The 72,089-nt window shown below is 39.9% G+C and overlaps 4 protein-coding genes and 1 long non-coding RNA gene across 9 annotated transcripts in view; 4 read left to right on the forward strand and 1 right to left on the reverse strand.

Annotated features, from left to right (window-relative positions):
- Positions 1-1,716: 1,716 nt before the first annotated feature.
- LOC124257353 (methyltransferase-like protein 27) lies at positions 1,717-11,610 on the forward strand. Its single transcript, XM_046691391.1, has 7 exons — positions 1,717-1,820; positions 6,054-6,218; positions 7,133-7,261; positions 10,043-10,178; positions 10,593-10,691; positions 10,805-11,036; positions 11,142-11,610. Exons 2-6 carry the CDS (start codon positions 6,087-6,089, stop codon positions 10,972-10,974), a joined length of 666 nt encoding a protein of 221 aa, XP_046547347.1. The 5' UTR covers positions 1,717-1,820; positions 6,054-6,086; the 3' UTR covers positions 10,975-11,036; positions 11,142-11,610.
- Positions 3,171-40,747, forward strand: LOC124257355 (methyltransferase-like protein 27). Of its 4 annotated transcripts, none has more exons than XM_046691398.1 (6): positions 3,171-3,428; positions 23,125-23,271; positions 24,167-24,290; positions 38,020-38,155; positions 38,581-38,679; positions 39,357-40,747. In XM_046691398.1, exons 2-6 carry the CDS (start codon positions 23,264-23,266, stop codon positions 39,524-39,526), a joined length of 537 nt encoding a protein of 178 aa, XP_046547354.1. In that variant the 5' UTR covers positions 3,171-3,428; positions 23,125-23,263; the 3' UTR covers positions 39,527-40,747. The 4 variants fall into 4 exon arrangements, with proteins under 4 accessions (XP_046547354.1, XP_046547353.1, XP_046547352.1 ...); XM_046691397.1 differs by having other exon boundaries at positions 3,172-3,428; positions 23,107-23,271; XM_046691396.1 differs by lacking the exons at positions 23,125-23,271; positions 24,167-24,290 and adding exons at positions 30,616-30,777; positions 35,307-35,435 and having other exon boundaries at positions 3,173-3,428; positions 39,357-40,742.
- LOC124257356 lies at positions 37,918-46,427 on the reverse strand. Its single transcript, XR_006893254.1, has 3 exons — positions 46,373-46,427; positions 42,136-42,186; positions 37,918-38,247 (listed from the first exon to the last, which is right to left on the reverse strand). It is a non-coding gene; the product is annotated as an uncharacterized LOC124257356 (long non-coding RNA).
- A 629-nt stretch (positions 46,428-47,056) lies between these two features.
- On the forward strand, positions 47,057-52,465 carry LOC124257434 (methyltransferase-like protein 27). Its single transcript, XM_046691485.1, has 6 exons — positions 47,057-47,305; positions 48,380-48,516; positions 49,207-49,335; positions 50,384-50,519; positions 50,677-50,775; positions 51,306-52,465. Exons 2-6 carry the CDS (start codon positions 48,388-48,390, stop codon positions 51,479-51,481), a joined length of 669 nt encoding a protein of 222 aa, XP_046547441.1. The 5' UTR covers positions 47,057-47,305; positions 48,380-48,387; the 3' UTR covers positions 51,482-52,465.
- A 5,805-nt stretch (positions 52,466-58,270) lies between these two features.
- The window catches only part of LOC124257431 (methyltransferase-like protein 27), a 23,161-nt gene continuing 9,342 nt past the window's right edge, over positions 58,271-72,089 (forward strand). The window contains exons 1-4 of one of the 2 annotated variants that reach the window (XM_046691479.1): positions 58,271-58,456; positions 60,568-60,708; positions 61,187-61,315; positions 61,833-61,968. In XM_046691479.1, coding sequence (XP_046547435.1) covers positions 60,577-60,708; positions 61,187-61,315; positions 61,833-61,968 — 397 coding nt within the window. In that variant the 5' untranslated portion in view covers positions 58,271-58,456; positions 60,568-60,576. Of the gene's footprint in view, positions 58,457-58,486; positions 58,553-60,567; positions 60,709-61,186; positions 61,316-61,832; positions 61,969-72,089 lie in introns of those variants that run through there. The other variant, XM_046691480.1, reaches the window with a different exon arrangement.

Here is a 72,089-nt window from a genome sequence, read left to right on the forward strand (position 1 = left end):
TAATCCCACACGGCCTTAACCAGTAGAGGGAATGATTTTGGTTCAGTTATTACATTGCTGTTCTCCATACATCTCCATGTTCCCCATACATCTCCATGTATAGAGGACAGCAATAATTAATAATGTTGTTTTACTGTAAGGTATATTAGGAACCATGTTATGGCAAGTCTTCACTGTTCGCTAGCCAGTATCCATGGAAAAATAATACCTTTTCAACCAATCAGATGAAGCATTCATAAACGTTAGGGTAGAATGTTATATTTTTATTAAATTAAAATGATGTTTCGATTCTGGTGAACTCCAAAGACGATCAAAACGTGCGGATATACAATTTTCAAGAGCAGCCTAGTTTCCGTGCCACGGTTCAGTTTGGGAGTGTCCACGTCGCTGTTGCTTGTGTTGTTTATCGCCGCACTGTCTTCTTGTACGGTTCGGTTATCACGTATTATAGCTAAAATACATGCAATTATCATGAAACGGCCCTCCTATTATCAGAAAATTGCGGGCCGCTGCAAATGATATTGGACCCCTCAACCTTAACGACGGGCCACTATCAGTTCTGTCAAGGGACGTCATAGTGGGTGCGTGGGCTTACGGTTCATTCGACATTGGCTTTGGACTGGCAGATATTCTGGGACAAACAAGTCAAAGCAACCCGAATTCACGCTTTAAATAGCGGTAATATTGGCTTTCTTGCTGGTGCTAACCTAACAATTGCACTATTAACGTTGTTGTTGGACCAAAACCGAACACTGAAAACTGACGTTGTGTCTGACAAAGTTTGACATGTTGCAGGCTATGGTTTTGTCAAAGGCCAAAGTCGAATATCGTCACGTTCTGTTGTGACGTCACTTGAATTGTTCGATGAAATTGCATTCGGTCAGTCCCGTCAGAAGTTGGTTTTGAGTAAACTTACAGTCAAATTCCTTCATTGTTTCCTTTTTCCACTTGTTCCATAACACTTTTAGTTACACGGTGTTTTGAAAGGGTGTACGGGACTGTAAGACCCTTGTATATTCCGTATTTCCTGATGCGCAGCCGAATTTATTACCCTATTGATCTTTTTATTTAGTTAATCTTTAAACAACATCATTCAATCATCGGCAGAATGAGACGCAAAACGTTTCGTCATGTTTTTCCTGAACGGTCATAAAGGGAGATAACTCGAGATGCCTTAGTTTAGGATAAAAATTATCGAATTTGAGGTTTTGTTAAGCGACAAGTGAAATACAGAAACATTTTATTTTTTTGATATATCTATTGACACAAGCAAATAAGAAAGTATGGCAACAATGTTATTACTCTGTTTATACTTATAATTGGATACGCCAACTCTAAAATATCGAAGCGATCAGCCGTTTGGCAGCCACATTCCATCTAAGGTTAAGGTCCAATGACCAATCAGAATTCGACAAATCTATCTTAAGGGTAATAAGAAAGGATGCAATGTAAAAGATTCTCAAGGAAATATGTCGCCAAGCAATTGGAACTTGTTTGAACAGTTTTGAAACGATTATTTCGTGTTGTATATTCAAAGTCGTGATTGCCCAGCGATACTGAAGGGGCGTTCAATATATTTTGCACCTTCCATATAAGACCAAGTCGCACAACAAATTTTGCACTTATATGTTTTAATATAATCTCCATTCACCTTAATAGACTTATTCCATTCGTCCTTCAAGCTTTTAATACCACTTTTATCTTAATCCGCAGATTGGCCCTCTAACCACGCCTCTGTGCCAGCCTTTGTGTCCTCGTCATCCTGAAAGCATCTTCCACGTAGGGCAGATTTCCTTTGCCAGAACAGGCAATAGTCACTGGTGGCTAGACCTGGGCTGTCGGGTGGGCGATTTAACTGTTAACATCTCACGGCGTTTCCGGCGAATAGATTTTCGCAAATGTTTCATTAAATTAGCAATCAATCAATCAATCATTTATTCTCCAATAACCACGGTTGGTGGTGCAAGAGCGAAAACAAATATTTTATATAGTATATATGAAAACAAAAATATTATACAAGATGGCTGTATTTAGTCTCAGTTCATGTTTCTTATAAGGGCTGATACTCTTGATACAAATTTTGATCAATTGATAATTTCTTTAGTGTCATTAGTTGTGAAGAATTTAACAAATTGTGCTGACTTGGATATTTTGTGTTGGGGGATGATAAATACATTTTCCTAGATTTTGACATTCAAAAATATACTTAATGAAATTCATCAGCAATAGATGCAGATTGACAGAGTTTACAAGTTAATAGAATAGAATAGATTTTCGCAAATGTTTCATTAAATTAACACTATCCATTGATTGCCGTTTCTGGTGGCATATAATCAATCAGTAATATGCCTCGTGCATCCCAAGATATGATGGCCAATACCTTGTCAGCCGATGGTTGAGTGCGAAACATCTTCAGAGGGAGAAGTGGGGTATGTGTTTCCATTGCATGGATTCCAATTTAGTTTCTGAGTCCAGTGGTGGATCCATGTTTCATCACCTGTCACAAGACGAGAAAGAAATCCGGCTTCATCAGCAGTATAGAGATCCAGGAGCTCTCGACAACTTTCAGTTCTCTGATGGCAATCTTGGTTTCTGAGGCTCTGAGGTTTCGAGGTTCCCACCTTGCAGATACCTTGAACATAACAAGATGCTCATGAATAATTGTTTCAACAGTTCCAACTCATATTTGAAATTCCTTAAAAAGTTCAGATACTTTCAGTCGTCGGTCAGACAAAATTCTTCTTTCTATAGCGGCTATGGTTTCCGGTTGGATGGCATCTGAAGGCCTGCCTAACCTTGGTCATCGTCTATGCACTCCATATTCATTTTAAACTATAGAGACCAACGGCAAACTGTGGAATAGTCAGAAGCATCCTTACCCATCACTTTACACATGGGATCATGGATTTCTTGTGCTTTGCATCCCTTCTTGGTAAGGGACTTTGTTACAGCGCGTTGTTCATGTTTGAGAGAATCCATGATTGTGACCTCCCCTAGTTGAATGAAGCCATCATATCTAACTTATTGTTCTATCTGGAACTTTCTATGACATGTGTCAACCTGCTGTTATGACAAGTGTCACACCTGCCACAAGTTGACAATGTTTGTGTAAACACAAATGCCCAGCTTGCAAAACCTATTGAACGGTCCTCGTAGTCACACATCCATGCTTTCCACTTGTACACAGTTGTGGGTCGTGCCGAAGGTGTTCGCAAGATTAACAGAGCATAAAGTGCAACCACCGATGCGGTTCTCTCTGTTTGTAGTGAGAGTTTATGCTGTACTCTGCTTTTATATATGACCATCCACCTGTTACTTGGTATCCAGTTCATTTCACTGATTTCTCAGGCAGGCAGGTGACGGCAAGGGGCTACTAACAGGTATCCAGGGTTCGCTCAGAGGTTCATCGTCAAGAATTCCCCAGCCAGGTAGGTGACGGGAAGGGGCTACTCGTTTCGCAACTCAAGAAAATATGATTTTCACACTTCACTCGATGAGTTATATATCGTATTTGACAAACGTTATAAAACAGACCTTGGCGAAGCCTGCACGAAACGGTGCAGTTATCGCGCCAGGGCTTAGGGTTGGGTTTAGCGTTTTGTGTAAAGGATTTACCGCTTAGTTTAAGGTATTGGGTCTAGGGTTAATGGTTTAGGGTTGGGGAAGGCCTTAGCTTAGGTCAGTGTAATCCGAAAATATACAATTAGAAAACACGTTTCGTCCCACCAGGACATGACAGTGCAGCTTGGTTTCTAAGAAAGAAACTGCAGACGTTGTTGCCTTGACGTTTATATCAGTTTCATTAGCCGTAACATGTCGAAAGGCGGATCCTTAGCTGGAGCTTCACCTTTGTTTTTGATGGGATGCAATAGTTGGTGGTCGCTTCTGCGCTTTATCACTCGATCGAGTGTGGGTCATTGCACACGCTTCACTGCACCCAAGAAGGCCAGCTACTTGTCTATTTATTATATATATTTTCATGCCAAAATGCCCCCGTTACAATAATTGCCATCAACTGCCCAAGTCGTATTTACTTCAGTTATCAACAGCGGGTCCACAAAATAGTTCCTCGTTAAAACAAGAATTGTGAGTGAACTTTTAGCAATATTCTGGCAATTTCACGGCGGGGGCACCAGAAATGTAGTTCCGTATGTACCAATGTTGGGTTGCAGTGGTGACTCGAGGTCTTCCTGTACAGGGACGGTCATTTGTCATTCCTGTATGTTGTAACGAGCTGCAAGCCGTGATATTGTGCTCTCATTCAGAAAAATGGCACTCTCCAGCCTGCATTCTTCCAATGGCGATTTCCGTGTCGCTGCGTCAAGACGTGGCTTAGTGATTTGGCCTTGAAACTTCTTCAAGATGAATGCCGATTTCCGAAAGTTATCAGGCTTTTTCTATAGCCAGACACTGCATGCTCTTTACTGCACAATTTTCACGTGCAAGATGATTTCTGTTGCGTTGTGGCGGTGCTTTTTTAATGACCTTGTAAGAAATCTAATCAAAATCAACATTTTCAAGTAAAGTCCATTTTAACATGTGGAATGGTGTAAAATCATGTTATCAACACTTTTGTTACATATTTTTACGACTGTTTGAACACACTAGGTAATTAATAGATTTTATAAAATACAAAACGCCTATGCATTTCTTTGTTTGGATAGTATATATTTTCTTAAGTTCCTATATTTATCATTGATATTCCATTTTTGGAACAAGAAGAATGACAACATGATGTCAGTTGTTTTAAGCATAAATGTGCAAGGAAGCGCCTTACTTCGCTATATATCGTTGTCATACGTGCTGAAGGTCTTATAAACGCCTGCCAGTTCCCCGAGTATGGTTGACTGAGAAAGAAGTTGTCAGCAGAGGCACAAAGGGAGACAACTCCCATGGACGGGATTTCTGGACGAAAGTAGTCCCTTCAATCCAGGCCCATAAAGGTACTGGTTTATATTTTCACAGTGAAAGCACTGATTGGTTTAAGGTAGCGTTTGTGCAGATGAAATAATGATGAATGCGATGTGGTGTAACAAGCAAACAGAAAAATAGGGATAGCCAGCCCTTTACTTGAAGAAAGCAGTACTAAAGTACTCACGGAAATTGAATTAAAATGGTTTTGGGTGTATATTTTTAGTTTTGAACACAACTAAAGTTTGATTGTTAAATATTCCATGACTATCGTTTTTCCCAACTTTTGGTTTTAACACATTTTGTAAAATCATCCGAAATAGATGAGTTTACAGGAGAACAAATCGTGTCATTTTTACCTTTTGAAATTTCACCAAAACGTCAAAATGTACGTTTTCGATGCAAGCTATAAAATGCAAAAGAGATGTACTCTCCATAGTTTCGCGTACATAATATATTTTATGAAAAAAGCCATATACCATTCATCCTTTATGTCTTTTATCCTAATTCATATACAAAATACTTGATTGGGGGATTTTCTCAGTGCATTTTCATGCCTGTACACTTGTTGAAAATTTATTATTTTTACGAGTTCATTCATAGATTTGATTGTCAATTGCACAATCGCTATGGCGACGCACGTGTCAATGCACCTTGTCGTTTAAACAGTGCTGCAGGTAACTGTTACAACCCATTGTTGATTGTGACCTAAGTTATACAATGTTTCTAAATTTGTTGATAATATGCAATTTTTTGTTATTTTTACCTGTAAAATGGTATTTTGGATGATGATTAGAGGACTAAATTGAAAGGCCTAGTTGGGAAAAACATAGTTATTTTAATATTTATTAAAACTACCTTTTTTAATAAAGTAATAAACAAACAAACGCCGGAAACCATTTTATTACTAGTTCCGTGAGTAATTTAACTGGAAAGCGCCAGGCATCAGTTTCTGGCCTATCAACAGCTGGCAATAATGACACGATTATATGCATTGTATGAAAACTACAAAGCTGTACAAACTCAAATCAATGCAATGATAATGCCGTTGGTGTGGAATATCATTTAGGAATAATGCAATTATGCATTTACATGATACAGCAGATACCATAAAACGGCGTACATACTGGTGTTCTTTGTAGATCTGAATACATTGCCAGGCGGAGTTGTTGGAGATGGAGGGAACAACATTTACAGGAGAGGATAAGGAAGAGGGGAAACGATGTTTTCAATTCCTGATAGAAAAGGGTCTGGATAATGATGCCATTGTCAAGAGGTTCGACTGCATAGCTGAGAAGTATGATAAGGTACATTCGACATACATTTATATCATTCAAGCTCTGTGTATGGTGTGGTCAGTCTCACTGACTTGGTTGACACGTCATCGTATCCCAATTGCGTAGATCGATGCTCATGCTGTTGATCACTGAATTGTCTTGCCCAACCCGATTATTTACAGACTGTTATATTGCGGTGTAAAACTTAACTCACTCACTCACGTAAAGAACCAGTCATGAAAGCGGAGAGTGTTGGGTCCATGAGTAGTTTGTAAAGGTGCTGCCTATGGCGAAAGAAAGCAATCATATGCCACAGGTGTAGGTGACTTGAGTTTAACGCTGCTTTAAGAGTAATTAAGTAAGATTAGGTCAATATAGGAGGGAAGCCCGAAGTAATGCAGGTTCTAGACGTGTACCACTTTGTTGAACCCAGGAGTAAAGGCAAAGGTAATATTAGACTGTGTGTAGTGTTATGTTTCGTGATTGATCCTTGAGTGAGTGAATTGAGTTTAATGCCCTTTTAAATACTATTCCAATTATATCACGGTGCGTCAGCTTAAAGCCCGATGAAAAGCAGGACTCAGACCTATACCACTTTAATGAAGCACGGCTAGGGTCCTGAGAAACTGCGAAATTTAGATTAGACCCCACAAATCACAGGTCTCTGGTTTGCTCAAGGGGCTTAACACTGCCCAGCAAATTCATACAGGGCAGGAGGTCCAAAGAGGCAACATTTAGAATTTTTATGAGAAACTGGAAGAGGTATGTATGGATAACCCGTCCGATGTGCATGTGTCCTTAAAAACGGCTTTTGTAAGATACGGAGAGGTACATACAACATTCTTCCAATTTTATTTTGCATATTCCCATTTCAAAGAAAGTTTATATATGTATGGTTGTTAAAGTAATCAAATTAGATATTTGTTGACTTGTTATGGCTTCAGATGCAAGCCATAATTGGTAACAACTTGCCGGAGTGGATGGCGGAGAGTCTAGCTGCTCTATATACCCACAACCGAAAAACTGTCTCCATCTTGGATGTGGCTGCAGGGACGGGCTTGGTCTCTTGTGAGGTAAATTGTGACATCTGCTGTGGATGGGAATACATTTACATACTGATCTGTGTTATGAAGGGAATACATGTATGACTGACCTAGGTTGTGAAGGGAATACATACTGACCTCTGTTGTGAAGGGAATACATTTACATACTGACCTCTGTTGTGAAGGGAATACATTTACATACTGACCTCGGTTGTGAAGGGAATACATTTACATACTGACCTCGGTTGTGAAGGGAATACATTTACATACTGACCTGTGTTATGAAGGGAATACATGTATGACTGACCTCTGTTGTGAAGGGAATACATACTGACCTCTGTTGTGAAGGGAATACATTTACATACTGACCTCTGTTGTGAAGGGAATACATTTACATACTGACCTGTGTTATGAAGGGAATACATGTACGACTGACCTCTGTTGTGAAGGGAATACATTTACATACTGACCTCTGTTGTGAAGGGAATACATTTACATACTGACCTCTGTTGTGAAGGGAATACATTTACATACTGACCTCGGTTGTGGACCTCGGTACTGGACCAGACAATCCAGTGGTCAGCTGCTGGTATTGGGAACACATAGTTCATGTCGTGGTCGTACCAGGAGAGACATTTTCAGCAGGGGTTAACTCGATCTGCAGGCCTCAGCACGATCGAATACATGTGAACGATCTGCAGATGGCCCTTCCACGACCTCCTGGTGTTCTGGCGACTGGGCAGGTTGACGCTGTAGATCACATATACATTTGTTTCCGGGTTAATTTGTTTCAGATCTGGTCAGTATTTTGATAGGTCATTTTTCTTCGTAGTAACTCCAGCACACACAACCCGCAGAGGTCGGAAGATTGGATACTGTATTACGGCAGCGAGTGGCCTGCAGTATACATACAGCCAAATCTTTTAAAACCAGATCATTACATGACGTATCTGCACAATATAGCCTAAAGCTGCAATAAAACCACACATTTCTGGCTAGTTTAACCAGTTACTGTACTTTTCCGCGTACAGGACACTGACTTCACCAACCCCAGCTCCGCACCAAATGTGACCTACTTGAAAATATATCTGCACACATTCAGCATAATTCATCGTGTTAAAATATTGAAAATATTGTCGATTTTAATTACTGGATGGATGCACAAAAACACACAAAACATCTTACACAAAATCAAGAAAGAAAGGCACGTTCGTGGCACATGTGGTGACAGTAGGATGGCGCATGCAGATGTACAAGTACGTTGACATGTAGCCAGTACAGACGGATCTCGGTTGATGAAGCGGTTACATAAAAACGATTACCTCTTTTGTTGATGTACAAGTATTTTAGACATTGATATAAAGGATCCTATTTGCGGTAGAGGTGACTCGTACTTCACCCCAACTGTGTGTTTCATCTGGAAGTTATTCTTTGTCAATACCCTGTATGTGCACCTGCCAAAGTTGGGAGATTCGATTAAAGGGAGCGGGGAGTCAGTCTTAGGTCAGGATTTCCCTTTGGTTAATCGTGTAATTGGTAGAACGTGTCTTGTTCAGGGAGTTGTTTGTTTGTCTCAAATGACACACAAATGACTCAAATGGTTTCTGTGTCACAAGGAACATTTTATTCATTCCACATTCATAGTTGTAGGATTTCCGACATGTTTGATGTACATATTGATGTTAACAGTTGAAGGGTAGTTCCAGTCAAACGGAGGTTGGGTACAGAATTTAGTGGTTTTGTTTATAATATACTGCATTACAAATAAAACTACATGCCAAATAGATTAACAAAATAAGTGTACATATTTTAACATTGAAGAACAGGCAAACTGTAGCGCAAATAGGGTTTCGCAACAGAGAGAAAAATAACCATTCATCGCCTCCATTACCCCTGCCAGTTTCCGGTTCAACGGAGTGAAGGAACAAGAATAAGCAGAAATTAAAAGGAAATATCATATTGCCTAATTTTACCATTAAACTGTTAAAGATATTTATCTTATCTGCCGTCGTTATTGTCAGAATTTTCATAACATTCTAAAACACACTTCTGACGTAGCGGATGAATGGCAACAAGGGAGGTAACTCCACAAGTGGTTACTTTTGCGGACATGGGGGGAAACAAGTATATTTAGAGTTAACTCCCTTATTCCTTCACTCCGATGAACCAGAAGCTGGCAGGGGTAATGGAGGCGAAGAACGATTTGATATGCCACGAGTGGCGCTTAAAATGTTAGATGGAATATATTGTACGTGAGTAATTAGTAAATACGAGGTTGGAAATCTGAGAGCACAACCCTGTGAGGAAATGCGTGTCTACCTTTGATGGTGGCGATATTATATTTTGACATTAAAAGTATTTTTCGAACCGAAGCGAGTGAAGTACACGTTGCCAGCCCTTCCCTCGCATATAGGCAGACTGGTCATATTTTCTCTCTGCGCAACGCTATTTGCGCTACAGTTTGCGTGTGGTTGAAGTCAAGAGCACCGTTATTTGAACTCGCTGTGCAGTGTTGCCTCCCTTGGACATGCGAGAAACCTATGAGTGTGGGTTCGAATCCCGATTCGCACCGATTGTTTTCATGTTTGTCAGTATCAAACCCGAGCCCATGGGTTTCACCAATGTGATAAAACGTCTGAGACCTGCATCACTTTGTGCATACCTCCCACATTCTGTTTCTTTCCTCCCACACAAAGCTGACAACATGACTCCATGTTTGTCTCAATGGTGTATATTTCCATGTTTAGTGCAGATTGAACTAGTGTGGTGGCAAGGTGGAGGATAACGCTATATCGTTTGTATATTTCTCAGATGCGAAAACAAGGATTCCTACACATTGATGGTCTGGAACCATCTGAAAAGATGCTGGAACAGGCCAAGAAAAACAACTTATATGAGAGATATATCTGTGTCATTCTTGCTGACAAGACACTGGACATCGCTGACGGTGAGAGTAGGAACGGTTGAGGTGGATCCTGCTTCTTGTCATTTAATGTTGCTGTGACTACTGTAGAAGAGAACAGTGCAGATGTATTTGAAATTAGGAGATAAGATGATACATGTGTCTTTCACTGATAGAATATTTGTTAACACAAGTAAAGTATCATCTTTCCCACGACAGCATCGAATACAATATCCTCAATATCTGAAACGTAATACATATTACAAGTCACATGTATGGACTTGTTTGATGCAAGGTTACATTTATAATTGTTTATAATATTATATAAGATTCAGACAACATCAATACCACTATATAGAGACTTGAATGATCCATTCGTTAACCGCATCACATAGTTATTTCCTCTTTGTGAGACGCCTGTAGCCTTCTTTTTCACCAGCAGTCCTTGTTGTTTTGCAGACACATACGATATAGTGACTGTGGTCGGTCTCAGCTCCGAAATATTCTCTACATTGCCCATCAAGTCATTCGAGGAGCTGGTTCGTATCACGAAATCAGGTAAAGTCAAATAGTACAGATTATTCTGAGTGACGTAAACCCTATATTTCTTATGAGCTATCCATGTGGGTATCGATCGACCATTGTCAATATTTTTCTTTTCTGTCGTCTAGGAGGCCATATTCTGATGAATCATTTCGACTACATCTTCCAAAGGGATGTCCTCCGTGCGAACCTCACCAGTCTGGAGGACAGAGGACTGTGGAAACTAGAGGACAAGCAAAATAAGCCCGACATCGCCCAAGGGATTACTGGTCATTTGCACGTTTATAAAGTTTTGTAATCCAACACCAAGAGAGAACTCAATTCTTTCACGAGTGACTTGCGTTGTTAAATGGTGTGTAGTTCAGGCAGGGTAATGATAAGTGACGTGTATCAAGTTTTGTAGTCCAACATCAGGAAGACACTCAATTCTTTCATGAGTGACTTGCGTTGTTAAATAGTGTGTAGTGTAACGACAAGTGACATATTTTAACATAATTTGGACTTGAACCCCCAACCTTCAATAATACCCCTGAGTATAGGTTTCCAGCCAGCTAGAAAGGCAACAAGAGGCCAGTAGATGGATCGGGCTGTCAAACGCCGTGGCTTGGTTGGGTGTACTGATCCTGGTAGTCTGTCTCACAGTCCCTGCACCACATTATTTTCCCTACTGCCTAGCTCTCCCTGCAATACTAAATGAAGCAATTTTAGATTTCCTCTCTCAACTCACTGGGGCTCCTTTTCAATTTAAATGGGTTTATTTGTTACTAACTAAATTATATATATTCAGGGACCAACCGTTAGACTATGATCCAGGGAGTGTACGGTGACTCTTTAAGTAGTTAGATTTGCAACAGTATTCGGCCTTGTCAGTCAGATGGTTGTGGCTAGCATTGCGTATTGGTGTCAGTGGGCAATTTTGAATAAAAACTTATACTTATCTGCTTGAGTATGTTATTTGTTAGTGCTGACTGCTACTCAATGACGACAACAAAGGTAAACTATGTAAACAGCAAACAGTTTAACATGGACAATACACAGCGTATACAAACCCAGGGGTACTGTACCTTGCTTTATCCCTTTCAAAGTTAAGCACGACTCATGGTAACAACAAGTACCATGTTTTAACGTCTTCATAAGGCTGACGGTGACAGAACCATCAACAAGTGGCTCGGTAGAGTGATGATATTTGTAGTAACAGGCGCGTGTATTCGGAGCATGCGCGTCGGCCACACTTTCCGTAACGATACAAATATATTGGATCTAACGAGATTAGGATTGTTATTCATATTCTGACAGGTCCAGTGAGTCTTTTGGTTGGATATTACTTATGCCCCATCCTATTCTGTATGTACTCAATATTGTTGTGTTTTGGATTACCTAAGCAATAAGCTTTGAGAAAAAGACATTTTCCTGCCCCATTTGCAATTTTGTCCCAAAGGCAAACATGTTTAAATAACCGTATAAATTAACTGAATCAAGTTACAATGAATTATGTGTCATACTACTTGCACACATAGATATTGTTGCGAGATGGGTACTCTCAGTACTCAGTGCCATAAAGTGGTGGTGAAATAGGTATGCTCAATAATGTGTTACTTCGCAACTCGCGAAATTGTCCCTTGATGAGATGAACATCGTATTTGACAAACAGCATGAAAAAGTGTTTAGAGCGGAGCCAGCGGTGCCTCGTATATCGATATATCGGTGCTTCCCTCATCCCTGTCCTCTTCAGTTTGGAGGCAAAAAACCCTTTACGATCCTTAGGGTATAGGGTGGGGCTTAGGGTTGACGGTTAACCGTTGAGGTTAGGGCTAGGGTTCTGAGTTCAGGGTTTGAGGTAGGGACAGGGGTTGGCCTTAGCTTTGGTCAATGTAATCCGAATACAGTTAGAAACACGTTTTACCGCACCCAATATGGCCAGGTACTTGTTTATCCATTCTATATATTTTCATGCCAAAAAGTCATTTTCTGTAACTTCAGATATCAACAACGTATGCACAAAATATTTCCTCGTTAAAACATTAATAAATAAAACACACATAACATTATGTTTGTCAACTTCCAAAATTTATCATTGATATTCCGTTTTTGGAAAAACAAGAAACCTTAAAACCAATATTTAAAACTGCTTTGTGGTGCGCCAATGCTATCGCGCATTAATACATGTAAACACGGCAAATGTCTGTGGACCGCTGTTTGTTGAACTGAAGTCAAACAAGAACACTAAAGACAGCATGATGGCAGTGTTTTCAAGCATAAAAGTGACAGGAAGCGCCTATATTGATCATATGTCGTTGTCATACGTGCTGAATTCCTTATAAACGCCTGCCACCTACCCGAGTATGGTTGACTGAGAAAGATGCAGCGGTACCAAGCGAGACAACGTCCAAGGGTGGTAGATCTGGACGAAAGTAGTTCTTTCAATCCAGGCCCATAAGAGTACTCGTTTATATTTTTACAGTACTAATTTCTTAGACGATGAAATATGACTTAATATTTAACTGAATATGTCACACTCAGTCATATAGGGCGTGTAAGTCTCTGCATTCTCATTTCGGGTGGCCAACCTCCGGTGACAGATACCGCCGCCAATACGTTCCAGCTCCTAATTCGCCCGCCAAGGAGAATGTTGCCAAGTCGTTCTAACCTCGGGAAATTTAGAACGGTTAAAGCATGGTTAATTGCTTCGTGTTTGGGTGTAATCACCGAAGCAATAGGGATTCCTGTAGCTTTTTCAGGTTTCCGGACAATAAACGAAGCCTATGGGGTCGTCTGTCAAGGTAAGATTACCAGAGGAAACGGGTTTACAATTTGTTTCATACATGTCTGTAGTCGAGTCGTCTCAGACCCCTACTACCATGCTGACTAGTAGGCTTACAGAAACCATGTTATAAGATTTTCATGTATCAACATCTATGTAGTTTGTCAGTTAATGGTTAATTCTTTGATAGCCATAGGATTAAAATGTATAAATATACAGTCATAAATTGAGTTTTGATTTACACACCATGTTATGGATCTTGTGTAGTGAGGCTGTACAACATATGCTATTGGAAGTATTTGAATCTTTATAATGGATCTTAATTGTTTTTTAAATTATTCTGTAATTGCAGAAGGCTCTACAGATGTCCAACATCCGAAAATGACAGGATTTGTTCATGTCATTTTGAAGGTGGCTCAAAGGATGGTGATCCGACATTTTCCCACCAGAACAAAGGAGATCTTTGTGCTGAATTTATTGTTCCAATACCAATATTTGTACCCTTGGTGATGGAACATGTTTACGCTATACAATGCGGAGACCGGTGTGTGTGGAAGCTGACTTTATTAACCGCTGAAGACCAAGACTTGAAGGCCACCATCAAGTCTCTGGAGCAGGAAATCCACTCCTTAAACCTAAGGCGTTCAACATTTTCTATCAACGATACACGTGGCAGAGGAAAGGTTGGTTAAACAAATAATAGATTTAAACAGTATATATATAATAATTTAGTCTTACTTTCTCAGTTTTCTCTACCGTAGTCGACGAGGTAAGCGCCCTGGCCATAATATTGTTAGCACACCTGAAAGCCCTCCTCTAATAATGATAGGTATGTATACAAAGTAAGTAAACCTTAAATTGGGGTGGGGTGGGGGGAGACTAAACAAATGTATATGAGTGTTTAGGTAGGGAGACTGCTTTTGAGGACTATGCGCTAAATACGGTGAATAGGGTAAGTAATTGTAAAGAATTTGAATTTGTATTTACAGATGCTACTCTTCACTACGCTTCGACCTCAACTACTACGCTGGATGGAAACCTTTAACTTTATCCTTGGAAAATCAGCTTTTGTTAACTCTCATTAAGATTTGATATCAGCCGTGCTACGGTTTCCAATATTTTCAATACCCTCATCCTTGCTTTACATGAACTCTTTCCAGGTGTTATAGATAACTGCATGCGCAGTCAGACAGCAAGGCTAAGTCCTTTGAAGATTTTGGTAGTGCTAGGTCATCTATCGATGCTATACAGATCTGCCAGGATATCCCCAAAGACCTTGACTGTCAAAATAGAGCGTACAGCCACTATAAGTCCCGCCATACTGTTAAAGCTGTGACAGCTGTGGTACCCAATGGTGCTCTAACATATTGCACAAGTCTGTATCCTGGGTCAACATCAGATGTAGCTATTCTTAGACATTGTTTTCTACTTTCAAACCAGCATATCATATTTTAGCTGATAATGGTTTTACTATTCATGAAATGTTGCCACCAGGTGTAAGTTTAAACATCCCTCCATTTCTGTCAGCTAAATCTGTTTTCACAAAAGAGAAAGGTAAAATGTGTTACAACATTGCAAGAGCAAGGATACACATAGAAAGGGCCGATGAGCGCATTAAAAAATGATATGTTAAACCACATTCCTGCAATTTATCGCCCAATCGCCAGTAAGAGTTTTCAGGTTGCATTACTCAAAGAAATGAATAAAGAGTGAACAACTATCACCGACCTTTGAAAGAAATGAAAGAAGATGTACGCAAAAGATCACTCTGAAGTTCATTTTAATATATATTTGGCAACTGTAAATATTCAATCATTTTCATCAATGTATTTCTGAAATCTGCGTTCTTTTTCCATGGATATATTTGAGGTGTTTCAAGTGGACTCCTTCTGGTAACATTGCTCGGTTGCCTACCTCTATGGATGGGAATTACTGGTACTAGCACTAAAGCCGAGAACCATATTCATGACATGAGTCACGTAAACAAGTGTCCTATGTAAACAATATTGAATGTAATTAAGTCATAGTGAGAGTCTATGTGACCATTACAGAATTTTCACATATTGAAATGGTACATATATTAAAATTACGTCATAACTTAAGGTTCCTTAAGTAGCATTTAGAAGCTGGCATAATGAAGTGGAGCACTTTTATGAAAAGTGCTCCACTTCATAACTTAAGGTGATATAAATTTGTATGCAAAAACTATAGGCTACATCTACTCATCATAATAACCCTTAATAATTTCCAGGTGTTTACATATAAAATAAAATGCTTATAAAAATTCTGGAGACACATAAAGAAACGTTTGGATAGATGGTGCATAATCTTTTCCATCTATATGCAATTACATATTTTGACTATTAATGTTCTTTAATTAGATGTAACATACTAAGAAGTGTATTTTCATTTCAGAAACACTATGGACAAGATGCAAATGAAGTACCCCTCATCTCAGGATGTTGAAGTATATTATCTTAACAACCTGTCTTGTACAGACACTTAAAAAAAATAATAACTTTTGAACACAATAGATGAGTACTTTTCTCTGCAAAGTGTACATTGTTATAGCACAGTTGTAAAATGAGATCACTTGTAAATAAATACATGGATTGTGGATAAACGTTAAATACTATTTGTGGTTGGGCATCTGATAAAATTATGCATCAGTAACAGTAAAATAAATAATGAAGTTGATACAGTTACAATGAAAGTTAAAATACATCAATACCCATCGGTACAGTTCTGCTTGATGATCAACTTACACCATGCCCTAAACAATTAACCATTCAATACAGGTGTTTGGGATCAACCTACCCTTGGCCTATACAATAACTGTCATGGTCTTTCATGTAACTTTAATTCTCAATTAAAGTGGACAATTGCAGTTGTCGAGTTTGCAAGATCCGATTCATGAAACCAAAATCACATTTTGATCTTTAAATACATTAATGATAACAAGTAAAGTGTAGGAAACATGAAAAGCAAGAAAGATAACCAGTCATTTAAACAAATGCTTAGCATGGATTGACATACATGGGTAGGGGGTACGCTTTTTCTGGTGTCAGTGAGTGACGTACCGTCAATAAAAGCTGCCTCTAATATGACCACCGCCCCCACGAGTCGAATGTAGTTTTGAAAGCAATCAGGAATTGTCTATGAAGAAAACACATCAAATACGCATGTGAAAACATACAAATTGCAATGTAAGCAATGAATAATTGTCGACAGCACGCGTGCAATTTACGTTATGTCAGATTGTATTACCCATAACTAAAAACTAGAAACTGTTACAATACAAATGTGTTAGTTAGGGCATGAAATGAAATAGTTTAGATAGCAAGCATGTTATGTCTACGAAACATACAGGCTAGTTGAACACAGACCAGTACTGTTAGTTTTAAAGACCGAGTTTCCAAGAACGTAGTCATACGTGACGGTGATGATATGGTAATGTTGCTGAGAAGCGTTATGGGACCATTGGTTACTTTGAAACATTTCGTTCTATAGTTGAATACACCATCAACACAGAAACAGAACACTCAGATCACTTAAGATAACCAAAATGTAACTTACGTTTTGTATTTTACGTTTAATTGGCAGTTAGAATGGTCCATGGCGTTACATTTGAAACACAAACCCCGCACACACGCACACACACACACACACACACGCACGCACACACACACACCAAAATCAAGTGTTAGTACCCGTTTGAATGTCTGCATGCGAGCAGAGCAATGCTCATTCCATGGATTCCATTGTCCACCATGCCACGTTTTCACCCTAACGTAAATTACTAATTTAAAAAGGTGTTACATAAATTTCATACGAATATTTCTTGCGGAATCATTACTTAAGATGATAAAACGGTTTAATATGTTGATGAAAATGAAATATTTTGTCAACTATAAAGATTGTTCTTTAATCTAGTCTCAAGTATGAATCCAAAAGTAAACAAATGTTTTATTCCAATGTCTCATTGTGTAATTGTTGCTTGTTGATATCTCAATGTTGCACGCCTGTCTAGACCATGTTTCCAGAATAATTTTCTCTTTTGGTAACATATCTGGAGCAATGAGTTTTACTGTTTTTGTCATCTTTGGCGTTTATTAAAACCTCAGTCTTTGGATTTAACAAGAACGTAAGTTACAACGTAATATACGTCATGCAGTAGAACTGGTAAAGATGGTAAAGGTGTTTAACAGTTAAAGCCAAAATATATTAATTCCCATTTTGTGTGATTCCATTACGTTTTCGCGAAAGGGAACGTTTTATTTTCAAGTTTCTGATTTTAATCTTTGATACAATGTAAATGTGGTATGCGTGGTACCGTCAATTCTGGATTTTGAATAGGTATCATGTGGCGTCAACAGTGTGAAATACGCTTTACTAAGTACACATTCATTTTGATTTTCAGATGAATTAATTGTTCTCTTATTCGTTGTTTGAATCAAAACAAGAACAAAAGAGTTCATTTTCTCGCGGTTTATGTTGATACTACTAGTTACCCATGAACGTAAGTTACTTGGGCGTTTACAGGTACCTTACTTCAAACTAGTGCTGCAAGTTTAATACTGTTCACTGAGTATTGAAAAGGTATAAACTGTTCATACACATGTTGTAGTTTTGGAAAAAATAAAAATTCTTGGACTGACGTGATTTTGTTTTTCTGCACTGTCCTCTCTGAATTGTGCAGTTTCGTTGAGAATGATATGAGCAGCTCGTGTTCCTTGAAAGCAGCCCATAGGCGGTTAACCCGAAACAAAAATGTGTCAGAATAATAAATCAGGGCATTGTTGAAGTTGATACTGAGACAAACTTACGGGAAGTTTACAACAAATCATCAAATGCACACTAAAAGAACTTTTTTAAAATGCCTGCGTTGTTGTCAACATTCACAATATATCCATGTGGCCATGCTGAAATTAAAAGAAATTTATGAATTATTGTGATCAAGGGAGATTATTTAATCATGTCACAAAGTTCAAAAGACAAAACATTAAGAGTTGTTTCAGAGGCATAAAGTAAGTGAACATCTAAATAGATTAGTCAATTATAAGCCAGAACATCCAACAATAATCAACACAGCTATTTGATATGTAAACAAATATGATTGCTTGTTACTAGTGCACGATAAAACAATAATAGGCCACTATGTATATACAAGGTTCTGGTGTGTTTGAAGTGTAATAAAGGCTGATATATTTTGATAATAAATGATTATATTTGCATTACACTCTTTACGCATACTTCAATTACAAACGACACAAAAGCTTTATATTACTACAAGATGTTTATAACATGATGGAAACAAGTTGAGTTATCAGCTTCGTGTTACTGTTTATGTTGTGGTGATCTAGAGCCGATCCTTGGGGTGCTGATACCTTATTTCGGGATAGCCTTGATCCTTCTTCATATCCTCTGCAGTCACTTGGTCTTCTGTTGGCTAGCTACCCACACTAAGGCAATATGGTTGGAAAATACTTGTAAAATATCAATCAGCTTTGAAATTTTAGAAGCCCATTCTGGATCCCGTAATATTCTGTGTATGAGAAGTCCACGGGGTGTCCAAATGAGGAGGTCACAGCATGTCTTCCCCATGATGTACAGTTGGCTTTGGATCTGATGGTAGTATTGATGGTCATTTGACAAATTAATTCTCCCATCAGTCCTGACTGCAAAGCAAAAATCATTTCAATAAGTTACATGCCTTTTAAATAACTTCGATGTTATTTACTTTATTTTTTTTGCATGAAATTATGCATACTTTATATCAACTGGTAATAATACTGAGGTGTTTTTTGTTATTTAACAGTACCAAACAAACATTGAACTTCTTGTTAAATAGACACTTCACTTCTAGGTGGTGTGGCAAAATGCTTTTGACCAATTCCATCCGCCGAACGGTGGCTTATGTCTCTGGCAGAAAATAGACACTTCCCTTATACTTTGCTGTCATGGATTTCTTTAAGCAGACATTGTGGAATTGCATCAACTTGGTAAATACAATTTTTTCATGTTTTCTACTTCAAATGTAATGCATGCCGAAATTATTCTTCAATGATTCAATATATAATTGAAATGAATAAAATCAATTTACATATGCCTAACAAAATATGACGATGTCTCAAAATGTAATCAAAGTTTGATGAAGTAATGCAGTGTCAACAAAATTGTTGTCCTGTTATAGCTTTATGGTTTTCATTCGATTTCTTTCTCACACACACAATGGATAGATCCCGCATACAATGTATCAACCCCTTTCTTCGGCTCTGTTGAAAATGCAAAGATGTGATTTTTTGGACGTTCGTTTTCTACTCTGGTAAATATTGTAAATGTCAATGTTATCCCAAATTAATAATTGCAAATGAACGCCCTTTCAATTATCAAAACAAAACTCAGTTCTCACATTCCATAACTGTGGTCTTTGAAGGAAAAAACAACAACTATTAAGAAATCTTTTTCAATTCTAAAATGAAAATGATAATAAAAATAAAAATACAGAACAGGTAAAATTCATTCAAAATCATAAATATGATAAAATCAGAATAAAAGGAGAAACATCAAACAATAATATATAACACAACAGATTAATAACTAATAACCAGTTAATCTGCCAAGCTTTTCCAGTTGACCAGTTCACTACATAATTGGTCTTGATCTTCTTGAGTAACTTCTCTATTTAGTGCTCTATTTAGTGCTCTATTTAGATAAACATGATTATAACAGATACTATATTTCATTTACAAACAGGACATGACTTATCACTGAGGTAACTAAACACCATACTAGTCTATTGGATAAACTTGCAAGATTTGGACATAGCTGTAATGGTTTCCATTTGGAAATATGTTGGTTTTAGTTACCCGTATCATTTTTTGGAGGAAACAGGTCCTCCATAGTTGCAGTGTCGTCCTCCATCTTAGACTTTGGTTTCTTCAGCCAGCTGCACTTTACATCTGTCTTCCTTGCTTGTATTTACAAAGTAAAAGTCAAAATAACAACTCTCAGAAATAATCTAAATTGAATTTGTGTTGTTATGTCATTATGACAACTAAATTGTAATTGACATATAAATGCTTTAGTTAATATAAGTATACACCTTAGTTTAATAATGGTTCTGTCACTGTCAACTTGATATATAGGCTTCACAAGTAATATAACTGGTATTTTTACAGCACAAATTATGAAAATACTCCAGCATTTAGAAGAAATATTCTTGACAAATGAACACATACAACTTCAATCACTCACCCAAACAGAACAGAGGCGCCATGGAGGCAATAGAAATTACCCACTGGACAATCACGCCTGGTCACGTCCGTCCCATAGAGGTCATTTAGTTCAATCTGTAAGTAAACGATTCTTAGTTGGCTATTGTACTTACGAAAATATTGGTCCCTACAGACAGACACACGGAGAGTTATGCCTTCTTGGTTTGCAAAAACACTTTTACAACACATTTCATTCACAAAATGTTCGTATTTCGCGCCAAAAATGTAAAACTCCGACCTGCACTCGGTAGGATTTGTCCTTCATTGACACTTGAGTGAATGAGTTTAGTTTTACGCCGCACTCAGCAATATTCCAGCTATATGGCGGCGGTCTGTAAATAATCGAGTCTGGACCAGACAATCCCGTGATCAACAGCATGAGCATCGACCTGCGCAATTGGGAACCGATGACATGTGTCAACCAAGCCGGCGAGCCTGACCACCCGATCCCGTTAGCCCCCTGTTCCGACAAGCATGGGTTACTGAAGATTAATTCTAACCCGGACCTTCACGGGTCATTGGCGCTTGAACCTGGCCTTCTATGTGTCCAGGCTCTAGGTCATATAAAACTTAAGTACCCGGTCGCAACTTACAGAAAGCTCGAACTTACGAACCAATTTTGGCCAGTCTGAGGTGTAATTAACCCAGTATGTAGCATGACCAGAAATTATTGAGAATTTTAGGAATATGTTTAATTGGATTTCTAGTATAAACAACCTTGACCAGCTATCAATTGCTTGGTTTCATTCAAGAGAGACAACTCCGTTAATCCTTTTTCATAAGTTTGTGAAGAGTTATCCCCCTTTGTTTACCTGCTAGCAGACGACATTTTCAGTGATCCTCAGTATGGATGATTTAGAGAAGAGGAAGTTGATTTTAGAGTATTATAACAAGGACATCAGAACAGCTAAAGTGATTTCAAGTACAACAGGCATCCCTTTTTGTCCACTGTTTATCGTGTTTTGATAAATATTGCAAATGGATATGGCATTGAGCACCAGGGAGGCACAGGTAGGCCCAGAAAATTGACTGTCGGTGACAGGAGGCGACTTGGTATTCTAGTTTCTAAAAACAAACGAAGGAGTTTAGAAAACCTAAGGCTGGATATGATTGATAGAGGAACTGTGGCTGTCTGTAAGGAGACAATTAGAACTGAGCTGCATGCTATGGGTTGGCAGAAAAGTCGAGGAATTCCATCACCGATCATGAAACCTGAACAAAAGCGAAGGTTGAACTGGTGCTTACAGCATAGAAAGTTTAACTGGGACAACGTGATTTTCTCAGATGAAAGTTGTGTGTGGCTATTTCCTAATACACTGAAATTCTGGACCAAACAAACTGAAAAACTTTGTAGCAGCGCCCAAAGTACAGTCCGAAATTTAACGTGTGGGGTGGCATAGCTGTGTTAGGGGCAACGCCCCTCTGTGTATTTGAAGGGAATATGAACAGTGAGCGGTACACAGATATTCTCGAGGGACATTTACTTCCATCTGCTCACGTGTTCTATGGAAATGTTTGGATTTTCCAGCAGGACAACGACCCAAAACATCGTTCAAAACATTCACAGGACTGGTTTCGGACCCAAAATATGACATTATTAGATTGGCCAAGCTATAGCCCTGACCTAAATCCAATAGAAAATGTTTGGGGACTTATGAAGGAAAGTGTCAATAAGAAAACCTGACTAATATTGCTGAAATGAAAGAAGAGGTGGTCCGATATTGGGACAGCATGGACCACGACTTTATAACTTCTTTGATCAGTAGTATGCCCCGCCGCATTGAAGCCTGCATTGCTGCCAATGGTGACTTGACAAAATACTAACTGTTCACCTGTCTTTGAATCTGGAGTTATGCTCTGCTAATATTCACATTTAACACGTGAGTAATGAGTGCAAAAGATAAAATAATTTACAATCTTAAATTCTCAATAATTTCTAGTTGTACTGTTTAATGGAGAGCGCCATATTGCGGAAATCTTTGTCACCGGAAGTCACTAAATCTCGCGATGCGCCGGATTCACTTACACGCCCTATAGTAAGCACAGATCTCCGTGATGTAGGTTTTGTCCTGGAGGAATAATTGTGAATGCGACGTGACAAAACTTATAAACAAAAAAATCCAGGGATTTGACTTGGAGTCATAGAAAAGAGTCAAGCATCAGTTTCTCCTGACACACACTAGCACGCACTTGGCAATAATGACCTCAATAATGACACGATTATTATAGCATTACATTGTATGAAGGATACAAAGCTGAAAATCAGTTACGTGACATTTGTGTTGGTGTAGATTATCATTCACCAATTATACTTTAACATTTATGTTATACAGTTCATCGGATCCAATTGCGCGCATGAATAACGTAGCGTACATACTGGTGTTCTTTTTAGACCTGAATACATTGCCAGGCGGAGTTATCGGAGATGGAGAGAACAACATTTACAGAAGTGGAAAAGGAAGAGGCGGAAAGATGTTTTCAATTCCCGGTAGAAAAGGGTCTGGATAATGATGCCATTGTCAAGAGGTTCGACTGCGTAGCTGAGAAGTATGATAAGGTACAGTTGACATACATTTATACTATTCTAGCTCTGTGTAGCTCGTAGACAAGTACATGCTTGTCGTAAGAGGCGGCCATATAGCTGGAATGTTGCTGAGTGAGGCGTAAAGCTAAACTCACACGTAGAGAACAAGTCATGAAAGCCGAGAGTGTTTGGTACAAGTTCACACTGCAATGCTACATTGTCCATGAGTAGTTTGTAAAGGTGCTGCCTATGACCAAAGAAAGAATAGATATGACACAGGAGTAAATGAGTTGCGTTTAGCGCCGCTTTAAGAGTATTTAAGTACAGTCAGGTAAACACGGGAGGGACGCCCGAAGCAATGCAGGTCCTAGACGTGTACCACTTTGTTGGACCCAGGAGTAAGGGCAAAGATAATATTAGACAGTTTGTAGTGTTTATGTTTAGGTTAACGCTGTTTTGAATAGGAGTACAGTTATAACAGTTATAACAGTTATATCACGGCGCGTCATCGTAATGTGGGATGAAATTCAGAAATAAAGCAGATTTCAGACCTGTATCACTCTTGTGAAACCCACGGGTATGGTGCTGATGAACTTAGGAACATAATCGTGAAATCAGGATTGGACCCTACAACCAATGGTCACTGGCTTGCCTAGGGGATATATTGCTGCACATTAAAGTCACATAGAACGTGAGGACCAAAGAGGCGTTTTGTAATAAAACAGAGCACGTATATATACTGATCATCCATTCAATGAGAATGTGTGTTCTTAAAAATAGATTTTTTTAAGATACGGAGAATTATATACATCCCTCGTCATATATAATATACAACATTATTCAATTTGATTTTGCATATTCCAAAGTTTGTATGTATAATTGATAACGTAAACAAATTACATATTGGTTGGCACATTTATGTTTTCAGATGCAATCTACATATGGTTACAGCTTGCAGAAGTGGATGGCGTCTAGCTGCTCTATATACCCACAACCGAAAATCTGTCTCCATCTTGGATGTGGCTGCAGGGACGGGCTTGGTCTCTTGTGAGGTAAATTGTGACATCTGCTGTGGAAGGGAATACATTTACATACTGACCTATGTTGTGAAGGGAATGCATGAATTACTGACCTCTGATGAAGAAGGGAATACATACTGACCTCTGTTTTGAAGGGAATGCATGTATTACTTATCTAAGGGAATACGTGCTTTTACTGACCGCCGTAGTGAAGAGAATACATCTATTAACTGACCTCAGTTGTGAAGGGAGTAAATGTATTACTGACCTCTGTTGTAAAGGGAATACATGCATATACTGATATCTGTTGTGAAGGGAATACATGTACATACTGACCTCTGTTGTGAAGGGAATACATGTATTACTGACCTCTGTTGAGAAGGGAATACATGTATTTACTGATATCTGTTGTGAAAGGAATACATGCACATACTGACCTCTGTTGAGAAGGGAATACAGGCATATACTGACCTCCTTTGTGAAGGGAATACGTGCATATACTGACCTCTGTTCTGAAGGGAATACATGTATTTCTGACCTCTGTTGTGAAAGGAACACATGTATTTACTAATATCTGCTGTGAAGGGAATACATGTACATACTGACCTCTGTTGTGAAGGGAATACATGTACATACTGACCTCTGTTGTGAAGGGAATACATGTATTACTGATATCTGTTGTGAGGGGAATACATGTATTTACTGATATCTACTGTGAAGGGAATACATGTACATACTGACCTCTGTTGTGAAGGGAATACATGTATTTACTGATATCTGTTATGAAGGGAATACATGCATATACTGACCTCTTTTGTGAAGGGAATACATGTGCATATTGACCTCTGTTGTGAAGGGAATACATGTTTATACTGACCTCTGCTGTAGAAGCCTAGAAGGAAATACATCTACAAAATATATATATTTACCTCTGTTGTGAAGGGAATACATGTACATACTGACCTCTGTTGTGAAGGGAATACATGTACACACTGACCTCTGTTGTGAAGGGAATACATGTATTACTGACCTCTGTTGTGAAGGGAATAAATGTATTTACTAACATCTGTTGTGAAGGGAATACATGTATTACTGACCTCTGTTGTGAAGGGAATACATGTACATGCTGACCTCTGTTGTGAAGGGAATAAATGTATTTACTAACATCTGTTGCGAAGGGAATACATGTATTACTGACCTCTGTTGTAAAGGGAATACATGTTTATACTGACCTCTGCTGTAGAAGCCTAGAAGGAAATACATCTACAAAATATATATATTGACCTCTGTTGTGAAGGGAATACATGTACATACTGACCTCTGTTGTGAAGGGAATACATGTATTTACATAACACTGTTGTGAAGGGAATACATGTGTATACTGACCTGTGCTGTAGAAGACTAGAAGGGAATACATCTACAAAATATGTATATTGACAACTGTTGCGAAGGGAATACATGTATTTACATACCACTGTTGTGAAGGGAATACATGTGTATACTTACCTCTGCTGTAGAAGCCTAGAAGGGAATACATCTACAAATTATGTATATTGACAACTGTTGTGAAGGGAATACATGTATTTACTTACCACTGTTGTGAAGGGAATACATGTGTATACTTACCTCTGCTGTAGAAGCCTAGAAGGGAATACATCTACAATATATATATATTGACAACTGTTGTGAAGGGAATACATGTATTTACTTACCACTGTTGTGAAGGGAATACATGTATATACTGACCTCTGTTGTGAAGGGAATACATGTATATACAAATCTATTGACAACTGTTGCGAAGGGAATACACGTATTTACTTACCACTGTTGTGAAGGGAATACATGTAGATACTGACCTCTGTTGTGAAGGGAATACATGTATATACAAACCTCTGTTGCGAAGGGAATACATGTTTTTACTGACCTCTGTTGTGAAGGGAATACATGCATATACTGACCTCTGTTGTGAAGGAAATACATGTATTACTGACCTCTGTTGTGAAGGGAATACATGTATATACAAACCTCTCTTGAGAAGGGAATACATGTATTACTGACCTCCGTTGTGAAGGGAATACATGTATATACAAACCTCTGTTGTGAAGGGAATACATGTATATACTGACCTCTGTTGTGAAGGGAATGCATGCACATACTGACCTCTGTTGTGAAGGGAATACATGTGTATACTCTCCTCTGCCGTGAACAATGTATGTTACTCACGTTTTGAAGATGTCCAAAGTCATCCAACGTAGAAAGATTAAAACATCTCGGAACACAATGTGTGGGAAATCCATCAGGACCTTATGTCACGATGAACAGATAGAAACACGTCGTGCTTGACAAATGGTGTTAGGGTGTTTCGAAACAAGATCGTAACCTGTTGCCACAGATCACAGTAGTGTGGATTGCAGCAAGTGAAACCGTTATGCCATACTGACCTCTGTTGTGAAGGGAATACATGTACATACTTACCTCTGTTGTGAAGGGAATACATGTAGATACTGGCCTCTGTTGTGAAGGGAATACATGTATTACTGACCTCTGTTGTGAAGGAATAAATGTAGTTACTACCATCTGTTGTGAAGGGAATACATGTACATATTGACCACTGTTGTGAAGGAAATGCATGTACATACTGGCCTCTGTTGTGAAGGGAATACATGTACATACTGACCTCTGTTGTGAAGGGAATACATGTATTACTGACCTCTGTTGTGAAGGGAATAAATGTATTTACTAACATCTGTTGTGAAGGGAATACATGTATTACTAACATCTGTTGTGAAGGGAATACATGTATGTTGTCTCTGTTGTGAAGGGAACATGCTCTGTTGTGAAGGGAATACATGTTTTACTTACCTCTGTTGTGAAGGGAATACATGTATTACTAACATCTGTTGTGAAGGGAATACATGTATATGCTGACCTCTGTTGTGAGCGGAATAAATGTATTTAGCTAACATCTGTTGTGAGCGGAATAAATGTATTTAGTAACATCTGTTGTGAAGGGAATACATGTAAATACTGACATCTGTTGTGAGGGGAATACATATAAAAGCTGACCTCTGTTGTGAAGGGAATACATGTACTACTTATCTCTGATGTAGAAGGGAATACATGTACATAATGACCACTGTTGTGAAGGGAATACATGTGTATACTGACCTCTGTTGTGAAAGGGAACAATGTATACTACTCTTTTCTGTCGTCTAGGAGGCCATATCCTGATGATTCATTACGATTACATCTTCTAAAGGGATGTCCTCCGTGCGAACCTCACCAGTCTGGAGGACAGAGGACTGTGGAAACTAGAGGACAAGCAAATTAAGCCCAACACCGCCCACGGGTTTACTGGTCATTTGCACGTTTATAAAGTTTTGTAGACCAACACCAACACTCAATTCTTTCACGAGTGACCTGCGTCTGTTAAATGGTGTTTAGTTCAGGCAGGGTAATGACAAGTGACGTGTGAATTTGGACTTCAACCCAACAACATTTCAAACATTGTACTGGTTAAACCCAAGTCTCCCTGAAACGATTGGTTTTACATCAAATTCCTCACCCACAGATAACGTTTAACTGGCAGGAATGGGCAATGGTAATATACAATAGTGTAATTTTTGTAGTTCCTCAAAACCTCTCTAAAATCAGCTTTTTGTGACACATTTCGACTTACCAAAGTATTCAGTGTCATTTGTGAGTCTGAATCATGATCTCGTTGAAATGAACAAACTTCATTTCTAATTGATATTAACACACCCGTGAACTTTATTATTGTTTGTAAAGATTTACCTCAGTTGTCAAATTAAACATATACCCAATTGCTCTAACCATACCTTGTCATGTGTTTTGAGCTACATTAATAGTATTGTAGACTTTCAGAACCTAGTTTGCAATAGACATACAGCACGTGTTGTATATTAACACGTATTCGGCCTTGTCAGTAAGATGATTGCGGCTAGCGTTGCATATTGATGTTGGTGTCAGTGGGCAATTTTGAATAAAAACTTATATTTTTCTGCTTGAGTATGTTATTTGTTAGTGCTGTCTGCTACCCAGTGACAACAACAAAGGTAAACTATGTAAACAACAAACAGTTTAACATGGACAGTCCACAGCGTATACTCAAAGCCTATATTGTCTCTTTCATTATCCCTCTCAAACTCAAGCACGGGGCATGGTAATAACAAGTACCGTGTTTTAACGTTTTATAACGCTGCCGTTGACAGAACCATCAACAAGTTCATATGTGGACAGATGCTTAATCGACAGAGTGGTCATATCTGTATTAACAGGCGCGTGTGTGTGGAACAAACATTAAAATGTATGCGGATCTTGCGCGTCAGCCTCACTTTCGGTAACGTTTCAAATTAATTGAATTATATATTAGGATCTGACGGGATTAGGATTGTAATTCATGTTCAGCCAGATCCAATGAGTCTTACGGTTGGTATTACTAATGTCCCCTCCTATTCTGTCTGTACTCTAAACCGTTGTGTTTTGGATAACGGAAACAATAAGCTTTGAGGAAAAGACATTTTTTTGCCCCATTTGCATTTTTGTCCCAAAGGCAAATATGTTTAAATAACCGTATTAATTACCTGAATCAAGTTAAAATGAACTTATTATGATATTTATTATGCACACATAGAGATTGCTGTGAGGTGGGTGCGGTCAATACTCTGTGCCAAACGGATTGTGGTGAAATAGGTATGCACAATAATGTGTTGCTTCACAACTTGAGAAAAATCGTTTTTTGACAAACAGAATGAATAGTCTTTGGAGCGTTGCAATTTTCGCGCTATAGCGATACCGCTGTCTCGCTATATCGCTATATCAGTGCCTGTCTCACGCCCCAGTGGTCTCCAGTGGAATGTGTTTGGAGGCAAACAACCCTTTACGATCCATAAGGTTTAGGGTGGGGCTTAGGGTTTATGGTTAACCGTTGAGGTTAGAGTTAGGGTTAGGATGCAGGGTTCAGGGTTTGAGGTAGGGACAGGGGTAGGGACAGGGGTAGGCCTTAGCTTAGGTCAGTGTAATCCGAATACAATTAGACACACCTTTCGTCCCACCAGGACTTGTCAGTGCAGCTTGGTTTGTTAGAAAGAAACGGTAGACGTGTTTCAGGTGTTGTCTTGGTTTGTATCAGTTTCACTGGCGGGAACACGTCAAAATGCGGATCATAAGCTGGAGCTTCACCTTTGGTTTCGATGGGATGCAGTACTGGTGGTCGCTCTATCAGTGGATCGAGTGTGGGTTGGTACTGTCGAAACTATGTTCGGGCGTCAGTAGACCCTACAACAGTTACCTCCTTCATATTACCATTCCATGTTGTCCCTGGGGATGAAAGCTCGGACACCATCTACCTGGTCCATCGAGGGTCAAGGAGTGAGGGGTCGGACGACCAGGACCCTATCTATCTACATCACATTTATGCACTGGCACACATTCATATAATGATTAACGCAATACCCGGTTCTATACTCACATAGGTTCACGTTGCCTCAATCCATCTCTGATGCTACACCTTCAACACAAGACAGGGTATGCGTGTGACACAGTGGGGAACTAAGTGACGGCGTGATTACACAATGCCATTGAGAAAGTGGTCAAATGTAACATATGTTATAAGTGACGGCGATTCGAATCCTTCGATTGAAAAGCATGGACAACTCTACCCGTGTTAACAGTATCTTTTTAAATGGATCGAGACTGACCTGGTCTTGATCACCTGTTCCAACATATTGTTTTCATTCGTTAACAATTGTATCTGATCTTGAACTCATGTGCGTGGTGATGGGACAAATACCGGGCATCCCTGATCGATGACGCATCCCTTTCCAGATGTGCTGAATTGTATTTAACGTAGGATTAATCTTTTCTGTCCCTCATGATGACTGTGTCACGCTTAACCATTTCTCTATGGTAAATCAATCTACTACCGCTCTCCTTGTAGCGCTCTCCCCAATTTGAACAATGCCTACTTCTCTCAGATGATATTTCTAAACCGATCCTAATTAAGAACATGCAACATTCAACCATAAACAATAAAAGGGGGAGGGTCCGTCTTTGCCTTGGAGAAGAACATCGCCAAGCATCAGTTTCCCCATCCCCCCCGCCACCCCCAACACACTCACACACACACACACACCACATCCTACGGCTACAATGACACGATAATAGCATCATTTTTTAAAGAGAATACGAAGCTTTGCAAGCAATTGAAAACCAGTTAAGTGATAATTGTGTTGGTGTTTATTTTCATCACTAAATAGGCATTAGCATGTGTATTATACAGTTCATCGGATCCATTTGCGCGATAATAACGTAGCGTACATCCTGGTGTTCTTTGTAGATCTGAATACATTGCCAAGCGGAGTTATCCGTGATGGAGGGAACATTTACAGAAGAGGAAAAGGTAGAGGCAGAAAAAGATTTTCAATTCCTGGTAGAAAAGGGCCTGGATAATGATGCCATTGTCAAGAGGTTCGACTGCGTAGCTGAGAAGTATGATAAGGTACAGTCGACATACATTTATATCATACTAGCTCTGAAGTCGCTCGTAGAGAACTACATGCTTGTCGTAAGTGGCGACTAGCGGGATCGGATGGTCAGACCTTACGCCATATAACTGGAATGTTGCTGTGTGAGGCGTAAGTCAAAGTCAAAGTCAAAAGAGTTTATTGTATTTAAGGCCTCCGGCCCACATACAAATATACATTTGCAAATAATATACAGTATACAATATATAATAGTGGAGAGAACAAGATGACAAGCTATTGTGAAATTTCGTTCTTGCGTTTTAAACTGTTTAACAGTACATTTCTTAGTCTCATACTATGTTTGATAAATAATGACAGATTAAGAATAACATTATCATTTTGAGAAGACATTAAGGATGAGAAAGCTAGAGCAGGAGATTTTGACAAAAACGGGTGTGGAATATATTTGCTTCTGAGAATGGAGTAGGATGGACAGACTAGCATAAAGTGGATTTCATTCTCAACTGCGGATTTACATAGCGGACAAATTCTCCTGTTCTTATCTATGGACATTTTCCTGCCTTCATTTATCATTAAATCTAACAAACCAAGTCTAAATTTGGTAAAAATATTTCTTAAATCTTTAGAATATAAAACAGACAGGTATTTTTCAGGCTGGAGTAAACTTTTAAATGTCCTGTAGCAGTCATACCTTGAGCTGTCGTGAAGGGTAGAATGCCAATTCTGATAGAACATATCAATGGCTTGGTGTTTAAAATTATATAAAAAGAGACTGAAATTCCCAATAGTTTGGTTCATCGAAATAAAACCAAAACCATGAGAGAACAAAATGTTTCTTACATGGGATGCCCATGTAATTTTACCGATATTGTCTAAATGTAAAAGCATATTATAAGCCAGCTTTGGAATTCTATTTTCATGCATACCAATAAGTTTTATCCAATATTTCAAGCATCTAATCTGAGAATTGATATATATTGGGTGTCTTCCACATTCGCCGTAAATCATACAGTTTGGTGTAGATAATCCAACGGATAAATATCCTTTGCATGCTAAAAGGTGAAGTTTTTCTAAACAATCGTATCTTTGATAACCCCAAATATCAGATCCATATCACATTATTGGTTGTATCTGCGAATCAAAGAGTTTTAAAAATATATTAGGTGAGGTAATTCCAATTTTATATGAAACAGACATAACGTTGAATAGGGCTTTCTTTGCTCTTGATACTAAATCTTCTATGCTTTTAGAAAAGTTCATTGTATGGGTAAACTGAAGACCAAGATATTTATAATGACTATTAATCTTAAGGTGTATCCCATTTAGTACCCACGTTTCATTTACGGATAACGAACCACCCCTTCTGAAAATGACAATATTTGTTTTGTTGTAATTAACCGATAACTTCCATTCTTTTGTGTAACGTCCCAAGATATTAAGTTGATTTTGTAGTCCTACAATAGTGTCTGAAACTAAAATATCATCATCAGCAAAAAGTAACATTAGTATTTCAATCATATCTGGGAACATCTGAATACCATGTTTTCCATTTTTAGCAATATCGTAATACAATTCATTAATGAAAAATGAAAATAACATTGGGCTTAAAATACATCCTTGTCTTAATCCGACTGGACAATCAAAATAATCTGTAAAATCATCACCACATCGCACACATGATTTTATATTAGAATACATAGACTTTAAAACAGAATACATTTTCCCTCGTAATCCGGTCTTTAGCAGACAATACCATAATTTGGAACGATCAACAGAATCGAAAGCTTTTTAAAATCGACGAACGCTACATACAATTTGTGTTTTCGGCGTGAAAGACGTTTTTGAATTATTGCATGTAATGTAAAGATGTGATCTGAAGTAGAATAGTTTTTTCGAAAACCGGCCTGAGTTTCTGGGATTAAGTCCCGCATATTTGCCCAATTTGTTATTCTATTATTTAATAAAGTTGTGAATATTTTGCCCAGAATACTCATAAGTGAGATGCCTCTATAGTTGTCAGGACCCCTTCTTATGAAGAGGAACAATAATTGAAGAAGACCAGCTAGTTGGAAACATACCATTATCAAATAGTCTATTGAAACATTTTATCAGAAATGGCATGATTACGAATTCTGAACATTTTATCATTTCTATGATGATATGATCAGGACCCGCCGTTTTCCCGTTTTTTAAATGTGATATAGCATTGGATATTTCATTTTCTGATATTGGTGATTCTAGAATAAATTTATCCACATCCATGTAACATTCTGATGGTGAACTAACCATGTCATTTAAAACATCGTTATCTTGATCGATATCAAATACAGACTCGTTTGAGAATATTTTCTTAAAATGCATTAGCCATTCAGTTTTGGGAATAGAATTTTGATGGTGCTGTCGTCTTTGTAAGAAGCGTATTTCTCTCCAGAATTTAGAAGGACATTTGATCGAACTGTTGAGTCTGTTTTGCCTTTGTTTGCAAAATTTAGATTTAAATCTCCTACAGCAAGTTTTAAACTTATTTCTCATTTTGCAATATTGCGTTCTATTCGAAACTGTGCGTTTACACCGAAATGCTCTGAGGGCCTTACGGGCATCACGCCTCGCTGATTTGCATTCCGCATTCAGTTGGGGCGTTCTATTACTGTTAGCATGTTTAACATTAACCTTTTTCTTCATACACTCGGACGAGATTAAAATCATATGTACAAATTCATCAATAGCACCATCAATGTCAATATCAAGCATTGTATGTAAATGTTGACAACAGGACAACATTTTATCAGATAAATTATCGACAAAGTATTTACATAGCGAATCATTCCAAACAATCTTTTCTTTATCATAACAACCATCGGTCAGTTCATTTTCATTGTGTACATGTGGAAACTTACAAGTCAACTCCAGTGGGAAATGGCCTGAGTCAATGCGATCTCCAATGTTAAACATCTCAATATACTGGAAAAAAAACTGTGAACAGATGATATAATCGTTCACGCTCGAGCCCTGATGATTACAAAAAGTATATTCTCCAAGCCTATCTCCAAAAGCTCTGCCATTGACAATAAACAATTGAAGTGCATAACACATATCTAATAAAATACGACCCAAACTATTTACAACTTGATCATGCGATTTGCGGTCATCGAGTGGGGTATCCCCTTCTTCACTATATTTTAGATGCTCATTTCCGATGTCATCATCAAAACTAACGTAATGGTTATTTCGCTCGCCTGTGCGAGCATTCATATCTCCACAGAGTATTGTGAATGAATCACTGATTTCTGGAAGGGTTTCTATAAGAAACTGTTCGATTTGTTCAATGTTACATTTATAATCTCTGTTAGAATAGTACGGGGAACCAAGGGGTGGGATATAAGTGCATAGTAAGTTGATATCTTTAACAACTGAAAATAACTTTTTAGGCAGTTTCAAGAAGATCAAATTGTCGACTACTGGGGATAGTAAGGTGCACACTTTGCTTATAGAATGGTGGATACAAACACATACACCACCAGAAAGTCTACCACAACCAGATAGCTTTACTGCTGGGCTATAGAAAACGTCATAACCGTCCAACCAATTCATATTTGACATGTCGATAACAAACGTCTCAACAAGGCATATTATTTTGAATTTCCGAAGATGTACTAAAAATTCACAGTCGTTTATTTTGTCCCTCAAACCGTTAACGTTCCAACACAAAAGAGAGAGAGTGGTATTGTCAGTCACGAGATCACTGTCGGAGTTAGTACTTGCGGTGTCATCGTCGATAGGTCCTTGTGAGATAATAACCGGGCCTTGGCCGCTGCCCTATGGGCGTGCCAAACGAGAAGGCGTCTTGCTTCTGTTGCGTGAGGAGTCGGTCGCTGGTTGCCGCTTGCGTTGACGTGTTTGAATCTGACTACGTGTGGACTCACTGGAATTTTCACGATCTACCGTTATGAGTTTGCCGTCTTTAAAGTATCCGAATTTACCGGTTTCCTTAAGGGCTGGTAACTGTTTTCTCTGTCGTGTCGTCAGGTCGCTGGAAATTCCAAGTCCATTCTCCTTGAGGACTGGTCTCGATTTCAGAGCTCGGACCTTATCATCTGATAGGGCGAGTTTCACAATGATGGGACGTGGTTTAGTTGCTTGTTGACGTTTAGCGCCAAGGCGGTGTGCACGAATCACGTCAGACGTAAGACTAAACTCACTCTCTTACTTTGAGAACTAGCCAGAAGTGTTGGGTACAAAAGTTCACAGTGCAATACTACAATGTCCATGAGTAGTTTGTAAAGGCGCTGCCTATGACGATAAAAAGCAATCATATGCCACAGGTGTAAGTGACTTGAGTTTAACGCCGCTTTAGAGTATTTAAGTAAGATCAAGTCAATGTGGGAGGGAAGCCCGAAGTAATGCAGGTCTAAGTCGTTTTCCAGTAAAGGCATATTGACATTTTGTAGTGTTATGATTAGTGTTTGAGTGAGTGAGTGAATTGTGTTTAATGATAAAATAATCAAATTATATATTAATTTTGTTGACACATTTATGTTTTCAGATGCAAGCTATACACGGTAATAGCTTGCAGAAGTGGATGGCGGAGAGTCTAGCTGCTCTATATACCCACAACCGAAAATCTGTCTCCATCTTGGATGCGGCTGCAGGGACGGGCTTGGTCTCTTGTGAGGTAGGTTGTGACATCTGCTGTGGATGGGAATACATTTACATACTGACCTCAGTTGTGAAGGGAATACATGCATATGCTGACCTCTGATGAAGAAGGGAATACATGTACATACTGACCTCTGTTGTGAAGGAAATGCATGTGTATACTGACCTCAGTTGTGAAGGGAATACATGTATATAATGACATCTGTTGTGAAGGGAATACATAGAGAATACTACACGAGGTCTCATTACATACGAATTATACGAAACGAGTATCCTTCCTATGGTATCTGACAGAGCGAAAGCGAGGTCAGATAACATAGGAAGGACACGAGTTTCGTATAATTCGTATGTAATGAGACCGAGTGTGGTATTTTATATAATTATCCACGTCTTACATGCATTAAATTGACAAAATAGCGTATTTTTGATATTTTTATGGTTTCAAACCGCAACCGGTTTCATAAAGAGGTTGCGGAAGAGTTTTGTACTGTAGTACAATATTTGCATGACGTCACACTGTAATGACGTCACTGTCTTGGTAACCGACGTCACGATGCATGTCAGTTGTCATCGCCTCGTACAGCCTCCTACAGCCTCCTACAGTAAACTACTCCGTAGCACCTTGTTTCTTGGTTTGCAGTTGCTTCATTCGGCTAACATCACTGGTGGAAACATTGCGTTTATGTTTTTCGGTGGATATAATGTCTCAGCTCGACTCACAATTAACAGCGACACGGCAACGTTCGCAATGTTTAAATTCCCACAATGCATTAAAGTTGTAGAATGAATGAATACACGTGTTTGTTATGAATGAAAAAATAGTTACGTCTGAATGTGACCTAATTGAGAGGTCATCGGTTATCCAATCAAATCATTAGAATCTCAGGTCAAGTCGTTACGACACAGGTCAACGCGATACGACACTCGTGTGACGTACGAGATTAGTATGCAACTACCCATACGTTGACCTCGTGGGTAATAAATGTGTATACTCTCCTCTGCAGTGAACAATGTATGCTACTCACGTTTTGTCCAAAGTCATCCAACGTAAAAAGATTAAAACACCTCGCAACACAATGTTTGGGAAGTCCATCAGGACCTTATGTCATGATGAACAGACAGACACACGAAGTCGTGGGCACGAAGTGCTTGACAAACAGTGTTAGGGTGTTTCGAAACAAGCCTGTTACCTCAGATCACAGAAGTGTGGATTGTAGCAAGTAAAACAATTATGCCAGGTGTGTGCTACAGGAGACGCATTTCCAGCAGAGGTCAACTCGATCACCAGGCCTCAGCACGAGCGAATACACGTGGTATGATCTGCAGATGGCCCCACGACGTTCTGTCATTTCAGCAAGTATACTGGACGTTGGCCTCATAAGGGATCCCATATATACTGAACAACAAAAGTTTAGCACACTTTTGTTACATTTATATACAAAAGAATGATATGACACAAAATACTGAAATTTGGCCCAAACGTGAACACATGATGACACACTTGAGTGCCATTAAACTTTACTCGATTGTTGGACCGTTGTAAAAACCAGGATGGTGCACGTGCATATCGTGTTTATGCCCATCGGCAGAAAAATCATGCAAACTGGGGTGTATAACAGGGTTGACATGACACACTGGAGTATCAGTGTACAAAAACCGCAAAGAATTGTTCAGTTTGAAGCATGGGTCGTCGGCCTGGAATGCCAGAAAATCAACGCAATGAAGCCCTCGGACGACTACGTGCTAGCCACCAAGTAAGAGACGTCGCCAGGCACTTCCAAGTGCATTACAGCACAATTATTCGTCTGCGGCAACGGGTCCAACAAACTGGCCAAGTTAGAGACCGACCAAGGTCAGGAAGGCCTCGTTCTACCACCCCACGGGAAGACCGCATCATTGTGACGTCATCAAGACGACACAGGTTAACAAGCGCCCCACGTCTGGCCAACGAGCTGCGGCAAGCTATGGGTACACACATTCACCCCCAGACAGTCCGTAGACGTCTCCATGCAGCAGGTCTACATGCCCGACGTCCGGTTGTAGGCGTTTTTGTCATTTGGAACGTTTCACCCCTACCCTACAATGTGTAACGTCAGCTTGACGTCCTGGATTGAACCCGTCTTTTGACACTTCCATTGTGCGGTCAAATGGTCACTCTATTCCTATGCGTAATGAATTATAACATCAAGCGTTACTTGTTGAAAATTAAATATAATTTCCAAAAATGTGCTAAACTTTTGTTGTTCAGTATATGTTTTAGTGATTTTTTGTTTATATCTCAAATCACATCAGGCACTCTCATTTTGAAAGTCCACTTTTCTTCGCAGCAACCCCAGCACACACAACGCGAAGAGGTCGACAGATTTGATACTTTGGTCTTTCCTGTCAAGCCATGCTATAACTGGAATATCATTTAAGGTGGTGAAACACAAAACTCACTCATCCTTGTTCCTGATGAAAGCTCGAACCATGGAGGCACATAATTAAAAAGATGACTCCATGTTTGTCGCAGTTTTATTGATTTCCCTTTTCAGTGCGACTGAACTGGCAATGTTGTTAGCTGATGGACGATAGCCCTATATCGTTTGTATATTTATCAGATGCGAAAACAAGGATTCCTACACATTGATGGTCTGGAACCATCAGAAAGGATGCTGGAACAGGCCAAGAAAAACAACTTATATGAGAGATATATCTGTGACATTCTTGCTGACAAGACTCTGGACATTGCTGACGGTGAGAGTAGAAACGCTTGAGGTAGACACTGTTTCACTACATGAGGTAGACACAGACACCAGAAGTACATACAGCCGGCTTCGTTGAGAGGTCTACAGCGCAGATAGAATACATTGGTAGTTGATGTGAAAGAATATTTGTTAACATGAAGAAAATATCATCTTTCTGTCAACAGCATCGAGTACAATATCCTCTGTATCTGAAACATATTAGGACGTGTGTGGAATTTTACAACAATTTGATGCCCGGTTCTAATTATTAATGTGTATGATTCCGAACAGATCAGCACCACTAAATGAAGACTTGAATGGTCAATTCTTTTACCGCATCTCATGGTCATTTCAAAACTAGTGCAGACTTCCTTTTTGTGAGTTGCCCATACATGTCTTTTACCCGATATTACCAACATTCCTTGTTTTTTGCAGACACATATAATATAGTGACTGTGGTCGGTCTCAGCTCTGAAATATTCTCTACATTGCCCATCAAGGCATTCGAGGAGCTGGTGCGTATCACGAAATCAGGTAAAATCAAATAGTACAGATTTTTCTGAGTGGCGTAAACCCTATATTTCTTATGAGGTATCCATGTGGGTATCAGATTCAGATTCAGATTCAGTTTATTCGGTAATTCTGGCCTTAAGGCCTACATTACAATTGTTGATGTTACAAAATACTATGCAAGTCACGTGAACATATGGTTACATTCATGGTTACATTTATGGCTACGCACAGTGAAAACATGCTTGAGATAAATTGCTACAGACTCTCCAGTCATAATATTCTTAGAATTTAACAAATTGGACAGTGAATGTTTGTCTATTACAGTGTTTGAAAGAAATGGCGTTTTTCGCAAACTTAGATACTTGGTGTATACAAACATGACATGGAACTCATCCTCTATAGCACCTGTAGTACAATTAGAACAGATCAAATCATTTTTACATTCTGTAGAAATACCATGCTTACATGCTCTATTTACACAGAAATCACGAAAACCAATTCTTAATTTACATAAAGCTCTTATCAAAGATTTATCATGAAAATTTTAGATATACGATTCTGGTTCTAGCAACGACTTATGAGAGGCATAATATTCTAAATATCTAGAAGTACTAATGGACATAGACCACTCTTGAATGAAAATATCACATATGGGTATCGATCGACCATTGTCAATATTTCTCTTTACTGTCGTCTAGGAGGCCATATTCTGATGAATCATTACGACTACATCTTCCAAAGAGATGTCCTCCGTGCGAACCTCGCCATTCTTGAGGACAGAGGACTGTGGAAACTAGAGGACAAGCAAATTAAGCCCAACACCGCCCACGGGTTTACTGGTCATTTGCACGTTTATAACGTTTTGTAGTCCAACACCAAGAGAAAACTCAATTCTTTCACGAGTGACTTGCGTTGGTTAAATGGTGTGTATTGCAGGCAGGGTAATGACGTGTGTTAACGTGATATGGACTTCAACCCTAGACCTTCACCTTTCTCTTTTTTAGGCCGTCACATATAGTTATTCCTTAGAGCTGTCAAGCATCAGTGAAATGGAACCGCACCGTCCAGATGATCTTATCATGTCTTTGTTTTTTAATTGAACCTAACTCAAGGTAGCGTCTATAACATTAAACATGAACTGTACTGGTGATTTGGGAATATATTCAAAGAAGACTTCTGCTTCGATTCAATTTTCAAAATATAATAGGGTCTTTGAAACTTAATGAACTTGTGTTTTGGAGTATTTACATTAACAACGTTTCAAACACTGTACTGGTTATGTGGCTCCAAATTCATTTTAACCCCAAGTCTTCACTGAAACATCAAATTCCCCATCCACAGATTACGTTTAACACACTGTGGCAGGTATGAGTGATGGTTATATTGTTATGAGGGTGTGGTTTTGTTAATGGTGATGTCACATTGATATACTTTTAGTTATTATGGGTCACACAATTTTAGCGCTGCGTGTGGATTTCAACTAACACCTTGAACTTAGTATTTTCACCTGTTAAGAGTAAGTTAGAGTTACATCCCCTTCGTTTTGCTTCCGGTGGACGCTGTAGCTATGGGAGGAATTCAGTAATTTCTAAAAAGTGGTCGTGTGGCATGGCGGTTGTAAGAAAAGTCTAGAACTGTATAATAGGTACATAAGGGATGGTTGCTTAAGTGTATGAATGGACTACTGCTTTGAATATACGCTTATCTGTCTGCTAACATTGACGTTTCAAGACTGAGCTCTCAACTGGCCTCGTCCACATTGAACTTTCAACAGCTGTCAACAATCTTCAATCAGTACATCTTTTTTTCTGGGAATGTCAACACTTTTGTGAGTTAATATTTCAGATTTCTGATCCAAAAGTATTGTACTAGAAACCTGTACTGTCATTCATTGTACCGGTGTTTATTCATTACACAACTGAACATTATAGACATCCTCGTCTGTGGTTATATTTTGCTGGTTTAAAGGGGACTCACAAGCCTTTATCACTGTAATTTCCAAACTGTAACAATATGAAGTTAAATATGGGTTTTTTTTTGTAGTTCTTCAAAACCTCTCTAAAATCGGCTTTTTGTGACACAGTCTGAGTCTTGTGCGAGTCTGAATCATGATCTCGTTGAAATGAACAAACTTCATTTCTAATTGATATTAACACACCTGATAACTTTATTATTGTTTATTATTGTTGACAGTTATTATTTATTACCCAATTGCTCTTGCCATTTGTTTCCGGCTGTAGACTTTCAGAGACTAGTGTGACTACTTAGCAATAGACATACAGTGCGTGTTGTTGTATATTAACTCGGCCTTCGGCCTTGTCAGTAAGATGATTGTGGTTAGCGTTGCATATTGATGTTGGTGTCAGAGGGCAATTTTGAATAAAAACTTATACTTATCTGCTTGAGTATGTTATTTGTTAGTGCTGACTGCTACCCAATGACGACAACAGGTAAACTATGTAAACAACAAACAGTTTAACATGGACAATCCAGGGAGTATACAAACTTAAAGTCAACTGTCTCTTTCTTTATCCCTCAATGTCAAGCACAAGGCATGGGAACAACAAGTACCAACAAGTACAACCTCTGACAATTGCACTTACATGTCCTCAACCCGGAAATGGCGGGTGCTAACGGTGGGTCTGGACATGCTTTTCCTTTCCGCAAACAGCTGGTGTCATGACTGATGTTCAGTGACTAATTCCAATTATTTTCAATGCTACTTTCCCACTTTACACCAGATAACTAATGTTGCTTCAAATTAGTTGCGTGATGTTAAATTATAGGTAAATCATGCTTGATAACAAAATGTGTCAGTTGTCCAGCTGTTGCTAGCCCACTGAAATGCAATTGGCAGTTTACCATGTACAACCCGCAGCGTATGTAAGCTCAGAGCCGACTGTCCCTTTCGATCACCAGACATGGCAAGTATCATCTTTTAACGTCTTTGGGTATGATGCTACCGGGGATAGAACAACCATAAACAGTTCGTTATGTTGGCAGATGATTAATCACTAATAATCAAAAGTATCTGCCTGTCGGTATTCCTCTGGTGTGTGCATGTGTGTGTGAGTGCTCGTACGTGCATGCATCCGTGCGTGCAAGTGTGTGTACAACAAAAACATCAATCCTAGGCGGGGTTAGCTTGAGGGACGACCACACTTTCTGTAACCATTGAATAAAGAAGGACCCAACCAGATTAGGATTGTTGGTCTGTCTTTTGGTTTGATAGTACTGAGGCGCTCTCGTGTTTACCTTGCCTGTACTCCTTACTGTTGTGTTTTCGATTGACCAAGAAGTAAGCGTTGAGGAAATGCAAATTTTGCGCCTGGCATCAGTGTGTCTCTTCCAAACAGAAGGCATCAGCAGAAAATGGTCACAGCATATACTAAATTGATGGGATGGCACTGTTGGTGTAGAGTATAATGTAAAATATGATAACTACATATTATACCTGATTAAATGAATTCTACTCACCCACATAGTGGTGTTCTTTAGAAATCTGGCTACATTGACAGGAACCGTCATCTGAGAAGAATGAAGAAAAGACTGGAGGAGAAAATGATGTTTTAAATTGAATACACAATGCTATTTAGAAAGTGGTCAAATGTAACATATGTTATATTTGGGATTACACTTTCTTTTGAAGTACAGATTCTAACTAGAATCTGCACTTTACTAAGAGAGAGTTCCGGATTATGTCCTGCTTGAATCATTCCAGAAATATAGAGAAGGTGATTTAGCCATTTTCAGTGAGAACACATTACCCGAACTAATAACAATATTTATCATATAATCCCTGCATTCATACTTTATTTTCTACCATAAATTAGATATATATAACATATTAGCTTGTCAGCCTATTTCTGGTTTACAGCCACAAAAGCATTACCTGAATTATATTTCAATTAACAAAATGAAATTACCCAGGCATAATTCAAGACAGCTGGTCATAATTGTCAGTCATGACTTATTGTATTATGACGCATTTCGAGTCGGGGTCATCTAAAAAATGTTTTTTTAATCTTTAATCCTCGCAAACACACGATGGCCTGTGCACGTGTGGCATCAAAATTTACAGAACATGCTGGTGGTGTTTAGCAAGGGTAAAAAGAGACGAGAAAGACGTCACATTGATATGATCTGATCATCTAATGGGTCATTCCCCCATGATTGATTTATGTCCACATACATAAACTGGATATGCTTGAACACTCAGTGAGAAATACTGAAGCAAACAGTACAACTCGGATAAATCAACAAAGCATAGCGTGCAATATAGTAGATTTGAATGACGTTGGATAGTCTGCTAAAATAGCTGAAATTCAAAGGTGAGATAGAATATGTTCATGCATATATCGGTGAACTGCGTGAAGCTAATATTGATCTGCAGAAGACAGATTGGATCAAATCTTATGTAAAATATCAAACCAGAAGTAAAATATGAAAGTTGTAGATACACGTTATCACCAATCTGTCTCTAAAATTTAAAAACAAACACACCCGCCGATGTTACCATTGACAGAGTTCATATAATGGGGCCATCCAAACCATGTGAAATAGAACCAGTAGAGGCTAATTTCCCAAACTAAACTAAAGATTAAATCAAATAACATAATAACACAGATAACAAAAATCTGCAAGGTTCAAAGGACTCTCCGATTAGTCTCCTAAGGTAGTTTTAGATCGATGACGTCAATTGATAACACCAATACATCTACGGGTCTACAAATTGATAGCCGAAGGCAGAGTGTGGGATACTCCCTATGGAGTTCAGCCTGAAGAAATGTTTCCAAGTTATGGCGACGATTACCCCAGTTGAACTAATTGACAAAGCAAATATAAATCGGTTCTAAGACTCGACGATGTTATGATTGACCGAGTAAATTACCCCCAGTTGAACAGAGGGACCAAGCAAATATAGGATACTAAAGAGGATCTACGCCATGTTTATGTAATTCCATTATAATATACGCATAAATACCCCCACCTGTCACCTCGCTATTGTAACCAAACTGTATATATCATTTATGGAATAGAACGACCATGTTAATCAAATATCGTCAGCATTTCCACTTTGAGAATGCGATCACGCAAATGATACATGCCCTTGTACTAAAGTAACTTTAATAGGGAATATGTTGTTATTATAAGTACCTCATTCAGTACCGCCATGAGCTCACATATATCATTTACATATATTCAATTTACATCAGTTGATGAGGTCTTCCAAACGGTTAAATATCTGTACGAGTAATGCTATTATGCTACACGAAACAATGGAAAAGAATCGTCTTTTCGTTAAAAAACACACCGACGCAAAATATCAAAATATCCAATATTAAATATTATCATTGATATCGGGTCAAATGTCTTTGTTACTGGCGTCCAAAACTTGGTCGAAATCGGCGAAATTAATTAATGGCAGTCATTGTTCAAAGAATATTTAATTGTTCCCTACTTTCTTTGGAGACTAAAATTTGGAAGCCTTTAACTCTGTCATTACTTCTTGGATTATACATCTGTCTTTCTATTCTCTGGATATTCCTATTTCAAGACAGGATTTTCTAAACCTGGATAGTAATTCATATTTTCATTCCACGTCATGTTATATTACATTGTATTATCATCAACTACTATACATACAACTTTCCACTAGCAACATTATATCGACTTTGCAATTGAAACGTGTCTTCTTGGTGTCAGTTCTTGGTGTCTTTGTAAATTTGTTCCATTCTATGATTCTTTCATGTTTATGTTGTATTTACTCTTCTTTTCGCACGTAGCTATCGACGGGTAGTCCTAACCTAGTGACAATACTTTTGTATTGTACCAAACTGGCTTTTAATCGTAGAGTAAGTGTGTTTTTAATTTATGGCTAGATTTCTCTTCTGTCGCCAATGGCTGAAGGGATGGTGTAAATCCAACTAGGGTCCATGCAGGTAGCAAAATTAATGTAAGTCCCCATGGTCCCTAGTATGGTGATCTCCCTTCAGTTGTTGGCGATCTATAGCCCATTTTTACATTGTATTGTCTTCTTTAATTGGAATATTTTAGCTTTGTTCGCTAGTTTTATATTGATAGCTGTGATTGTCTAGTATTTTTACTGTCCTTCGTCGGCAGGTTTTTATAATAACTATATATATTCTATTACAATGTCAAATGTTCTCGTCACGATATGGCTGAAATATTGCCGATGTGACGTTAAATAATAACTCACTCACTCACTCACCAAACTGGCAGATCGTTTTTTCTAACAGTTTTTCCATTCCCCTGATGATCATGCAGATATAGTGTGTGATAGGAAGATATGCCAGCACATAATGAGAGAACAATACACCGGCGGGACACAGTGAGATGGAGAGCGCACAATAGACACACACTGAGATGGAGAGCGCACAATAGACCCACACTGAGATGGAGAGCGCACAATAGACACACACTGAGATGGAGAGCGCACAATAGACACACACTGAGATGGAGAGCGCACAATAGACACACACTGAGATGGAGAGCGCACAATAGACACACTGAGATGGAGAGCGCACAATAGACACACACTGAGATGGAGAGCGCACAATAGACACACTGAGATGGAGAGCACACATGAACAACACTGAGATGGAGAGCGCACAATAGAGAGCGCACAATAGACCCACACTGAGATGGACACTGAGATGGATGGAGAGCGCACAATAGACCGCACACTAGACACACACACTGAGATGGAGAGCGCACAATAGACCCACACTGAGATGGAGAGCGCACAATAGACCCACACTGAGATGGAGAGCGCACAATAGACCACTGAGATGGAGAGCGCACAATAGACCCACACTGAGATGGAGAGCGCACAATAGACCCACACTGAGATGGAGAGCGCACAATAGACCCACACTGAGATGGAGAGCGCACAATAGACAACACACTGAGACACACACTGAGATGGAGAGCGCACAATAGACACACACTGAGATGGAGAGCGCACAATAGACCCACACTGAGATGGAGAGCGCACAATAGACCCACACTGAGATGGAGAGCGCACAATAGACCACACTGACCACACTGAGATGGAGAGCCGACCCACACTGAGATGGAGAGCCACAATTGAGACGCACACACTGAGATGGAGAGCACAATAGACCCACAAGATAGATGGAGCACAATTGAGATGGACAGCACAGCATGACCCACACTGAGATGGAGAGCGCACAATAGACCCACACTGACGCACAATAGACCCACACTGCGCACAATAGACCCACACTGAGATGGAGAGCGCAAATAGACCCACACTGGATGGAGAGCGCCAATTCACGGACACACACTGAGATGGAGAGCGCATAGAACACTGATAGACAAGCTGGAAATCCCACACTGAGCAAAGTGCAACAAAGTCAACAAAGACACAGCGGGAAGCTTCTGTCATAAGATGACCAATAGACACAATTGACCAATAGACACAATTGGAGGCGAAATAGGGACACACTATAATGGACATTAGACGCAACAGGAAACGCACAACAGACATAATAACTGTCCTTGAAACATTTCTGCCGGAAGATATATGTGTTCTAGCATTGAATTAATTTGCCAGGTAAGCAAATGGGGCTTCTACAAAGGAAGGATTTATATGCTGACATTGACCAGTGTGTACGGTTATAGCGGCCTAGTATTTGGTAGGTCATATGGAAAATTTACGGAGACTGACCTGAAAGGCTCAGTGGAAAACTTCCTCCCGCGTGACCTGATTGTGACGGGCGTTGTGGTAGGCCTGTCACGAGCGACCTGATATCAGACAGAACGTGACCTCTTCATTAGTATTCATTCTAGGTCAGCAGCATTGATTATACAATCAGCTGGCAGTTAGTAGTTCAAAATGTGTGAAGCACTTCATTTGGGCTTTCAACGATCAATTCAAAGATCAGTGAGATTTATCACTCGCACTCATAAAAAGCTCACTCAGCAATTTTGTTTCAGCTATCTTCTTTAAGTAATTGTAATATCGCGTGTTTCTATTTACAGTGGCATAGACAAGAGATATATTTCAAGTAAAGTTGCTGTTTCTATAGGTACAAGTACCTTTGCAATCTACCCAAATTTGCGGAAAACAATCATCATCGTTATCATAATTATATTTATAATCATCATCGTCATCATCAAGTCAAGCAAGGAAGTCTAGATTTGTGACAATTTCAGAAACCCTCATGCATTGCTCTTTACGACAGGTTGTACAAACATTATTTCCTAATCGTTGCGCTTCACTGCACGACAATATACTGACTGACTGAGTTTGGTTTTACGCCGCTTTTAACAATATTCCAGCAACATCACGGCGGGGGACACCAAAAAATGGGCTTCACACATTGTACCCATGTGGGGATTCGAAACCGGGTCCCCGTCGTGACGAGCCAACGCTTTAACCATTAGGCTACCCCACCGCGCCGCACGACAATGTATGCACACGTGATCGCTGTGCTGATATCCTGGAACTGAGTGCACTAAGCGCAGTGTAACTGTAGCCCACTCCATCAGGCTCAACGATCACAAACGGGAGGTGACATTCCACAGCTGCCGCAGCGCTGTAGGCAGATCAGCTGAGACAACTTGACTATCCACATCAGCAACACACTCAGAGAAACAGGTAAGAAGATAGCGGGTCCGTTTAACTGAGGTTCTCACATAATTGCCATAGAGCTTGGTGAAATGAAATGTAGAATTTAATCATATTGAATCATAAGTCAGTGAATTGGAAACATGCGCTTTGAGTAGGATTAAAAAAGCCATGCTGTAAGTGAAATCGACATGCTTACGGTGTATATTTACCATTACACAATACAGTATTTGATCATGAAATACTCGTGTTATGTCCTCTCTCTCTCTCTCTCTCTCTCTCTCTCTCTCTCTCTCTCTCTCTCTCTCTCTCTCTGTTTAATGCCAAGTTCTAAAAGTGTCGGTCTGTCGATCTCCCTCTCGTTATGTCTGTATGTCTGTGTATATGTGTGTGTGGTGCCGTGTCTTTCTGTCTGCGTGTAGTTCATCGACCGACCGGATAGACACTCTCTATCCACCAGTGAGTGAAGGTCGTTACATATAGAATTTCAGTTCGACATGTCTTGTATGATGGCCGATACAAGAAACACTGTTTCGATACTAAAACAGTAATATATAATTTTTTATCATGAAATACCAGAACCTATTCACTACTATCTTCAGGTGAGAGGTTATATATTCTAAACATTTCTTCCACGGGCAAAGTTTGAAATGGTAAGAATCTCAACTCTTCTCTCTGGAACACACACACCTCCATGCCTAAACCTCGGCATGAAATATAGAAATATAATTTTTTTAAACTTTAAAATTAAAATAAATTTGTAAATACCATTTTTTTATGAAACAAGTAATTGGAATTTAGTGTAAACACAGGTGTTTGTAGTATCTCTTTTCACATTCACACGAGAAAATTCGGATTGGGTGAAAAGTAGGTCATTGTCTGAATTGGTTAATGAGACTCATGTTTCGGTTTGCAAAACATGACTCCCATGTTTCCTATTCCCATGTATAACCACCTGGAAATGGCCTGCCAATGAATTATGATAAGGTGTGTCTAACTATTCATTCATACCATTCAAGTATTATCATACCACTCTGTTTAAAGCCGCTTTATATTTAATTCACTCGCTAACTCAAACGTTTCTTTTTAACTTTGTTGGTACAGTCGCAAAGATGACGGACACATACTCCGAAGAAGAAGTGAAAGAAGCACGAAGAGAGTTTAATTTATTGATAGAAAAGGGCCTGAATATTGACACAGTTATTAAGAGATTCGACCACATAAGTGACAAGTACGATATGGTAAATATACCCCAGTCTAAGTAACGTAAAGCAGATCATTTTCCATATATACCTACTTGCAATAATTAAGGACTTCCAGTTGTTACTTGTATATACAGTATATCACTAGGATATTATCTATTTGACTAAAATAGCCCGATAGTTTCAAGGTTTGTAAAGCCATCTTTCCAATCTCTATCAAACGCATAAAATCTAAGATAAAAATATCGACATAATGATACGACGAGTCCGATGAAATACTGATGGTCCTCGTACCGTTTTATAGTTTATGTACCTTCCATATGAAAAAATATGAATAACACATTCAGCAAGTGTTACGTTATTAGTACGAATAACGGTAAAATATGAAAGATGAATGTGAAGCCTGGTTTAAGTACAATTTCCTTTTCTGTACATACATGCTTGAAGGTGGTTCTTCAAATGTTGTAGACCTGTGAAGATCCGGATTAGTCTTCAGTAACCCACGCTTGTCGTAAGAGACGACTAACGGGATTGGGTGGTCAGGCTCGCTGACTTGGTTGACACATGTCAACGTATCCCAATTGCGTAGAACGATGCTCATGCTGTTGATCACTGGATTGTCTGGTCCAGACGCGATTATGTACAGACCGCCGCCATATGGCTGGAATATTGCTGAGTGCGGCGTACACCTAAATTCACTCACTCATTCAAATGGTGTACATTCCTCAGGTGTTGAGTATGATGGACTACAAATTACCAAAATGGTTGGGAGACAGTCTTGCATCCTTGTATCCTGGCAACAAGGAGGAGGTCAACATCCTGGACGTTGCTGCTGGAACTGGGCTGGCGTCAGTCGAGGTAGGTGTTGCATCATTTGTTTTCTGAGATTACAGATGTTGGTGTGATCACAGTCTGAAGATGAATATTTCCGATTCACCATGGGCGAGATTTTGTACCATCGCCGTAAATTAGCCGAATTAAGTCAAAATAAGTTGAATTTTGTGTTGTGATACTTATATACATACTTTCATTCATTTGCAACCTCTAAAACATGGAAAAACATGTATTTTGAGTTAAAGTAAATATTTTCGCCCATGGGCGAGATTTTTTAACATTGCTCTAAATTAGCCGAATTAAGTCAAAATGAGTTGAAATTTGTGTCATGATGTTTATAAACATACACTCATTCATTTACATCCTCCAATACATGAATTCTGAGCGAAACTAAACATTCTCGCCCATGGGCCACTGTTCGCCGGCCCATGGGCAAGCGACTTTAAATTTAAAGTTTTCTAAAAAAATGTTTTTCAATTTTTCATCCTTTGCATGTATTCATAACAACAACATGTTTAATTTTGTCGAATCCCTTGTCAGAAAGTGTCCACAGTGCGGAGAGTTTCTGGACTTTCGTGATTCATGAATTAAATTGTTACGTGCAAAGTAAGTGACACACACACCCCTGCAAGCTGCATGTCATGTACCAGAACGAAATGGGTGACCCCCACCCCAACCCCAGCCATAAATTATGAAGGTCTCTTACAGTTAGAGCCGCATTATGACCACGACCTCATATTGTCCAACTTTAGCCTGTGTTTGAACCAAATACACAACAAGTGCAATTTCGATTCCCCACATAGGTACAGCGTCTGAAGCCCATTTCTGGTGTCTCCCAATATATATTACTGGAATATCACTAAAACGATAACTCACTCATTCATTATACGTACAGATTCGGAAATTTAATATCAGTAGAAAATACCATTCCTCATAAGAAGAATTAGACCAACACTTTCTAAATACAATGACTTTAATATTCATACACGAGCATGAAAACCGGAATTTGCCTTGGTCCCTTTACAAAGGTATTGTAGACAGTTGGTTCAGATTACCTGTGTTATAATTGTAGATGAGGAAACATGGATTCACGCACATTGATGGTCTGGATCCGTCTGAGGGGATGTTGGAACAGGCCAAGAAAAACAACTTGTATGAGAGATATATCTGCGACATGCTTGCTGACAACACCCTGGACATCGCTGACAGTAAGGCCCATCCTTTTTGAAAACCTGTGACGTTTCGCCCCGTATAAATCTTTTATTCGTTTACTTCTTGGCTTCATTGCAGCATGGTTCATGAATCCATTTCTGGCTACTAATCAGTATCATTATTTGTTAATTAGATACATTGTGTTCATTTCAGATACATACGCGGTAGTGACAATCGTCGGCTTCAGTTCCGAATTCTTCAAGGTACTTCCCGTCAAGGCTTTGGAGGAGCTGGTGCGTGTCACGAAACCAGGTGAGCGAGTAAATGACTAGCTGACCTCACTGACTGAAATCCAGCAGGAAACCACATAGACTATATATTTCAAATCCAATCTGGGGGAAAATGTGACAAGTGTGGTTCTCCTTCTCACGTCCACATACCCATGAAGATCCGGGTTAGAATTGATCTTCAGTACCCATTCTTGTCGTAAGAGGAGACTAACGGGATCGGATGGTCAGGTTGGTTGACACATAATTGCGTAGATTGATGCTCATGCTGTTGATCACTGGATTGTCTGGTCCAGACTCGATTATTTACAGACCACCGCTATATAGCCGGAATATTGCTGAGTCCGCTGTTAAGCAACAAACCAACCAGCCAACCAACTATCGTAACGTATGTTTACGTATGGGAGTTACGCTCATCGTTGCGCTAAGAATCCTTAAGATTGCTTAAGGATCTTGACCAAAGTGGAGACAACATACAGCCTCCTTTTAACACTGAATACCACAGGGATGTAGTCATTTGACTGTATGTGTTCTCTCTGTTCCTTGTATCTTCAGGAGGCCACATCTTGATGACTCACTTTGACTACATCTTCGAGAGCAACGTCCTCCGTGAGAATCTCTCCAATCTCCAGGACCGTGAGCTGTGGAAACTTGAGGACAAGAAAATTATGCCTGAAATTGTAAAGGGGATAAATGGTCATCTGCATATATATAAAGTCATGACGAAATGAAAGACAGTGCAATTATATAATTTCCTTGCTGAACTTATGTTTTCCACGAGTCGCAAGTGTTGTTGTTGACTGTGGCGTTATATATCATGAGCTATTTAGTTGGTCATCTTTTTTTAAAGCTCTATTAAGTTTCGGTTGAAGGTTGGACTCTTATTCGTTCAATATCTCAATGTAATTGCTAGTTGACGAATGTAATGTGGTCGAAGTGAAATGTTGAATTACATTTCAAACCTGGTAAATATAAACTTCTTGACTATGTGCACTTCTTACAAGAGGAGGGCGAGAGGTAGAGGCCTGGAGACTGGAATATTGTTTCCGTCTATACCTGAGTTCAAGTAACACAAAATACCTTCACAAATTTACAATCACTATTTATTACAATCTAGGGCCAGAGGTATCAAAGACCTGTCTACCACCCAGGCTCTATATAAATATTGTTTGACGGTAGATGGAATGTTGAGAGATAGGTGTGGTATAACTTAGATCTATGGCGGGTTGATGATTGTGAAGTCATCCAGATTCGTCAGAGAATACAACCAGAAGACCGATCCCGACCTCCCCCAAAATATTCTGTGATACTGGCAGCAACATCACGGATGTTATCAACTTTATACTATCCGGTACCACTCCTCAGTGTCTGTATTCAGGGTGCAACCTGCCAGCGTCTATGACTGTAGCAACACTCTTCTTTGGACTGTTGGGTAGTGTTTCTCTTGCACAGTAGAATCGTATATCTCTTCGACTATCCCGGATCTGAATTTTACCATGAATATGTAGACTCCGTGGATCAATCTTCCAACTTGGATATGAAATCTATAAAGGAAATGAGTCCGACCGCGGATCTGCGACCCACGACGGATCTGTGTCCAGCTGCGGAGATATGGTTTATGCACAAAAGACTATACCCAAATTTGATAATGGAAAAAAGCCAAGTTGACCTTTGATATACAGTGTATATTCTTGAATAAACAAAATATGCATGTTGCTTTTGTGCTCATAACAACAAGTAAATACATGCTGCTGCATTACATACGTAGAAGGGCTACCTCTTTTATGGACCGGTCCACATATACAAGTTGACAGACGGTTGCCGATTTCTCTTTGCAACGAAGGCACAAACTGACTACGGACAGTTTGTTTGTGACGAACGACAGAATTAACAATAGGGACCGTTCATAATTTATGGCTACGGGGGATGGTGATGATTTTTATGGAGAAGCATGTGCAATGTCAATGTCCCTCCCTATAATTCAAGTATAAAGTAAGTGACCCCTGCCATAAATATTAACCGTCTCCTAGCAGATCAGTTTGCTGCAAATTATTTAATTTAAATGTGTCTCCGTGTACTCGTACTCAACAAGCATCTATGCCACGCGTCCCACCTATATATACTGAGTCAAAAAAGAAACTTCACATTCTTTCTTCAGGGCACTATAAAAGAACAAGAGATGGTAAGATGGTTAAATTGTTATTATTTCATTGCTGAGATCTGTGTGATGTACTCGATACACTGACAGTGCCATAATCAGTTCCATTAGGCTACACCGCCGTTCCAAAACATGGGTATACAGAATGTCAAGTCACAAGAATAAAAATGCGAAATTTCTCAGTTCAATATCGTGTATGGCCGCCCCGCGCATTCACCACTGCCAAACACCGTCTCCTCATCGACTGCCTGATGCTTGTGAACACGTGGTTGGGGATTCTGCGCCATTGCTCTTGCAAGGCAGCCCCAAGTTCCTGCAAATTATGAGGTTGGTTCCAAAGACCACGAAGCCTTCTCCCAAGTGCATCCCAAACGTGCTCTATTGGATTAAAGTCAGGGGACCTCGATGGCCAGTCCATGACGTTGATTCCAGCGTTTTGAAGGAAATTTCGTGTCAACATCGCGGTATGCGGCCGAACATTATCATGCTGGAACTGTAGACTTGGGCCATGAGCCACCATGAAAGGAACGAGTTCAGGGGTGAGCACCTGGTCACGGTAAGCAGCAGCTGTGAGGTTTCCACGGATGACCAGAAGTCGGGAACGGTTGTTCCCACAGAAAGCACCCCACACCATGCAACTTCCGCCCCCGAATCTGTCGACTTCCTGTACACAACATTGGGTATACCGTTCACGACGTCGTCTCCAGACTCTAATCTGAGGGTAAACCTGGATTCATCGCTAAAGACGACTCGATTCCAGTCTCTCTGGGTCCATCGGAGGTGACGTTGGGCCTACAGCAGACATTGACGTTGATGAAACGGCGTCAATATTGGCCCACGATATGGACGTCGAGAATGGAGATTGGCAGCCCGCAACCGATTTCGAATGGTCTGTGAGGACAGTCGACCTCTAAACATCTCAGCCCTGGTTCGTGTAGCCGGCAGAAATCTGTCACGTAGGTGACGTAGGACGATTTGACGGTCTTCTGCTCGTGACGTCACACGTGGACGACCCGACCTTGGGCGATCAGAAGTGGTGCCAGTTTGTTGTAGACGACCTCGCAAGTCATACACAGTACGACGGCTGCATCCCATTGCTCTTGCGACGTCAATAACTGATCTTCCCGCTTGCAACATGCCAACGGCACGTTCACGTTGCACATTTGACAATCGTGGCATTTCAAGTACCGTTAGAACTGTGGTTTAAAAGTGTTTTTTTCAATTCTTGAGGCCAATGCAAACACGTGCATATGAAGAAAACTTCGATGCGAAGATCACGTGATCGACTGCACGTGCAAAACCTGATTTGGGACTAACGTCATTTGCACGACGTATGGATGGGTTTGAGTGGGTTTTGCTAACGTTTTTCTAGAGTCGAAAGATAGGGATCCCATTTCGGATACATAGATGTATCATCAGAGAAAAATTATTCATTATTTTTCAAATTACATTTTGTGAAGTTTCTTTTTTGACTCAGTATATAACCGGAAATAGGACATATTTACATGATGCCTTTTCTGTTGGTAAAGAGCGCTGAGCTTGCGTTACGTACCAACAAAGAAACCAGTTTACCTCTTTGTCGCCACGTGCTTTGTAAATCAGGTCAGAAGTTTAGCAAATTAGAGCGTGACACAATCTGTGTCTGGTCTGTTTCTTGTTTCGTGCTGGTGTGTCGTGTTCATATGACATTGTGTAATCGTTACATAACAGATTCATGGATGACTAACACAACATGCCAAATAAGTAACAAATGAAGTTTTGACCATTTCTGATTGTCAACTAATTAGAGATACATAGCATCTCGGATAGGTGACGCTTCGCGCGGTGCATCCAGAATAGCGCCTGACACAAGTCAAACCAGTCGAAACTAGTTTGTAATAACGTCTTTGAGTGAGTGAGTTTAGTTTTACGCCGTCTCAGCAATAATCCGCTATGCAATAATCCAGCTTTATGGCGGCGCTCTGTACATAATTGACAATCCAGTGATCAACACCATGAATAACGTCTCAGAATGGACCCGTGAAGGTCCGGGTTAGAATTGATCTTCAGTATACCATGCTTGTCGTAAGAGGCGACAAACGGGATCGGGTTGTCAGGCCCGCTGACTTGGTTGACAGATGCCAGACTCGATTATTTACAGACCGCCGCCATATAGCTGGAATATTGATGAGTGCGGCGAAAAACTAAACTCACTCACTCACTCAGGTGAGGTGAAATTGGGATTTTAAGTCGTGCTTGAGAATATTTCACTCATATGACGACGTGCATGCGTGTGTATGTGTATGTGCGGCTGCTTGTACTAGCCCAGACTTAAGCTGGTTTTAGAGTGCTAGCCAACTGAGATACCATGCCGCAGTGAAGCATGAATACACCACTCAGACACATTATACTGACTCCGAGCCGACCAGTCCTTGTTGTACCCATAATGCCGAGCGCCAGGCAGGGACCAACAAGTACCATATTTTAACGTCTTTTGGTATGACGCGGTCGGGAATCGAACCCGCTCTCCGGGCGGACGCTCTGACCATTACACCACGGAGGCGGTCCTCACTCACTCAGAGTGGCATTTAGAGGTTGGTGTGGTGCACGGGTGTGTGTGTGTGTGTGTTCTATGGATATATCTTTATTACGATATATTACGGTGTTAGCATCTACATTGAAACGTCGTATTTACTGTATTCTAATTCAACTTAGTATGTAACACGAGTTCTGATTGGTCAGTGCTATAAATTTCCGACCGTATAATCAGCATATACGGTCACAATTTGAAGACATATTCACCAAAACCTTTGAACGTATCCCTACACTATTGGGGTAACGCGGTTTTTCAGGGCATTGTCATTTGCAGAAGCCCTAGATCAACTCCCCTATCCCGCTAAAAAGGATGGAATTTGTGTTAAAAAAGACAAAACAATATCATAAATTTAATTGTAACTTCAAACAACTTACACGCAACGGGCTGTTGACCCAACACTGGTAGATCATGAAACCAGATTTATGACGTCATTATGGAACGTGACGTCACCTGCTGTGACGTCATTTGACAACAGTACCGATATGGGCCCGTAGTTGAGGAATCACCGGGCCATTATCATATGCAGCGACCCGCTCATTTCTGATAACTAGAGGGCGGTTTCACGATAATTCCCTCCATTTTAGCTATTATAACGGTAATGCTATTTTTGAGGGCATTATCATTTGCAGAAGCCCGAGGTCTTCCATTAACTGCCTGACGAAGGAGGGCAGTTGAAAAAGCCCGAGGACTTCTGCAAATGATAATGCCCTCAAAAATAGCATTACCGTTATTATTGCTAAAATACATGGAATTTGTGTTGAAAGGAAAAAGGAAACAATGAAGGAATTTGACTGTAAGTTTACCCAAATCAACTTCTGACGGGGTCGACTGCCCGAATGCATTTACGTCATCGAACAATTCAAGTGACGTCACAACAGAAAGTACGATATTCGACCTTGGCCTTTGACAAGACCATAGCCTGCAACATGTCAAACTATGTCAGTGTTCGGTTTTGGTCCTTCAACAGCCTTAATAGTGCAATTGTTAAGGTTAGCACCAACAAGAAAGCCAATATTACCGCTATTTAAAGCGGGAATTCGGGTTGCTTTGACTTGTTTGACCCAGAATATCTGCCAGTCGAAAGCCAATTAATGTCGAATGAACCGTAAGCCCACGCACCCACTATGACGTCACTTGACAACAGAACTGATAGTGGCCCGTCGTTAAGGTTGAGCAGTCCAATATCATTTGCAGCGGCCCGCAAATTTCTGTTAATGGGAGGGCCGTTTCATGATAATTCCATGTATTTTAGCTATAAAACACTATAATTTATTCATCATTGTCAGATTTAGTCAGTGTGCACATAATAAACGTGTTGAAGTTTGAAAGGAAACTACTTTTTCTGGCGATGGTGTAAGTTCAAGGAGTGATATGATTTACCTTTGACCTTGAAACACTAAGACTTGGTTTAAATAATGAAGTTCTTTCACGAAAAAACAGCGTACAATGAGTTGAATTAGAATGGGGATAACTGTACTGTGTTTAACGAATTGGGGACGTATACCGGTGGTTATATAGCCGAAAATTTAGGTATATCGGCGACGCGTAATGAAGAAGCTCAATAGAACCTTCCCCCTTGTTAATCCCATAGAAATAGTTCTCTATTGAAAGAAAGAAAGAGCAGAACGGGGACTGTAAGTACAACTTGGGGCTAAGTAAAACGTCGAGGGTGACAAGGACTACCCACCTGATTGATGGGAGATGAAACGGTCGGAGGGGAGGTACAACTCGGACCATGTAACCTTTAACAGAAGTACAGTATGGCTTGCTTAGTATGGGAATAGTAGGTCTGAGTAGAATGGGCAAAAAGGTACAGGCGTTGTCAACTGTCACTAGTAGATTGGCATATAGTTGATTATGTATTCATAAGAGGTTATAGGGCTTATGACATCTTAAAGACGGTTTAGTGAAACAGTCACGATCTGGAATTTGATGAATGCTTTAAATAATTTGACAAGCTCGGGGGATAAAACGACGTGCAAAATCTGGAGTCGGGGTGAACTGTTTGCGGGACACAATTAGATAGGTCAGAGTTCACTGCGCTCCCGGAAGCCCTTTACAGAACGTTTGTTATTTTAAATGTTTCTATGTATAACTAAAGAAAGGTCACTATACGTATTTAGAAGTTGGCAGTTTCTGCTCGGCTGCTACCTGGGAGAGAAGCTCCAGGTAAAAGAACCTAGACACATAGTAACAGGTGAGGACGTTATTCCAATTTCCAACAGTTTAATATCTTCATCACGCAAGCATTCCACGAACCGCAAGAAATAAATGAATATGGCCTGAGCTGTAACAAGCTGGAAAGCATGAACAGCGAGTAATGTCGACCCTGGTGCCCATCTATAGGCGGATCCAGAGGAGGGCCCCCTTTGCCCTGAAAGTTTATTAAATGACCATTGAAACTCGGATGAAAATTAAGTTTGCACCCCTCCTTTTCAATAGTGTGCACTCCCCTTTCTCAAAAAGCTTTCTCCGCCCCTGGGTAGTTATGACAATGATGACGTACTTAGGACCAGCTGTGTACCTGACTCCCCAACACTACTAAAGATATGTAAAAACACTTGACATGTGTGTGTAAATATCATTGTGTTTAGACATTAAATGCTCACAATATTTACGCATTGAAATTTGTTATGTGTTGGTACAGAATGGTGTTATACGTTGGTCAGGTTGACCCAATCACCCGGTGACCAGGCTGAGATAGGGACTTATATACCGGTAAACGATCCTTAGTAAAGGCACACTTGTTATCGTCATAAAAACATATTAATCAGTGCGAAATGTACTCATTCAGTAGCTCGCCTGTTCAGAATAGATAAACTGTCCCGTCTGTGTTATTTACCGGGACACAAGAAACTAGCACAAGCACGGTTTTCAATGACACACGGTTTGCTCAAACTGATCCTCCACCGGTACAACTACAGGGGAATATTTTAACCTGACATCGTTTGACAACCGCTCCGCTTGACAAGGGTAAGTTCGTTGTGCGTGTATTAGCCGTGTGACTTTTTCTGGCATAATCAAAGCAGGTTCGAGAAAGACATGACTTGACTAGATAGTGCTACACGGGTATATAGCTCGTGGAATAGGGACCTGTTCACTCTTCCAAGACTAAGAACTAAGATAACTAAAGTTTTTTGTATTAACCCTCACACAATTATACACCTTAGGATTTGCACCATGAAATATCTCAAATCAGCCCCGTTCACAAGGCTAAGGCTAAAATAATGACATGAAATATCTTAAACAGCTACGGTCACGGTCATCTGAGGTCAGCCTGACATAAATGACTCAAAGGATTGTGACCTTCAGGAAAGTCCCATGCCACTAACACTCAGTATCAACAAACTAATGCTTCATCTCCTGCTGTGGCATGTTCTACGTCTTTATAACGTTTGTAGCTAGATGATCAAGTCATTTACAATAAGCCACAACTTATATCTCAACCAGAAGGATCTTGAACATGTATACCTGTCGCCTCGTATACTGCGATGCTATGTAAATAAATCTCATAAAGACACGAAGAGACGCGACACATTGAATACATGTTTAATGGATAAAGTAACGCACAAAGATTATTACCTTTAGATGCATAACGTGAACAAAATCCTACTTTGTTATTAAACACCTACACACATCTTTAGATGCACGGTACAACGTACACTATTCACGCTGCTATATAACAGCCTGACCCCAGTTCGACGTTCGGCCCATATTTCAGTAATATAGCTTAAAATTTAGGTCACCCTATATCTCAACACAGCTAAGGGTAAAAAGAGTTCGAGTTAGGTCAAACTGACATAAACGAGGTTTTTAATCTTTGTTAAAACCTGTATATATAGATTCCATTATGCTATATAAGCAGCAACAAAAGGGATGGCCTTTTGGACGAAGTGAGAAGCTCTTAAAGGAATATCGAAATGTTAAAATCCCTGAGAATCCGTTGATGTGGTTAAACTGTGATGTGTTGCAGGCACTGATTATATAGCGTGAAATATAAATACGTAGGTAACTAGATACGTCTTTGTAGTATTCATTCATGACACCAGGTGTTCTATAGCGTCCGGGTAAAAGACTCATGTTCCTGGACACACTGGTTTGTCAGTAAAATCGTGGGAAAACTCGTGGGAAAACTACGCATGATCAAGTGAGTGAGGGAGTATGGTTTTACGTTAGGCAATATTCCCGGCGGGGGACACCAAAAATGGGCTTCACACATTGTACCTATGTGGGGAATTGAACCTGCGTCTTCGGCGTGACGAGTGAACTATTTATATAACCACTTGGCTACCACACCGCCCACGCATACTCAAGTTTGTCTCTCTCAGGCAAAAGTTGTAAATGGATACCTCTCTTTAAATGGCAGAGATAGCGAAATAGAAGAATATAGAAAGGAAAGAGTAGAAATATACCAGCCACAAAGAGAAACTGTGTACACAGGAAATATATGTTAGAAAAACGTATATTTTACGTATATCTAACATTTTTTGCAAGGGATGCGACGTTTCGTTGTTGATGCTAACACCGTTATAAAGCAAGTGACGTCCACGCCGTGACGCAAATCCACCAAATAACGTGCCGTAAATCGTGATTTGGCACACGCCTCCCATGCCCATTGATAGACTCTAGCTATGCGTTGCATTGCTGTTGTTGCTGCTCGCGGTGGACATACAAGATATTGTTGCTTGACCACTGGCCCGCATTTGAAGTCGTAACGTCAATGTCATGGACATAAAACACGCCGTTCTTCACCTATTGAAGTTTACATAGAAACTTTTTATAAGTTAGAAAGAATTTAAATAATGTAGTCTCTTTTTGTGCCTGGTATAGTGAGAATATAAAAGCCATTATATAAAATGTTTTTGGCGGGTATTATGAGGATTAACATGGTTCAGCGTTGGTTTAGGGTCCAGTGCTGAGAATTGAGGCAGAGCGGAGCGTGTCGTGACTATCAAGGTTCAACAGTCCATGTAAAGCTGCAATATTGCTGATGCGACATAAAGCAACATTTACTCTCTCACTGAAACGTTCACGAATGTTACTCTTGAAAATAATCCAACTGTATCTGTTGTTTTGATTGCTAGACACTGAAGATGGCCGAGCCACAGTATACTCCCGTGGAGGTGGAGGAGGGCCAGAGGGTCGTCAACTACATGATGGAGAAGGGCCTGGACAATGAAACCATTGTCAAGCGATTTGATGAAATAAGTGAACAGTACAACAAGGTACACATGACATATCTGGACTCAAGTCACTACGCGACATTGTTCAAATCGGCAGATATTAAGCACTCGTTTGTTAAAGGGCAATATTTTTGCGGGGTGTAAGCATTTCACAACCATTATTTTGATTTTGAAACCACGTTAGGTATATTTCTTTTGGGGAAATGTTTGGACATTGTACATCCAAGGATCAGTTGAAGTTATCAGAAGTCATTCCAGTTAGACGTATGTTTCGCAAACGGGAAACTTAATTCGGTAATACAAAAAATCCGTTTTAGGAAAATAGACGCTTACAGCTTGTTTTATGTTTTTTGTGGTTCAACATCGCGGAAGCTCTCTCGTTAGATTCGGTATATGTTTCTTAATAACAATGGATCATTCAGGTTTAAGATCGTCTATGTTTTGTCGCTCTGTTGGTCATAGTCTGTCGTGCCTTAGGTTAATGTCATGTAAGTTGGTATGTTTTCTCGCATGGTATCAGGCGCAGAACCTTGTCGGTTACAAATGCCCGAAATGGATGGGTGAGAGCCTGGCAGCCCTGTATCCTAGCAACCGAGAGAATATCAAGATCCTGGATGTGGCCGCTGGCACAGGGATGGCCGCGTTCGAGGTAAGTAATATATTGATCTTTCAGTGAAGGAAATGCAATAACACATACAATGACTTACGTAGGGAAGTTCCTTAACAGAGCACGACCTCCGTCTAAATAGGCAGTGTCGTGCATACACCATGACCTCCCTGATTTGAGGATGTGCTACACATACAATGACCTTGTCTTCGTAGGGGGTTTTACACATGTAGCATGATCTCCATTATGGGTCTTAAACATACAGAACGACCTCTTTCCAGGTAGTGTATATCACGCATATTGCCTGACCACTGTCTACGGAGGGAATGTCACGGGTATCACATGATCTACGGGAAGTTAAGGATGTTACGCGTGTTGTAAGACATCACCACTGTCGAGGGAGTAGATATCACGCATGTAGATATCACTCGATGCTGAATTTGTTTTTGCACACGCGGCATCATATTTGACAGGGTAAATGATTTCTCTGTTTTGCAGATCTTTCATATGAAAGAGTTATGACGTATCAAGTTAGTCGCTCTTTGTCTCAATATTTCAGATGAGGAAACATGGATTTGTTGACATTGATGGTCTGGAGCCGTCCCAGAAGATGCTGGATGAGGCCAAGAAGGACAACCTATATGGGCGATACATCTGTGATCTACTTGGCGAAAACACCCTTGATATTGCCGATAGTGAGTCAGATGAAATAATTACAACTATGGCGCAATAATATTACTCAAGAGAATTATTGCAGATATGGTCAAACTGGCAATCATAGTAATCATAGACATCCCTTATCCCTTATACCTACGATAGTTCCCCCAGTTCTCTGACATCTCAGATATCCTATTTCACTTACGGCTTCAAGAGTACCCCAGTTCTCTAACATCTCACATATCCTATTTCACTTACGGCTTCAAGAGTACCCCAGTTCTCTAACATCTCAAATATCCTATTTCACTTACCGCTCCAAGAGTACCCCAGCTCTCTAACAACTCATATATCCTATTTCACTTACGGCTCCAAGAGTACCCCAGTTCTCTAACATCTCATATATCCTATTTCACTTACGGCTTCAAGAGTACCCCAGCTCTCTAACATCTCATATATCCTATTTCACTTACGGCTCCAAGAGTACCCCAGTTCTCTAACATCTCATATATCCTATTTCACTTACGGCTCCAATAGTTCCCCATCTCCCTAACATCTCATATATCCTATTTCACTTTCGGCTCCAATAGTTCCCCCAGCTCTCTAACATCTCATATATCCTATTTCACTTTCGGCACCAAGAGATCCCCAGTTCTCTAACATCTCATATGTCCTATTTCACTTACCGCTCCGAATGTTCCCCAAGATCTGACTCCTCATCTATCTTATTTGTCTTACAGCTCCGACAATTCCCCCTGCACTAATATCTAATATATTCTATTTCTCTTAGAGCTGCGATAGTCCCCATAGCTCTAACATATGCATAAATGTTTGTTTCCATAATGTGTGGCCATAGGCCCACATACACGACACTATAATAGTAATATGGGTGATATTATACACAATCATTTTCGCTTCTCAAAAGCAACATGAATGAATGCCATTAATTTTGTAAGCACAGAGTGTGAAGTTGTTGACATAAGTTTTGAGAATATTTGTACTGATGGGTTCCTGATCACATAACTTGGTAGAAGAGCTTTTCTGATGGTGTCAAGGGAAGGGTATATCAAAGTAAAATGATACAGATCTTCGATTTCATCTCGATCACAGTGTGGACAGATACGTTGCTCACGGGGCATATTTGATATTCTCTTACATCTCATATATCCTATTTCACTTACGGCTTCAAGAGTACCCCAGCTCTCTAACAACTCATATATCCTAATTCACTTACGGCTTCAATAGTTCCCCCAGCTCCCTAACATCTCATATGTCCTATTTCACTTTCGGCTCCAATAGTTCCCCCAGCTCACTTATATCTCATATATCCTATTTCACTTTCGGCTCCAATAGTTCCCCCAGCTCCCTAACATCTCATATGTCCTATTTCACTTTCGGCTCCAATAGATCCCAGCTCTCTAACATCTCATATATCCTATTTCACTTACCGCTCCGAATGTTCCCCAAGATCTGACTCCTCATCTATCTTATTTGTCTTACAGCTCCGACAATTCCCCCTGCACTAATATCTAATATATCCTATTTCTCTTAGAGCTGCGATAGTCCCCATAGCTCTAACATATGCATAAATGTTTGTTTTCATAATGCATGTGTGGCCATAGGCCCACATACACGACACAATAATAATAATATGGGTGATATTATACACAATCATTTTCGCTTCTCAAAAGCAACATGAATGAATGCCATTAATTTTGTAAGCACAGAGTGTGAAGTTGTTGACATAAGTTTTGAGAATATTTGTACTGATGGGTTCCTGATCACATAACTTGGTAGAAGAGCTTTTCTGATGGTGTCAAGGGAAGGGTATATCAAAGTAAAATGATACAGATCTTCGATTTCATCTCGATCACAGTGTGGACAGATACGTTGCTCACGGGGCATATTTGATATTCGGCCTCTGTCTATCTGTAGACTTGTATGTCCAACTCTTGCATGAGCAAACTGGCGCGCAAACGTTTGTAGTGAAGAGTCTAATAAGTATTCTTCAGCATCAAGAGTTGTTTTGTATGTTGAGTATGTATCATATCTTGAACTGCTGGTTAAAAGGTCATGTCACTGTTTAGAACTGATATCCTGTCAACGCTGTTTAAAGTCCTGAACAAAATATTCCGTAATACCAACATCTTGTGAAGCCCAAGCATATCCCATTCCAACATTTTGTAGTAGGGTTCTAACGTCGGAACACCATGTATGTCGACCTTCATTGTCCAGATTATACAACATGTCATATGCCTTGCGTGGTAGTCGATGAGACGGGAGATGAAGGAGTCAGATCCAGTACTTGATGCTTCTGACGACACTATCCACATACAGAGGATGACGTCCACACTCCCCATGGGCCATAGCATTTGGTGTGTTCGTACCGGTTCCAATGTAGCGTTTACAATCAAGATATTGAACTCTCTCAATTGCGTCGACTCGTGTGTGTCCCCATATTTCACTTCCGTATAACAGGATAGGCTTTATTTCGGTGTCGAATATTTTTAGATAGGTCTTGAATGGTAACTTTCCATATGTCCACATTATACGTAAGATGTTCACTAAGGAACGTTTGCCGTTAGTTGCAAGGTGAAGGACCGACTGGCGCAGAGACAGGGTTGGTGTTAGCATAATCCCTCCCAGATTGTATCACCTATTTCAGCACGGCTCCCTTGGGGGCTGCATAAATCGCCTTACACGCGCATGCCGCGCGTCGTTGGATAGCTGTGTCCTGTGGCTACACGGAGAATGTTTCCGTTTGTTTTTACGCAACTTTATAGCCGAGCAATTAAGGTTTCTGTGATTTTAAGCTGTGCGTTTTTCTTCCACGTAGGCCCCGGTGGAAGAAATTTGTTCCACCCAGCCTCCGGTGGAAGTCGCCTGCGCCATGGCATTTTTCAAGCCTTTTACTTTGTCATATCTATGCATGCTATACGTTCTTGGAAACCTTGGGAAACGCTCTCTCCAAATATACAAACGTGAATATTGTGCTGCCCCTGGTAACCAGTCCAGATTGAAACTCCGACGTGATGTTTTGTGTAATTTTACTGAAGTTCAATTCTTCTGTGATATAGCAATTTTCGCCAACACACGCGCAGTCGTGATATAACGGCTACTATTCTTACAGATCACCTCAGAATATATATTTCTATAGCGCGTTTGAAAGCCTATGAAGGCGTGTTTTAGACAATGTATAATACGCACATGTTGCACATTCAGTGGTGGAGCTATATAAGTGTTAATGTGCGAACTGCAAAATATATGGGACGTGATATAGATTGGCGGAATTTAGATGAATCTGTACACCGGCTATACCGGCGGTGTTAATATTTACATATATAGTGCATTTGCAAGATTATTCATGGGGGATTCTGGGAATATGTAATATGTTGTTGTGCAACATTAGATAGTTGAGCAATACAGGAATGAACATGCTTGACAGAACTAAAAGTACAAGCGTTTGGAATCTAACCATAACAGCAATACCTGTAGTGTTATTATTTATAATGTTAGTGTATCGGAAAGCCCTTGAAAATGCGGTTCTGCCAAGGTATAATGTGCATTCGAGTCACACCTGATAGTCGGGCTCTGCGCGCAGTTATATTTTGCTGATACCGGATCAAATCTATGATCTGGCGTGCATGCTCCGTCGGCCCGTCGGCTTTATGACAGCTATACTTTATCACAAAAGCCGCCTCTATTGTCACTTAATTAGCTTTATATCACACTCTATATATCACATCTACGTATCATCATTGTTTTATAACGTCTGTTTGACCTGTCCTCATGGATTCGTTGTATATACATGCACATCTCTAGCTTCCTGTAAATCTAATTATCACTTCATTAGCTGTATATCACTCTGCTGTATTTACTGTTTAGTCTGAGGCGTGGCAGGTAATTTCCGGAGATGTACCACTAATCAGCAAATTTAATTTCGTCACCGTGAAGATATCCTTCTTTTGATAAGCAGCTTTGTGATTTTATAATCTTGTCGCCCGACTGATTTCGGCCATGTGCATAGAATGCTTGGTTTTCATTGGGATGGGCAATTCACACCTTTTGGCGTGCCCTTGCCCCTCCAAATGGACGTCATGCATAGAATGGAGATGGGCAATTCACAATTTCCTCCTCTCCCTTAAAACATCCGACTTGGTCACATGACAGTGACCTTCATCTAAACCATTCCATTGGCTATCTGGCGGGGACGTGGTAATATAAGTGAATGCTCACAATATCATCATCACAGACCGAGTGTCTTAGTGGACGAATACCAGTCGGCGTTGACGATCCCTATTGGCAAGTGAACTTTACTTTTATTACCTTTTGCTTGGTTTTAATAAGTCATCTACGCTGCTCAATATATCAAACTGATACATAGCATAAATAGGGTTCTTAAAATATCCAAGTACAAAACTGTGACATCAAGGCCCTTTTCTGTAGCTCCCAGAAACATAGTACAGTGAATCTTTTGCCAGTATGCCTTCCACAAATGTATCAGTGGTTTGTCAAAAGTGCAAAACATATTACAAAGGCGTTGCGCATTTAAAAAATGTTATCCTAACAGTTCTACTGCTGCTATAAACGCCATTCATGCCCAAAATCGCCGCCAAAGCGAGTCTTATACAGCTACTCAGCTTGTGTCCATGTCGGCTCTATTGGCATTTTGTGGCACATTCACAATAAACAAAACCAAATCCCTGAGTACATCAGGGTACTAAAACACTTTGGCCACACAATACAAGGAGAGGACGCACCTGTAGCCTCTCCTTCAAATAATAATCAATGCCGAGTACCAGTACTGGTTTAACTGGGTCGACAGAAATGGTACTCAGTATAATTACCAACACAACTCAGTCAGGGCTAATCTAACTAACTCTGGCTTATATGATAGGTTCCCTGAAAGTGAACCCACACTTTCAGGGTTTAAGCAATATTTAACCAATATTCTTAAAAAGCAGGGCGTAATGCTGGGGACACATGTCGCCGCGTTTCTAAGTTTTTCTATTTTATCCAAAACAGGTATTCCCAAATAGTAATATGGCTTGTATCAATTTTGATATATTTGAGCACGTAGATGAAATACATCATTTCAACATGGTATTTTCGCAAAACAGGGTTTCTGCAGGTGCCATTAAAAATTACATGGCAGCAGTCAAATCCTTTCTCACCTACTGTCAAACATATGTTAAAATGTCACCCAGGGTTTGCGATAATTTGCGTAGGTTTACAAGTGCTACAAATTGTTCATATACAGGTGTAAGTAAACAATATAAACGCGAGGAAGCCCATAAATCTGTTGCAGAATTCAGAGATGAAACCAGGCAACCGCCATCCATTTCCGTTGCTCAAAGGGATACACAGATCCTGCAACCAGACAGGAGGTGAGGGACATCCTGGATCGGGCCAAGGCAGATCGACAATCCGATGACGATCAGCGCCTGGTGATGCGGTACCTGTCCTGTGGGATAATTCAACTTGGTCATGCCCAAAGACCTTCGGTGGCATCCTGTATGAAGTTGGCTGACTTTGATAAGGCACGATCCGTTGGCGGCAGGTACCAAATTTCGTTCATGGACCACAAGACGTCCACGAGCTTCCTGGTCAGCATAACCTTGTGCAAAGAGGAGTACAACATGTTCAGGGATTACCGCCGGTATATACGTGGTGACATGCCTGAAGATGTCCAGCCGGAAAAGTCGCCTTTCTTCAGAAAGGTGGACAATGGTACCGAAGTGGGTAACATGTCCCTCGAGTTGGCCCGCTTCCAGGGCGAAAGAGGTTTCTTTAAACCCAACGAGGGAAATAAACGTAAGACATTTACAGCCACGGATGTTCGAAAAGCTTTGGAGACTGAAGTGGCAAGGCAGCATCCCGATGATGATGCAAAACGTAAGATGGCCAGTGACTATCTTGCACATGGCCCAAAACAGTAGATAAATATTATGTGAAAAACACCCTTACAGGCTGCTAGTGAGTGTGCATTTGTAGCCGGTGTCATCAAACAAGCAGCTAGTGCATCAAACGACGGTGAGGAACCTGCCTCGGCGTCCATTCCAACAGCGCGCCCCAGCCCCAGCCCCAAACCCCAAAGGTAGGGGAAAGGAAAAGGCAAAAAGTAAAGGCAAAGGCAAACTCATCAAGCCCAAAAGGTAATAAATTAGGTGGATAGTGGAAGGTAGGGGAAGGGAAAGGTAACAGAAACAGGGAAAGATGATCAAACCATAATCAACTATAGGCTAGAAGTAATAGGATATAACCTGTAATTCCATAACCTAATGTCAGTATTGACGCATTAGGTTTATACAACAGTAGTAAAGGGGTTCGCTGTTCGAACTTGCTGTTGTGGGAATGGTGCAGGAAAATGAAAATGGCACTCTTAAAAGAGCAACCTCCACGTGGTGAGTGCTGGTTAATACGAATAGCTCTTAAAGTTTCTTTGGGGTGGTTCCGACGAGCTATAAATCACCATTGTGCAACTTATTTGATACGTAGACGTACGTGTATTTCGCAATGTTTATCATTCATTTATATGACAATGTATATATATATATAAGGTCTCTTTTTTCAGCTATAATGTCTATATGCAAATTCGTGTCTAACGACCTACATGTCGCTTTTTTTCGTCCTTCATCCGTTGTGCGATCCATAATATCTATAATGCATATGGGCCCTTTCAAATTTGTTTCTAAAACGAATAACACGTACATCTGCGACATTTCCCATCTGGTGTGCCGACGCTATCAGCGAAAATCAGTGCTTGTTTCGTTTGGTAATTATTTCTATATCTGATGTTGGTCCTTGACAGCTATAATATTCATTATGCAATGTTGGATTTTTAATATCTATGACGCATTTGAAAGGCCTTTCCAGTGCGCTTTTAACGATGTATAACATGCACATTTACGCCGCTGCGCAAAGGTACTTTAGATGTCCGTATATAATGGTAATTTCCGTCTCCAATGCGCTATGGGCCATGTGCTATGGGCGGAAGATGTTTTCCACATAAATTCATTATGCAATGTTGGATTCTTAATATCTATAGCGCATTTGAAAGGCCTTTCCAGTGCGCTTCTAACGATGTATAACATGCACATTTACACCGCTGCGCAAAGGTACTTTAGATGCCAGTATATATTGGTCATTTCCGTCTCCAATGTGATATCGGCGGAAGATGTTTTCCGCATAAATTCATTATGCAAAGGTGGATTCTTAATATCTATAGCGCATTTGAAAGGCCTTTCCAGTGCGCTTCTAACGATGTATAACATGCACATTTACGCCGCTGCGCAAAGGTACTTTAGATGTCCGTATATATTGGTCATTTCCGTCTCCAATGTGATATCGGCGGAAGATGTTTTCCGCATAAATTCATTATGCAATGTTGGATTCTTAATATCTATAGCGCATTTGAAAGGCCTTTCCAGTGCGCTTTTAACGATGTATAACATGCACATTTACGCAGCTGCGCAAAGGTACTTTAGATGTCCGTATATAATCGTAATTTCCGTCTCCAATGCGCTATGGGCGGAAGATGTTTTCCGCACAAATTCATTATGCAATGTTGGATTCTTAATATCTATAGCGCATTTGAAAGGCCTTTCCAGTGCGCTTCTAACGATGTATAACATGCACATTTGCATAATTTCCGTGTGCCATGTGCTATCGGCGGAAGATGTTTTCCGCATAAATTCATTATGCAAAGTTGGATTCTTAATATCTATAACGCATTTGAAAGGCCTTTCCAGTGCGCTTTTAACGATGTATAACATGCACATTTACGCCGCTGCGCAAAGGTACATTAGATGTCCGTATATAATGGTAATTTCCGTCTCCAATGTGATATGGGCGGAAGATGTTTTCCGCACACATTCATTATGCAATGTTGGATTCTTAATATCTATAACGCATTTGAAAGGCCTTTCCAGTGCGCTTCTAACGATGTGTAACATGCACATTTTCGCCGCTGTGCAAAGGACTTGTTCGCGTATAATGATAATTTCCGTGTGCCATGTGCTATCGGCGGAAGATGTTTTCCACATAAATTCATTATGCAATGTTGGATTCTTAATATCTATAACGCATTTGAAAGGCCTTTCCAGTGCGCTTCTAACGATGTATAACATGCACATTTACGCCGCTGCGCAAAGGTACTTTAGATGTCCGTATATATTGGTCATTTCCGTCTCCAATGTGATATCGGCGGAAGATGTTTTCCGCATAAATTCATTATGCAATGTTGGATTCTTAATATCTATAACGCATTTGAAAGGCCTTTCTAGTGCGCTTCTAACGATGTATAACATGCACATTTGCGCCGCTGCGCAAAGGTACTTTAGATGTCCGTATATATTGGTCATTTCCGTCTCCAATGTGATATCGGCGGAAGATTTTTTCCGCATAAATTCATTATGCAATGTTGGATTCTTAACATCTATAGCGCATTTGAAAGGTCTTTCTAGTGCGCTTCTAACGATGTATAACAAGCGCATTTGCGCCGCTGTGCAAAGGTCTTGTTCGCGTATAATGATAATTTCCGTGTGCCATGTGCTATGGGCGGAAGATGTTTTCCACATAAATTCATTATGCAATGTTGGATTCTTAATATCTATAACGCATTTGAAAGGCCTTTCCAGTGCGCTTCTAACGATGTATAACATGCACATTTACGCCGCTGCGCAAAGGTACCAGTGTTGTTCGTGTATAATGGTCATTTCCGTGTCCCATGTGCTATCGGCGGAAGATGTTTTTTGTGCATAAATTCATTATGCAAAGTTGGATTCTTAATATCTATAACGCATTTGAAAGGCCTTTCCAGTGCGCTTCTAACGATGTATAACATGCACATTTACGCCGCTGCGCAAAGGTACTTTAGATGTCCGTATATAATGGTCATTTCCGTCTCCAATGTGATATCGGCGGAAGATGTTTTCCGCATAAATTCATTATGCAATGTTGGATTCTTAACATCTATAGCGCATTTGAAAGGTCTTTCTAGTGCGCTTCTAACGATGTATAACAAGCGCATTTGCGCCGCTGTGCAAAGGTCTTGTACGCGTATAATGATAATTTCCGTGTGCCATGTGCTATGGGCGGAAGATGTTTTTTGTTCTAAATTCATTATGCATAGTACGATTCTTAATATCTATAACGCGTTTTAAAGGCCTTTCCAGTGCGCTTCTAACGATGTGTAACATGCACATTTGCGCCGCTGTGCAAAGGTCTTGTACGCGTATAATGATAATTTCCGTGTGCCATGTGCTATGGGCGGAAGATGTTTTCCACATAAATTCATTATGCAATGTTGGATTCTTAATATCTATAACGCATTTGAAAGGCCTTTCCAGTGCGCTTCTAACGATGTATAACATGCACATGTGGAGTATTTTGCAACGGTGCTCCACACATCTGAAATTGCCGCCGTCTGTGGTGTTCGTGTCACCTGCGCCATCAGCAGATGTAGTGTTCGGCTATAATTTATATGTCCATGGTCCGATTTTCACTATGTCTAATGCAGTCGAAAGCCCTCGAAAGTACGCTCCTAACGACGTATAACTCAGACATGTGCGATGTTCTGCTGAGACGTTACGCACGCCGGTTTATACCGCCGCTTCTTGTGTGATCGGCCTTTCAAATGCGCCCTTGTTCAGTCTTTGCCTTATCGCGTCTTTGTTTGCTTCTAACTCCGTTATACCTATCTGCAACAAACCTGTATTGGTATCATTAGAAAGCTCTTTTGACGTCGGTGACGGTGGTGAACACAAATTGGATCTATCCTGAAAATTAAAATATATATTGAACAATTTGTTTGTAAAATCGTCATGTTTTGCTATATTTCCGCAAGAAATCCTATATAACTTTTCTGTCCAAAGACAGAAATCAAATTAACTTATATTGCCAGAAAGCCCATTCAATGGCGGAGGTGCATGCAAAGGGCGTTTTTCTAACCCTTCAAATAAAGTATTTATTAACTTTTTAAAATGCATAGTACTCTCAGGCGAAAGTCTAACTATCCAACGTATTTACGGGTATTCTTTATACGGGGACAAGAGCCAGGCTGGCCACTGGCTCAGAAATTTGCCTATGTTCCCGGGCAAGACGATGCGACGGGCACGGCGATGTGAAAATTGCGACGCTGCCGTCCACGTCTGCCGACGGA

Source organism: Haliotis rubra, unplaced genomic scaffold (genome assembly GCF_003918875.1).
Source record: "Haliotis rubra isolate DU_JTF1 unplaced genomic scaffold, ASM391887v1 Scf66, whole genome shotgun sequence".
Classification (NCBI taxonomy): Eukaryota; Metazoa; Mollusca; class Gastropoda; order Lepetellida; family Haliotidae; genus Haliotis; species Haliotis rubra.

Coding starts and splice junctions, on each gene's coding strand:
- LOC124257355 (XM_046691396.1), top strand. CDS start 30,649: ATGGAGGGAACATTTACAGAAGAGGAAAAGGTAGAGGCAGAAAAAGAT. Junction 30,778..35,306: donor TAGCTGAGAAGTATGATAAG/GTACAGTCGACA, acceptor TTATGTTTTCAG/ATGCAAGCTATACACGGTAA. Junction 35,436..38,019: donor CGGGCTTGGTCTCTTGTGAG/GTAGGTTGTGAC, acceptor TATATTTATCAG/ATGCGAAAACAAGGATTCCT.
- LOC124257353 (XM_046691391.1), top strand. CDS start 6,087: ATGGAGGGAACAACATTTACAGGAGAGGATAAGGAAGAGGGGAAACGA. Junction 6,219..7,132: donor TAGCTGAGAAGTATGATAAG/GTACATTCGACA, acceptor TTATGGCTTCAG/ATGCAAGCCATAATTGGTAA. Junction 10,692..10,804: donor GGTTCGTATCACGAAATCAG/GTAAAGTCAAAT, acceptor TCTGTCGTCTAG/GAGGCCATATTCTGATGAAT.
- LOC124257434 (XM_046691485.1), top strand. CDS start 48,388: ATGACGGACACATACTCCGAAGAAGAAGTGAAAGAAGCACGAAGAGAG. Junction 49,336..50,383: donor CTGGGCTGGCGTCAGTCGAG/GTAGGTGTTGCA, acceptor TTATAATTGTAG/ATGAGGAAACATGGATTCAC. Junction 50,520..50,676: donor CACCCTGGACATCGCTGACA/GTAAGGCCCATC, acceptor TGTTCATTTCAG/ATACATACGCGGTAGTGACA.